Raw genomic sequence first — 72,089 nt, forward strand, 5'->3', positions numbered from 1 at the left:
GGAATTGACTTCGATGAAACATTTGCTCCCGTGGCAAGGCTTGAAGCCATTCGCATACTTCTAGCCTATGCCAACCATCACAACATCCTTCTGTACCAAATGGATGTGAAGAGTGACTTTATCAATGGCAAAATTGAAGAAGAAGTGTATGTTGCACAACCACCTGGCTTTGAAGATCCAAAACATCCTAATATGGTATACAAGCTCAACAAGGCACTGTATGGCCTCAAACAAGCTCCTCGCGCTTGGTATGACACTCTCAAAGACTTCCTGAAGAGCAAAGGCTTCAAACCTGGTTCTGCAGATCCAACACTCTTCACGAAGACATATGACGGTGAACTGTTTGTGTGTAAAATCTATGTGGATGACATTATCTTCGGCTGCACTAACAAAAGATACAGTGATGAGTTTGGGCACATGATGCAAGAGCAATATCAGATGTCCATGATGGGTGAGCTGAAGTTTTTCCTTGGTCTTCAAATCCGTCAGCAGAGGAATGACATCTTCATATCACAAGACAAATACCTCAAAGATTTCCTGAAGAAGTTTGGTATATTAGACTGCAAAGGATACACGACGCCAATGCCAACCAAAAGTCATCTAGGTCCTGACGACAATGGTAAAGAGTTCAATCAAAAGGTATACCGCTCCATGATTGGTTCCTTACTTTACTTATGTGCATCTAGGCCAGATATAATGCTTAGCGTTTGCATGTGTGCCCGATTCCAAGCGGCACCAAAGGAGTTGCATCACCTAGTGGTGAAGCGAATACTTTGATATTTGGCTTACACTCCAACGATAGGATTATGGTATCCAAAGGGCTCAACATTTGATCTGATTGGGTATTCTGATGCTGATTATGCTGGTGACAAGGTTGATTGCAAGTCCACTTCAGGAACATGTCACTTTCTCGGTCGATCACTTGTCTGTTGGTCTTCAAAGAAGCAGAACTATGTATCACTCTCCACGGCTGAATCTGAATACATTGCTGCTGGATCGTGCTGTGCTCAGCTTCTATGGATGAAGCAAACTCTCAAGGACTATGACATCAACATGAAGAATGTTCCACTCTTCTGCGACAATGAAAGCACCGTCAAGCTTTCCAAGAATCCAGTTCAGCACTCGAAGACAAAGCACATTCAGATCCGTCATCACTTTCTCAGAGATCATGCCAACAAGGAAGATATTGATATCATTCATGTCAACACTGAAGAGCAATTGGCAGATATCTTCACTAAGACCTTGGATGAGAAAAGGTTTTGCAAGTTGCGGTGTGAGCTAAATATCTTAGAATCCTCAAATGTCCTGTAATTGGACACACATCCTAACGCTTATGCATGTTGACGACTTAGATGTGCAACACACGAAGTAACGTATATCTTCAATCAATGAAGACTTACCCTCTAAGTGTGAATACATTAATGTGGAATTTGACTTCGGAGCACCACGACAATTGTGCACCGTGTCTGGGTCTAATACTTCCTATACCGTGGGTAACGCCACCACCAAATTCTTATTGAAGTGTTTCTCTTGGCGTTATGGTTGCATAGTCTTCGCATTTGGTTTGTCTTCAACATTGTTTTGTCTTCATGGTTTATCTTCACAATGTTGAGTTGGTCCATCTATATATATATATATATATGTGTGTGTGTGTGTGTGTGTGTGTGTGTGTGTGCGTGGGTGTGTTCTGTCCTCTATAGCATTCACTTAAAGCTATGTCTTCATTCTTGAATCTTTATTGATCTAAGTGAATGTGATCGGACCCTAATCTATTCTGTGCTTCTACCTTAATTCTATCTATCCAAATCATATGCATTCTATTGAAACCTGTCAATTGTCTTCTCCGAGTCCTTGTCAGCAGAGGACAATCTGACAAACATTTAATTTGTTTTAATGTTGCATCCTTATTGCCTGAAAACCGTAGAAGCCGGAACGACCACCCGACAATCCAGGCGTGCGTGGGAAAATGGAACAACTTTCAATAAGTTGCATGCATGCCACGTGTCTCTCAGATGTGAACCGCTACGGGCACCTGCGTAATTACGCTGCGCCGCCCTCCTTCTTATAAATACTCACCCATGCGGTCAATATCTGTTTTTCCACCTCGCCACCTCGCACAAACCCTAGCGCCTCCGCTAGCTCGCATTGACGCCGGAGATGAAGCGCTTAGCTGCCGTGACTTCTTCGACGTCGTCCTCACGCCAGCCGCGGACCTCGTCCTCTCTGACGCCCCTGTAGGTGTCTTCTGCCGCCAAGTTAGGGCGCGGGAGATTGAACTACTCTCCCTCTCTTCCAACCCCGTCTAGCAGTTCATACGCGGTAATTAAATCTTACTTTTTACTACCTTTTTGATCCGTCAAATCCATCCACTTCAACCAAAAGTGGTTTCTTCACTTCCCAATCTGGATTTGTTCTCATCTGCATCTCATACCATGCCAAGTATATTCACTTACGCTTCATAACTAGTTAGATTCCTCACTTGTACCTATTCATGGATTCGTACAAATCTCGAACCAACTCTCTCCAAATAAGTGAATGTCTTCGCACCATGAGGTCAATGTCTTCTAAACTGATTTATCTTCAAAATCTTCTGAGAATGCATATGACCTCTTCCCCTTCCCTCGCATCTCTAATGCTGTCGCAGGTACATGTCCATGGGAGAATCCCTTGGTTCTCATAGTCTGCATTCATTTGCAGAATAATTACAGTGTCACATTGGATCACTTGAAGCCAGTTCTTGTCTGACCAGCAGACGGAAGCCATTCACTGTGCTAAAGCCAATAAGTCTGAATATCATGGCTTCAAAGAAATCTGCACACCAGGGTGGCAGGCAACGCCGTGGCAACGCTGCACTCGATCTGCCTCCTGATTTGTATGAGCAGTACAAGTCAGATCCTAAAGAAAACTACAATCAGCGCAAAAACTGGATTCAGTGGATCCGAAGATATTGGGCAGAGGAATGGTTCAAGTACAGGTTCGTCAGGCCTGAATATGTTGAAAAGAACACCATCAGGCGGCCATGGGGTGACTGTCTATACCACGGCTTGGTGCCGAAGAGCAAGGATGAAGCCATTGAGCAGAAATTCTATCCTTGCATGGTCAGCCACCGAACCATCCTCTCTGTTATGGTGTCGTGATGACAATCTGTTCAAGCGCAACTATCAGTTTGCTAAAGATTCAGCTGCCAAGAACCACAAGGAGTTTGGCCTCAACTTCAACCCTGGCCCCTCCGCTCCAAGGTCTGATGGGACACGTGAAGCTAATGAGAACCGAATTGGCCCCTTCGCAAATTTTGATGGGCTTCTGTCTCATATTGTTGCTCAGAGAGCAGCACTGGATCAATCAGGTGATGAAGCTGATTCTAAAGATGCTCCCTCGCCTCCCATGGAGAAGAAGAAGAAGAAGGCAGAAATTTTCAACGATCTGCCCCTCTTTGATGTTGATATTCTGAATAACTTCATCGATGAGTGGTTCAACAACCAGGACATCAGTATTGATGATCTTCAGCTCCCTGTGGACATCAGCGTCACCCTCCATGGAGCCATTGCTGGTGAATTGGCCTTGGCTCAGAAGATTGTTGAGCTGAAAAACAAGATTGGTTATGAGAAGGCTCACTTCAAGAAGAACATGGCCAAGCTTAGCGTGGCAGATGTTTAAATCTTCAAGAAGATGTTGCATGACCTCAAGGAGGAGTTCCACAAGAAGCGCACTGAAGCTAAAGGCTCACGAGAGCGCATGAAGTATCTTGCTCAGAAATGCGTTCAAGCTCACAATGAAGCTGAGAAGCGTAAAGCTCTTGGGCACCCTGGCATCGATCCCAGGATGGCTGCCAAGAAGAAGAAACCTACTGCGACCCAAACTGCACCAAGGCAGGAAGAACCTCGCATTGTCTTCCCTGCTAGTATGATAGGCTCGAAGCCTAAGGTCCCTTCAGCAACTTCAGAGTTGAAGAAAACAAGGGCAGCTGAAGCCGAAGCCAAGAAGAGCAAGCACAAGGACGCATCTGATGATGCCCCTTCCAAAAAGAAGTTGAAGACTAAGGAAACTAAGTCTTCAAGGAAAGAGCATGCTGCGGCCTCTCAGCCACTCATTGTTGAACCCATCTCAGTTGCTCCTCCTGCTGCCACAAATCAAGAACGACATGTTGTGCTCCACCAGCCTGCTTCCACGGAGGCTCATGAAGAAGAACAAGTTCCAGCTGTTGACCCCAACGTAGCTGAAGACATTGGTCATGAAGACAATGTTTTTGATAATGAAGTCCTTCCTCAACTCGAGCATCAGTTGGTATCATCGCCTGATCCAACGAGCAGTGAATACATCAGCATTGGTCGTCCATTGACGCCAATTGCTCAAGATGATTCATGGGCTGAGCGCCCTCAAGAAGAAACCCTAGTTCATGATGAAACACCCCGTACTCCACCAGCACCAGTTACCAATCAAGTGCTGAATGACGACAACTACATGGAGACCACTCCATCGCCAAAGGCGTCGCCCGTGTTCCAATGGCTTCGCAAAGCTCTCAGGCCATCGGTCTCCATGTCAACCATCCCAGAAGAAGATTCACAACAATCCAGCTCAATGGCACGTCAAGTGTTCCCTAAAGAGAATCCTTCTGTGACGGTTCCAGCATCTGAAGCCAAAGCTGCTGAAGACATTCCGGCTGCATCAGCCGATGAAGAAGAAGAAGAAAGAAGAGAAGATAGAGTAGCCACACCCCCTGCCCCAGATCAAGTCATTCTCGAGGAGAATGTGATTGTGCAAGACCCTCCGGTCGTTGACCATATGGAGGTTGAGAACCATGAGGCTGCCACAAACTCTGATGAAGCCAATGACCCTGTCTTGGCTGAAGATCATGTGGAGCTTGAAGCTAATGTTGTGCCTAAAACCAATGAGAATCCTGAAGCTTCCGTGAGCCGGTCCCCACTGACGGTGTTGTTCCTCCCCCCAAGGCCTCACACTATGGAAACGACTTACAACCATGATGGGGAGTTGGTCACAGTTTGCTGGCCAATCTTGGTTCCTCCCACTGGTCCTGGACCGCAATATGATTACCATGTGGAGCAACGACCACAAGTACAGAAGCCTAAGCCAAGACTGCCAAGGCTTCCAGGTGCTGCTACATCACCAGGATCTTTCAGTGTCAACAACTTCAGAGCACACAACACCTTCTTTGATAGTGACAAGAATCCATACCCGAAGCCAAAGATCTCTTTAGATCGCTTCTGGAGCCATCAACAATGCAGCTATTACTCATGTGTCCTCTACAATCAAGAGATGATCTTTCCTCACATGCGTCTTGATTGTGAAGCTATTGCTGGGCTCCCCTGTCTTGAAGAAGCTCTGGACTTCTGTAATTTGTCATAGCCAAAGAGCACTGGAATGAAGAACTTCTGCTGAAGTTCTATGCTACTCTTAACATTCGTGGCTACAGCTGGGATCTGAAGACATGGATCCTTGAGTGGATGACAGTGATGTGCACCATGAAGCTAAAGCTCAAGACATCATCGAGCTTACTTCCCTGCCCACTCCAGGTGAATTGTATTAGCCTAGTTGTCAGCGTCACAGAGAAGGACTGCAGAGCATTTTTCAGAGGCCTGAACCCAATATGAGTCAGATGCTCAGCATGATGAAGCCATTGCCTCAAGATGCAGAATATCCAAAGGAATTCTTTGTCCAAGACCTCGAGTACTTGCCCCGCATAGTCTATCACATACCGAGGCATACTCTATGGCCAATCAAGGGGCATTCTTCTGAAGCCAAACTTGAAGGCACTATGAAGACTTTGGTATTCTATATTGTCAATGGCATCAGATTCAACTCCCAGGATTTCTTCATCAGACACCTTGCTGCATCTGGGATATATCTGTTTGGCCTAAAGTCTTATGCTCCATGGGTAATGCGCCTAATCAAACTTCATTCTACTATCAACTATCAGCCTTCAGCACGCAACCATCTTATCTTTCTGCCTGAGGTTGATCTATCAGTTGAAGCCATCTACCCCAAGCCTGCCAAGGAGCCGATATATCTTCACAATGTTGATCATCAAAGCTTCATGCAGCCCATAGAAGGAGTTCATCTTCCAAATGTTGTTGTTCCTGCTTATCCTCTGGCTGGCAATGTGCGTATGCCTCATCGAGCAAATATCAAAGCCACTACTAGTACAATTGCTCAAAGGCCTCGGAAGCGTTCTCGTGTACTCAATGACCGAGAGCTGCTTGTGGCCTTACATCAGAAGCAGGACAAGCACCACGACTGGCTGAAGCATCAGATGCATAGTCTCTTGGTGGATGTTAATCGCATTCGCAATATGGACATAAAGAACTCATTTGTTGCCCATGAGAATGCGCGGCGGTCCTGGAAGAGACTCACTCTGCTGTGTTCTGAAGACGATCTTCGAGCAGATAGCTTCACCGAAAGCTTCAAGTTTGATTCCAGGCCTCCACCAAATGCAAGCTGGCACCGCACTCCCTCACTTGAAGATTCTGAGTATTCATCTTTGGCTGCAACTGTTGTTGCGAATGTTGTCGATGAAGAATACGATGCCACTTCACAGACCATGGCTACACTGCATCTCGACTCTGCACCAGGCCCTTCTACACCACTAAACTCCAACGTTGACCCTGCTCCACCATCTGCTCCTTCTAGGAACGAGTATATGTTCTATGTCTTCAAACCTTTTTGGTCATTACTGAGAAAAGAGGGAGAGGCATATGAGTTGATAGTCTTCAAGCGGGTCCTTATGGGTGGCTGCATTATTTTGCCAAGTTTTTACAACTCTCGTTTGTTGATACATTTGGTTCTTTGAGTTGTAACACTTAAACTCGATGGTCGTCTGCTACTTTTTCTGCTACTCTGTGTTGCGATGATAAATTCTGCATGAAGTCATTCTGCAGACGTCCATTTTCCCTTATGCATGTCATTATCTTCATTATCTTTCTATATGCATAATGTATTGTCTTCACACTTTGAAGATGGCCTCCACAAAGCAAAACCTGACATGTGCATTTGCATTCAAAAGCAAATCATTTATATGCACATCTTCAGGAGGAGCCTCGTCATATGTATGAAGACAATACTCACAACACTAAACTTTCACATACTTTTATCCCAATTGAAAACTTCAACCAGTTTGTCATCAATCACCAAAAAGGGGGAGATTGTAAGTGCATCCAGTGCCACCCCTAGTTGGTTTTGGACTATTGACGTCAAACTTGGTTGAGGGACTAATGTGTTTGTGAGAATTGCAGGATAACACAGGTAGTAGTCCCATATTGATTTGGTTTACCTACCAGAGATGACCCCTAAAAATGTGTGAAGACAATGAAGACAATGGTGGTCTGTGAAGATATTCACATTGAAGACTATGACAAGAGAAGACATCGCATGAAGACTATGGAGTGCGAAGACATAGTTTTCTCATAGTTTCCTTTTCTTCTTTGTTGAGTCATAGGAACCACCGTACTGTTAAGTGGGGTCCAAGTGAACAAAGTCAGAGTGACTGAAGTGATGCTCAACCAAATCCTATGTCTTCGAGCAAATCTTATCCAGAGCTGGATGAGTCAGTTTTGCTTGTAGCCCAAGCTAAGCTGCCGCGTGTGTTTGAAATCTGACCATTGGACACGTGTCAGTTCCTTAGTGACCCAAGGTCATTTTGGACAAATCAGGTCCGGTTGCCTCCTGGCTATAAATAGCCCACCCCCTACACCATAAATTGGTGGCTGCTCAGAGTTAGTGCATGGCTTTTGTCGTTTGAGAGCAACCCACCTCTGAAGCCTTTGAGAGAGAAATCCTTGCGAGGAGAAAGCCCAAAACACCCAGAGCCAAAGAGTGTTAGGCATCACTGAAGTCTTTCTGTCCGCGTGATCTGAAGACTTATTACACTTGAGGACTATGAATCCTCCAGCCGGTTAGGCGTCGTGGTCTGAGCATCCAAGAGTCATGGTGGATTGCCGGTGAATGAAGTCTGTGAAGGTTTGGAAGTATCCCTTGAAGACTTACCAGAGTGATTGGGCGAGGACTAAGTGTTCTTAGCTCAAGGGGAATAAGGTGAAGACGTGGTCTTCTGAGTTGAATCTCAGCCTCCCTAACCAGACGTACAGTTGTCACAGCAACTGGAACTGGTCCAACAAACCCCTTGTCCTCTCCGAGCAACTGGTTCTATCCTTCCTCTCTCTTTACTTACAATTTGTCTTCGTGAAGTCTTTACTCATGTGCCTGATCTGATTAAGTTCACTGTGTGAAGACTGTTTACTGTTTGGCTTCATACTATCTCCCTTCCCGATCCATACTACCTAGCAGTTGATAGTCTTCGTGCTTTCACTACATTGCTTACTTGACTATGGCTTGTCTAGGGTAGTCTACCTTCCGCTGCATATCAATGGGTTCATTTCTATTGTTTGTCTTCAAAGCACCCCTATTTTGAAGACTTTCATAAAAATCGCCTATTCACCCTCCCTCTAGTTGAATACTAGCACTTTCAGAGACCCCATCTAATCCATCTAGGCTTCGTGTCCTTAATTGTCCATGATCTCCTTCACTGCTTGACGATCTGTGTATAAAATGACTTCCGTCTATGTAATAAAAGTGAAAGGATCGTGATGAACCTATAGGGGGGTGAATAGGTACAATAACAGATTTTAATTCTTACCTAGAAATTTTAGGCAATAGTGCGGAACATGAAAGTGAGCCTAACAATTGTAAAGGTGAATCTAGTGCTAAGTGCAATATATTCAAGAACAACAAGTAGAAATGGAATAAGCACAACATAGTGTATGTAAGTAGAGATTATGAGACAATTAACCACAAGTATGGAGTTAGGGTTAGGGATAACTGCAACTCCGGGAGACAAGGATGTATATATGCCAATGTTCACGTCCTTGGAGGGAAACTAGTCACCGTTGGAGGAATGGATGTTACCACAAAGGCAACCAACCCCACGAAGGCTCACCCTATTCTCCTTGAGACAACACCATAAAGGTGTTTCTCAACCACTATTTGTACACCTTGAGGTGGTCTCCAAACCCTCACAAACTTTCTGGGGGTAATCACAATGCTCAATTCCTCACTAGAGTACTCCTACCACCTAGGAGTCTCCAACCTCCAAATGTAAGAAGATCAAGGGGAAAGCTCAAAACTTGCTCAAATCATGATTTGCTTTGATCACAACCAGGAAAGGGAATGGATCTATCACTTTATTGGAACAACTTGTAGGACCTTGAACTATGTCTAGAGGGGGGTGATTAGACTACTTGACCAATAAAAACTTAACCTTTTCCCAATTTTAGAGTTTGGCAGATTTTAGCTACTTTAGGACAAATCAAGCAATCATCACACTATTCAAGCAAGCATGCAAAGAGTATATAGGCAGCGGAAATTAAAGCATGCAACTTGCAATAAAGTAAAGGGAAGGGTTTGGAGGATTCAAACGCAATTGGAGACACGGATGTTTTTGGCGTGGTTCCGATAGGTGGTGCTATCGTACATCCACGTTGATGGAGACTTCAACCCACGAAGGGTAACGGTTGCGCGAGTCCACGGAGGGCTCCACCCATGAAGGGTCCACGAAGAAGCAACCTTGTCTATCCCACCATGGCCATCACCCACGAAGGACTTGCCTCACTAGCGGTAGATATTCACGAAGTAGGCAATTTCCTTGCCCTTACAAACTCCTTGGTTCAACTCCACAAACTTGTCGGAGGCTCCCAAGTGACACCTAGCCAATCTAGGAGACACCACTCTCCAAGAAGTAAAAAATGGTGCGTTGATGATGAACTCCTTGCTCTTGTGCTTCAAATGATAGTCTCCCCAACACTCAACTCTCTCATGGGTTTTGGATCTGGTGGAAAGAAGATTTGAGTGGAAAGCAACTTGGGGAAGGCTAGAGATCAATATTCATATGGTAGGAATGGAATATCTTGGTCTCAACACATGAGTAGGTGGTTCTCTCTCAGAAATGGTAAGTTGGAAGTGTAGGTCCATTCTGATGGCTCTCTCCACGAATGAAGAGGAGGTGGAGGGGTATATATAGCCTCCACACAAAATCCAACCGTTTCACACAATTTACTAAACTCGGTGGGACCGAATCGTTAAACTCGGTCGGACCGATTTATTAAACCTAGTGACCGTTAGTGATTTTCGGTGGGACTGACATGCATCTCGGTGAGACCGATTCGGTTAGGGTTAGGGCATAACGTAATCTCGGTAAGACCGATTACACAAACTCGGTGAGACCGATTTGGTAATAAGCTTTCCAGAGAGTTGGTCAGGTAAACTCGGTGGGACCGATTTGCTCTTTTCGGTGAGACCGAAATGTTACAAAAAGGAAACAGAGAGTTTACATTGCAATCTCGGTGGGACTGATCGCTCACTTCGGTTAGACCGAAATGTTACGAAGGGAAACAGAGAGATTACAACCCCATCTCGGTGAGACCAAGATCCCTATCGGTAAGACCGATTTGCTTAGGGTTTGTGGTAGTGGCTATGACTTTTGGAATCAGTGGCGCCAGATAGGAAGAATCGGTGTGACCGATTTTGGCTTTGGGTTTAGGTCATTTGTGGATGTGGGAAAGTAGTTGAGGGTTTTGGAGCATATCACTAAGCACATGAAGCAAGAGTCTCATTAAGCAACACCTCATCCCTCCTTGATAGTATTGGCTTTTCCTATTGACTCAATGTGATCTTGGATCACTAAAATATAAAATGAAGAGTCTTGAGCTTTTGAGCTTGAGCGAATCCTTTGTCCTTATTATTTTGAGGGATCCACTTTCATCATCCATGCCATGCCATTCATTGAGCTCTCCTGAAATAATAGTCTTGGAATAGCATTAGCTCAATGAGTTATATGTTGTTATGAATTACCAAAACCACCTAGGGATAGTTGCACTTTCAATCTCCCCCTTTTTGGTAATTAATGACAACATATAGATCAAAGCTTTGACAAATGATAATAAGATTGAATAACATCGTCGCTTTGAGAAGTATGTGATAAGCAAGAGCTCCCCCTAAATTTGTGCATGGGTTAAGATTTGCTTTGGACTGCAAATGCACAATGAATTAGGCTCATGGGTTACTCTTCCATGTCACATACATCTTGGTGGAGCGCTCAAAATAATAAACATTGAATACATGCACTCATCACCAAGCATTGTGAATGATCACATAAGATAGATAGGATAATATCAAGCATGCATAAGTGTAGCTTATGATCAAACACATGATCATCAATGTCTCACAAGCATAATATCTCAACCAAAAGCAAACAAAGTTTAAAACCACCAAATAAAAGCAAGAGAGAACAAAAGCAACACTCTCTCTCTCTCTCGAAGCCTATGATCTATACATTTTTCTCCCCCTTTGGCAACAAGTTACCAAAAAGTTCATAGAAAATGCATAGCGCTAGATCAACTCTCAGGCTTGATCTTCTGGTGGTGGTGTCCTGATGACTCCAAGGACGAAGGCTTCAGTTGAAGTAGAGGGTGCTAGAGTGGATGCTGGAGCTGGTTGCACTAGAACTGAAGGGGCAGTGGCTGGTGCTGAAGTTGTTGCTCTAGTGTCTGTCACTGGCACTGCAACTGACCTCTGGGCTCTGGGCACTCTGGCAAACACATTAGTTGTTATCTTGCCCTGCTTCTCCTGCATGTCCTCCTGCAGCTGCTCTACAACCGACTGAATCTCAGTTACTTTGACATCAAGGTCATGGAATTTGGGTTCCATGATTCTCTCAAGGCTCTCCTGATTCTGAGTGAGGGTGGCCAGTCCCTTCTCAATCCTCAGTGTAGATGCTATCAAGTAACCAAGATGCTCCTGTTTGGTTTTCAAGAAATATTCAGATGCCTCCTCTTGAGTTGGCATCTTGGCAGCCTTCTCCTTCTTTGCCTTCTCCTTCTTCTCCTGAGCTTGAACTGATTGTGGATCATTCTCATTCATGACAACCTCATTGTCCTCAAAGTCTGGATAAAGTAGAAAATTTTCCTTACCCAACTGATATTTCCCTGTGCCCATCTTTGAGTTGATCAATTCCTGAACCTGAGGTGCATATCCACAGCTCCTCTTCTGATCTACTGCAGTCCTCTTAATTGTTTCAATCATCAGGCTCATGACTTTGAACTTTTGTGGCACATCAAACACATGCAACATGTTGATGGCATGCCCTCTGATCATGTTATGGTCACCAGACTTGGGCAACAAAGTATGCCTCAGAATCCAATTAATGGTTGGCAACCCTGACAGCAGAAAGTGAACTGATCCAAACTTGTGAGTCTCTACTGCCTTGTCTGGAATCTCCTTGTACATGTGAGCCATGGAATTGTGATCCATCTTCTTCTTTGCATAGATATCCAGGTCATCCTCATTTTCCTTGGGGGCATTTATCATACTTGCCCATTCTTCAACAGTGGATTGGTACCTTGTACCTTCAGACATCCAAACAATTCTTCCATCTGGGTAAAAGTGTGTTGTGGAGTAGAATTGCATGATAAGTTCATCATTCCAGTGGGTGAACTTCTGTCCAACGAAATCAGCAACTCCACAAGCAACAAAGCTTTCTTGCACTCCAGGATAGTGCTCTTCATTGTCCTTGGTGTAGGTCCAGTCGACCCACCTCATGTCACAAATGATAGGCTTCTTGTCCAATAGAATTGTTTCATAGAAGTCCTGCTGTTCCTTTGTGTGGAACCTGTAGTCAACAGCAGTTCTTCCCCTGGATGCATATGGATCTTCCATCCTCCATAGTCTCAGCCCTGAATCCTTCCTGATCCTCATGTCCTCAGCCACAGGATGGGCATCATTGTGGTCTGGTATCTTGGGCTTGAGCTTTCTTAGGACCTGTCCTTCTTCATCCTCTTCTTCAGCAACATTTGGCACTGGGGCCTTGTTCTTCTCAGCAGCTGGAATACTCCTAGTATTCCTCTTTGGAACTTGCTTGGCCTTGGAGGCAGCTTTGGGTGCTTCCTTGGGCTTAGATGTTGCAGCCCCTGATCTGATTGCATCTCCCATAAGCTTGGGTGCCTTAGGTGCTGGTGCAGCAACCTCTTCCTCTTCTTCAGAATCTCTTCTCATGGAGGGCTTTCCAAGGACCTTGGCAGTTGTGGTTCTTGCTCTCTTCTTCTTCTTGTCCTGACCACCTTCATCCTCTGATTCAATTGTGAACTTCATAGTCTCACCAGTGGGGACTTTCTGAGGTTTGGAAGAAGTGACTTTCTTCTCAGGTGCCTCTTTGGGTTCTGTCTGGGCTGGCACTTGAGTGGACTTTCTGGCTTTAGGCATAGGTGTCCTCTTGGCAGGAACTTTCTTCTTCAGACCTGGCTTAGTGCTATGTGCAGAGCCATATTCCTTCTTGAGCACCACTTTCTTGGAAGTGGCCTCATCTTCCTCAGCTTTATAATCTTCATCTTCTGAGTCTGAAGTCCTCTTCCTCCTTTTCCTAGTAGTAGCCTTAGGCAAATTGCTAGGAGTACTTCTGCTCCCTTCATCTGTAGTTGAGGGACTAGTGCCCTCACTCAAGTCCATCTGCTCTTCTGACATGTTCTGGCTATCACTCTGGTCTGACATGCTGCAAAAAGCTGACTGCTGACCCTGTGAAGAGTTATAGATGAGATAGAATAGATGAGCATCACAAAATGCAGAGATTTTTGCAAAAGAATTATTCAAAAGTTCAGTTTTAGTTTTCCACAGAAAGCATTTCGGATCAACCGATTTTCAAACTCGGTGATACTGAAGCAGTTTTGGAACCTAAACTGATGATCTCGGTTGGACGGAGTCACAGTTCGGTGGCACCGAGACTGCTAGGGTTTCACAGAATCCTCAAATCGGTCGCACCGATTAGTAATTCTCGGTCAGACCGAGAGTCACTAGTGCAATCACATAAGCCAAATCGGTGAGACCGAGTTTTTCAACTCGGTGGGTCCGAGATGGTTTCGGTGGAAACCTAACCCTAAAAATTTGAATCTCATCTAATCTACAGATTACTTTGGCTGGATAGAAGTGGTTCAGTCATGGCAAGAATCCATAAGAATACAATGTGCTTGGAATCAGACGTGGATAGCACAAAGATTGAGTCCATACCCTAACTTGGCGGTGGACTCGCTACGGCGACAACGGCAGGGGCGAAATCCGTTGACGGCGGCGGAGACCAGCGATAGGAGGCTGCTGGCGACGAGGAGACGATCCGGAGACCTCCTATGGCAAAGCGAGCTATTGCGCGAGCGAAGGGTTTCGGAGAAATTTCCAAAGTTTTGCTCATGGCTATATATAGCCCGACCCTGTCGGTGTGACCGAGTGGAACAACTCGGTGGCACCGAGATGCATAACTGTGTACAGTTACAGCAACTCGGTGTGACCGAAAGGTTCAAATCGGTTGCATCGAGATTGAAAACTCAGATCAACTTAGTGATCTCGGTAGGACCGAAATGGAGGAATCGGTCAGACCGAGAGTCACAAAGAGGTTTTGGAAGTTTTAAGTCTATGACAAATCGGGGACTCCGAGTGCTCCTCACACAGAGTGGTTCGAATCTGACTTGATCAAATTTTGTGATGTAGCATGAATAGAGTTTGAGACGAGAAAAGCATAGATAGATAAAGAAGGTTCTTAGGCATTCTTGTCCATCCACTTGGCAAAAAAGAAAAGAGACCAAACAATCAAAACAACAAGTGGATGTTCTTGAATGGGTAAAATATGCACCAACATGCTCACACAATAAGATGTCAAATGAAATATGTGGCAAAGCATGCACAACCAATTCTAGCATCTATCAAACAATTGGCGATGACTAGGTCATCTATATATGAGTATATTGACTTAGGAGTCAAATGAGAACATTTGACCATAGGTCATACTCATCGTTTAAGCTCAAGTGGGGTTACCACTTTTACATAATGCATTGATGTGTTCACACCATTAGAGTTGCTTTGACTCAATTCTTAGAGTTAAGCTCCCCCTAGATGTGAGATCCCCCCTTAGAGGGATGAACTAACCTTGGGTTTTGTCGATGATGACTTCATGTAGGTGTTGAAGATGTGGATGCTCAATGTTGATGTAGATCATTTGGAGCAATCCTTTGGAGTGAGTTGCACTTTCAACTTACCTACATGGGTTAGTCCCACAAGGAACAAACAAGAATATCCATAGACATAGAGTGATGCACACACAAGATGATGTCCATGAACTCATTAGGTTACCTTGTCCCTTGCCTTACCAACATGAGGGTTTGTGACTCTTTGAACTAGTGCAAGATATGGAAGTTGATTGCACTTGTTCTTGCCAAAATAATATGAGTGAAGAATGTTGGCAGAGTCACCCTCAAGAACTCTCTAGTTCTTCTTCTTCGGGATCCACATCATCTTGATGGGAATCCTTGGAGTTGTAGTTGTACTTGATGAAGTAGAACTTGACGTAGTCTTGGGGACCCACTTGAACGAGGCTTTAGGTGCTTCTTCAAATGCATCAATCTCTTCTTGAAGCTTGTCTTTGCCTTTGTTCTTGTGGTCTTGTGGTGGAAGATCATCTCGAGCTTGTGTTCCCTTGAAAGAAGTAGGATCATACTTCTCTTGTTGAGGAACAAACTTCGTCTTGGGATATTGATCTTCTTCCCACTCAACTCCACTGGCATTGAACTTTCATTCAAAACCAACACCTTGAATCTTCCGGTGCCTTCCTTGCTTGCGTACAATTTCCTCGAATTGCTTACTCCCGGCAAGGCTCTTGTAAACACCTTTCTCTATAATTCCCTTCAATAGGCTATTTTCTTGCTCAAGTGTAACTTGGCTAAGAGAATCATTAGTGGAATCAAGAGAACTACTAGAAGCAACAATATTAGATTTGACATTATTATTGTTACTACTAGAGGAAGTATCTTTCTTGTACTTGTTACTAGACTTGACTTGAGGCATGTAAGTAGATAAGAGTAAATGCTTGGCAATGTAAGAAGAACTTTTCTTGCGAAGATCATCATTGATTGCCTTTAAGAACTCATGCTCTTGCTCAAGATTGAGCTTTTCAAAGCGTAACTTCTCATGAGCCCTTAAAAGTTCTCGATGATCTTCGTAGATAGTTTCATGAGCTAACTTAAGAGTGTTTAGTTCTTTAGTTAGAAGCTCAATCTTCTCCTTATCATTGTCATTCGTTTTATCTTGATTAGCATGATTAATTGACGTTTCATCATAGTATTCATCACTAGAGTTGTCAACAAGTAAATCATCACCCACAAGCAAGTCATCTTCATCACTATTGAAATCAACATACTCGGGATGTGTTACCTTTGGACCTTTGGCCATGAAGCATCTTCCAACACCTTTATTTGGTGAATCAAATATGTCGTAGGAGTTGGTTGACACAAGCGCTAGACCGGCAACACCTTCATCTTGAGTATATTCGGAGTCGGAGTGATAGCTTCTCTCGGAGTGATTGTCGGAGTCGGAGCCGGATACCCATTCACCAACATGAGCTTGATGTCTTCGTTTTGTGTAGCTCCTTGATGACTTGTCCTTCCTTTCCGAATCCTTGCTTCTCCGTGAGGGTCTTCGTTCATAACGATCATCTCTACTCCTCCTCTCTCTTGGTGGTGATTCTTCTCTTTTGCTCCTTCTTCTTGGAGAATCTTCTCTCCTTTTGTAGGGTGTCGTACACTCATTAGAATAGTGTCCGGGTCTCCCACAATTGTAGCAATTGCGCTCTCGACTAGAAGATCTCTTGTCGTTGTAAGACCTTGACTTGGAGCTTCTTTCTTTGCTTCTACTCTTGTAGAATTTGTTGAAGTTCTTCACCATTAAGCTCAATTCTTCATTGAAGGTTTGTTTCTCACTTGATGATGTGGGGGCTTCACTTGAGGCTTTGTAAGCACCACTTGACTTGTTGTGACGTTCCTCCTTATCCTTGAGTGACATCTCATGAGCAACAATTCTTCCAATGACTTCCGTTGGCTTGAGATCTTTGTAGTTTGGCATCATTTGAATCAATGTGCACACGGTATCATACTTTCCATCCAATGCTCTTAGGATCTTCTTGATTATGAATTTGTCGGTCATCTCTTCACTCCCTAAGCCGGCAATCTCATTTGTGATAAGAGCAGGCCTAAAGTACATTTCAGCGACACCTTCACCATCCTTCATTTTGAACTTGTCAAACTGACTTTGGAGCACATCCAACTTGGATTCCTTGACGGACTCGGTACCTTCATGCATATCATTCAAAGTATCCCAAATTTCCTTTGCATTCTCAAGACGGCTGATTTTGTTGAATTCTTCGGGGCACAATCCGTTGAATATGATATCACAAGCTTGAGCGTTGTATTGCAGCATCTTCAATTCTTCCGCATTAGCTTCACGGTTCGGTTCTCTCCCATCAAAGAATTCACCTTGCAAGCCAATACAAATAATTGCCCAAACGGCGGGGTTATGTCCAAGAATATGCATTTTCATCTTATGCTTCCAACTAGCAAAATTAGTACCATCAAAGTAAGGACCTCTACGGTGATAATTTCCCTCGCTAGACGCCATACTCTCCTAGGTTGTGAAACCAAGGCTATGACCACCAAAAGATATGGAAATCAAAGCGAATGGAGACCAAAGCTCTGATACCACTTGTAGGACCTTGAAGTATGTCTAGAGGGGGGGTGATTAGACTACTTGACCAATAAAAACTTAACCTTTTCCCAATTTTAGAGTTTGGCAGATTTTAGCTACTTTAGGACAAGTCAAGCAATCATCACACTATTCAAGCAAGCATGCAAAGAGTATATAGGCAGCGGAAATTAAAGCATGCAACTTGCAAGAAAGTAAAGGGAAGGGTTTGGAGGATTCAAATGCAATTGGAGACACGGATGTTTTTGGCGTGGTTCCGATAGGTGGTGCTATCGTACATCCACGTTGATGGAGACTTCAACCCATGAAGGGTAACGGTTGTGCGAGTCCACGGAGGGCTCCACCCACGAAGGGTCCACGAATAAGCAACCTTGTCTATCCCACCATGGCCATCACCCACGAAGGACTTGCCTCACTAGTGGTAGATCTTCACGAAGTAGGCGATCTCCTCGCCCTTACAAACTCCTTGGTTCAACTCCACAAACTTGTCGGAGGCTCCCAAGTGACACCTAGCCAATCTAGGAGACACCACTCTCCAAGAAGTAACAAATGGTGTGTTGATGATGAACTCCTTGCTCTTGTGCTTCAAATGATAGTCTCCCCAACACTCAACTCTCTCATGGGTTTTGGATCTGGTGGAAAGAAGATTTGAGTGGAAAGCAACTTGGGGAAGGCTAGAGATCAAGATTCATATGGTAGGAATGGAATATCTTGGTCTCAACACATGAGTAGGTGGTTCTCTCTCAGAAATGGTAAGTTGGAAGTGTAGGTTCGTTCTGATGGCTCTCTCCACGAATGAAGAGGAGGTGGAGGGGTATATATAGCCTCCACACAAAATCTAACCGTTACACACAATTTACTAAACTCGATGGGACCGAATTGTTAAACTCGGTCGGACCGATTTAGTAAACCTAGTGACCGTTAGTGATTTTTGGTGGGACTGACATGCATCTCGGTGAGACCGATTCGGTTAGGGTTAGGGCATAACGTAATCTCGGTAAGACCAATTACACAAACTCGGTGAGACCGATTTGGTAATAAGCTTTCCAGAGAGTTGGTAAGGTAAACTCAGTGGGACCGATTTGCTCTTTTCGGTGAGACCGAAATGTTACAAAATGGAAACCGAGAGTTTACATTGCAATCTCGGTGGGACCGATCGCTCACTTCGGTTAGACCGAAACGTTACGAAGGGAAACAAAGATATTACAACCCCATCTCGCTGAGACCAAGATCCCTATCGGTAAGACCGATTTGCTTAGGGTTTGTGGCAGTGGCTATGACTTTTGGAATCGGTGGCGCCGGATAGGAAGAATCGGTGTGACCGATTTTGGCTTTGGGTTTAGGTCATTTGTGGATGTGGGAAAGTAGTTGAGGGTTTTGGAGCATATCACTAAGCACATGAAGCAAGAGGCTCATTAAGCAACACCTCATTCCTCCTTGATAGTATTGGCTTTTACTATTGACTCAATGTGATCTTGGATCACTAAAATATAAAATGAAGAGTCTTGAGCTCTTGAGCTTGAGCCAATCCTTTGTCCTTAGTATTTTGAGGGATCCACTTTCATCATCCATGCCATGCCATTCATTGAGCTCTCCTGAAATAATTGTCTTGGAATAGCATTAGCTCAATGAGCTATATGTTGTTATGAATTACCAAAACCACCTAGGGATAGTTGCACTTTCACAACTCTCAAGAACTCTCACAAACGCTTCACGCATATGCGATTTGGTGAGGAAGAGTTAGAAGGAGCACTTCTAGGGTTCCTGGGATCTTTTGAATGGAGTGGTCAACCCTCCACCCGATTGGTAGAGAGGTATTTATAGTGCTAGCATGTTGTGGCCATTGGAGCAATAAGTGTTCCACTGTGTCATACATCTGGTGGAAAACAAGCACTGGACGTTCGGTGGAATCACTGAACATTCGGTGGTTGTAATGTGCCAGCAGATGAAAGCATTATAAAATGGCTAAGACAAAGACTTGTTGGACGTCTGATACTTGCCGGACATCCAGTGTCTCAGGAGGCACCATCCATCCGGTAAGTACTGAAAATCAGTTCATTCAGTACTGGATGTAGTGCACCGGATTTCCGGTAGGGACCAAAAATCCGTCTGACATGTTCTGTTGAGATTATACCAGATTTTCAGACGCAGCCGGATGTCCGGTGGCTCGGGAGAGACCATCTGGAGAATGCCCAGCAACTGACAGTTTCGCTTTGGATGGGATGAACCCGTTTACTGGTGGGGACCGAAAATCCATCGGTTTTGTTCCTTTGAGATACCCTGCATTTTTGGTAAGTCCAGATATCCAGTGAGCAATGAGGAATCAAGCGTCCGGTATATACCAAACTTCTGGTGAGCCAAAGACCAAAATGGTTTTCCTGAGATAAGAAATAGGTCTATTTGGAGAAATACCCAGGAGTGATTTGTAGGTCTATGTGTGATATGGATGTATATATGATGTGAGTGAAAGACACTGGAAGAAACCATGGATTTGGAGCAAACCTTCCATGAGTCCCGATGATCGTGTCTTACATAGTGTGGGATCGCTATACTCGGGAACAAACCGAAGAGCCTAAGCTATTTGTCTTTGTTTCTTCATTCTTGAGCAATATACACTTATGTAGGTCATGATCCACACACATGATTCCACGGGACTAAAACCAATGATATACTTGACAAACATGATTAGTCATCTATATGTATATTGTCATCAGCATCAAACTATGATTAAGGCATGATTGCACTTTCAATTTCCCCCTTTTTAGTAGTCTCCAACCTCCAAGAGTAACAACATCCACCCAGGAAACAAGTGTGAATAAACTTTTGATTTGGTGTAAGTGTAGATCGAGCACCTCTCTTCCACTTTCCAAAAAATCAACACATTTGAGTGGAAGGGACATCTCCAAGGAATTTGAGCTATAATCAATGGAGGAGAGATATATGGTTTTCACGTTCTTCATGGGGAAGAAGGGCCTATTTATAGCTAGCCCCCAAATCCAACCGGTACCACACATTTTCTATGTGGACTGGAAGTTCTGGGTTGCCCCGAAAGAACTCCCCCCCCCCCGAAGTTGCAAACAAGGTTCTAGACAGGTTCCAGGAATTACCAAAGGTTTGCAACTAGGTTGCACACCTTCTGAACACCTCAGAAGCTGGCTAGACTTGACTAGAAGTGTTCGACCCTGAAAGTGTTTGTAATCGATTGCAAATCTGAACATCGGAGATGTTGGTAGACTGATAACCCATAAGTATAGGGGATTGCAATAGTTTTTGAGGGTAGAGTATTCAACCCAAATATATTGATTCGGCACAAGGGGAGCCATAGAACATTTGCAAGTATTAGCAGCTGAGTTGTCAATTCAACCACGCCTGGAGATTAATTATGTGCAGCAAATTGATCAGTAGCAAAGTAGTATGATAGTTTTTATAGTAGTAGCAACATCAATAGTAACAGTAACAGTGATAGCAATGATTTTGTAGCAAGTGCAATAGTGACAATAGCAGTAGTAACTTAGCAAGAACAATATGACAGAAATTCAAAGGCATTGGACCGGTGAATTCGTTGGATGATACTCATCATATAACAGTCATAGCCTAGGGCGATACAACACTAGGTCCATTTCATAAATATAATGTAGGCATGTATTCAGTAAATAGTCATACGTGCTTATGGAAAGAACTTGCATGACATCTTTTGTCCTACCCTCCTGTGGTAGCGGGGTCCTATTGGAAACTAAGGGATATTAAGGCCTCCTTTTGATAGAGAACTAGAACAAAGCATCAACACACGGTGAACACATGAACTCCTCAAACTACGGTCATCACCGGGAAGTGTCCCGACTTCTGTCACCCCGGGTTTGCCGGATCATAACACGTAGTAGGTGACTATAACTTGCAAGATCGGATCTAGAACATAGATATAATGGTGATAACATAAACGGTTCAGATATGAAATCATGGCACCCGGGCTCAAAGTGACAAGCATTAAGCATGGCAAAGTCATAGCAACATCAATGTCAGAACATAATGGATACTAGGGATCAAGCCCTAACAACACTAACTCGATTACATGATGAATCTCATCCAACTCCTCACCGACCAGTGAGCCTACGAAGTAATTACTCACTCCCAGTGGGGAGCATCATGGAATTGGCAATGGAGAAGGGTTGGTGATGACGAAGATCGAAGATCCCCCTCTCTGGAGCCCCAAATGGACTCCAGATCTAGCCTCTCGATGAAGAACATGAGGTGGCGGCGGCTCCGTCTCGTGAAACGCGATAAATCTTTCTCCCTGATTTTTTCTCCAAAAACGTGATTTTATAGTGTCAGGGTTGAGGTCTGCGGGACCACTAGGTGGGGACAACCCACCTGGGCGCGCTTGGAGGAGGGCGCCCTGGTGGGTTGTGCCCACCCAGGTGCCCCCCTCTGGTGGTTCTTAGCTCCAATATTTTTCATTTATTATATAAAAATCCTCGCAAAGTTTCGTTCCAATCCGAGAACTTTTATTTCTGCAGAAAAACAACACCATGGTAGTTTTGCTGAAAACAACGTCAGTCCGGGTTAGTTTCATTCAAATCATGCAAATAAGAGTTCAAAACAAGAGGAAAAGCGTTAGGAAAAGTAGATACGACGGAGACGTATCTGAAGGAAATATGCCCTAGAGGCAATAATAAAGTTATTATTTATTTCCTTAATTCATGATAAATGTTTATTATTCAGGCTAGAATTGTATTAACCGAAAACTTAGTACATGTGTGAATACATAGACAAAACATATAGTCCCTAGTATGCCTCTACTTGACTAGCTCGTTAATCAAAGATGGTTTTGTTTCCTAACCATAGACATGTGTTGTCATTTGATGAACGGGGTCACATCATTAGGAGAATGATGTGATGGACATGACCCATCCGTTAGCTTAGCATTATGATCGTGTCAGTTTCATTGCTACTGCTTTCTTCATGACTTATACAAGTTCCTCAGACTATGACATTATGCAACTCCCAAATGCCGGAGGAACACTTTGTGTGCTACCAAACGTCACAACATAAATGGGTGATTATAAAGGTGCTCTACAGGTGTCTCCGAAGGTGTTTATTGGGTTGTCATAGATTGAGATTAGGATTTGTCATTCCGTGTTTCGGAGAGGTATCTCTAGGCCCTCTCGGTAATACTCATCACTATAAGCCTTGCAAGCATTGTGACTAACGAGTTAGTTGCAGGATGAAGTATTACGGAATGAGTAAAGAGACTTGCTGGTAAAGAGATTGAACTAGGTATTGAGATACCAACGATCGAATCTCGGGCAAGTAACATACCGATGAAAAAGGGAACAACGTATGTTGTTATGCAGTTTGACCGATAAAGATCTTCGTAGAATATGTAGGAACCAATATGAGCATCCAGGTGTCGCTATTGATTATTGACTGGAGATGTGTCTCGGTCATGTCACTACTAGGGAAAAGCCTAGCAGCAGCGCGGGTGCTAGGTATATCAGTAGCGCGGGATCCGGCGCTACTAATAAGGCACTACAGCTAACCCTTAGCAGCAGCGCGTGCACAACCGTGCTACTTCTATACAAGTGTAGCAGCAGCGTGCTGCGTGGAAGCTCCCTACTGCTAATAGCTCTAGCGTGCTTTGCCTATACGCGCTACTGCTACTATCACACTGCTGCTAACTTTTCTCCACTCACTACTGCTAATTTTAGTAGTTTTTGAATTTTTTTTCCTGCATATTTGTTTTGTATTTGAACAGGCTTTATACAAGAATCTTTAGCACATACAAATGTAATCATATCATATACATACAAATAGTCTCATCATAATCATCATCCAACGCAAAGTGGTATCTTGTCAGCATCTTGAAAATAGCGATACATGCAAGTCTCCAATACTTGCAACTACAACGTCATCCATCTAAACAATGGTATACGCGAGAAGAGCTATCACTATGAGTGAGAGCGGAACTATGCAGTACATGAGGCGGCGGTTACGAGTCCTCTCTCGCGCTAGCGTGAACCTCAAGTAACTAGCTTCTCCTTCTTGTCTGCTTTTGAAGCCTTTATGGCTGGCGCCCGAGACCCCATTCACTTGCGCCTGACACTCATGCCACACGTTGTACACCCCCGGAACCTTCCCTTTGTACACAACATAGCACTGCCATCTCGTCATCAAGAAGCTAGGTACCTGTCAGAGATGCATCTTCATCAAGAGGATGTACAATCATATGCAACAAAATATACTAGAGCAACATGAAAAAGAAAGGGTTAGCAACTAGATGCAACATACAGTACGCAAACTAATTAACTAGAGGTACGCAGGTCATCGTACCCAAGCTAACAAAGTAGCGTTATGCAAGTTCGGCAGGGACCGTGGACATCACAAAGTTTCATCGCTACAGAAAGTATACAAGTTCAACCAATACATATCATCATCAGCAACATCGTAAATCACTAGAAGTTCCATCCTTCCATATCACCGAGGATGGACCCTAGCTTCTTGAACGGCGTGAGGTCATGACGTTGCATGCCTATGCGAGTTCGGACGTCAGCTCGCGATATAGGGCCGTGGTGGAACATCCCCTTCTCATCGACGAATTCTATCATGATGATCGTCGCAATGTCCCTTTGGATGCGAAAGAAGTCATCTCTAAGTTTATAATCCGCTTCTCCATGAGATTCTACCCACTTGTGGATATGATCATCATTTCTCCTTGTCATGTGAAGGTTTTGGTGATCCGTGCTGAACTCAATCATGAGATGGAGGATGTAGAATCCATCTTTCTTGCTTGGTTTTGGGACATGGATGCAGCAGAAGTTAGTTTTATGCGTGAAACCCATCTTCTTGTTCCTTTGTTTCCTGATCTGCATGTGGCCACCTCTAATGTTGAAGCCTTGGAGAGCATCATCTAGAATATTCATTATGTGGGTGTAGTCCTTCTTCTCGTAGTCTCTGGAAGGATCGAAATACATGGCGTGGGAGACTCGCGAGTAAAGAACAATAAGGACGACACGCCCGTTGCTGTGGGGAAAAGACACCTCAAATTATTCTCCATATGAGCGAGAAGGAATGATTGAAATGTACGAAAGGGTTGTCCGGAACTGACTTACTTTGGATGATAAGGCAGGAGGACAATTTCCTAGTCCTTATTCTGTACCATGAAGTTTTGGAGGTAGTCCCTAGCAGTTTCACGCTCAAGGTCGCCAAGACTCAAGAAAGACTCGTGCATGTAGTACGGATCCGGCACACAGATTTGCGAGACTTCTTCTCTCTTCATGACGGAGCTCATATGTAGCGCAAAAAGGCGGACGATTGTAAAATCGAGCCGCCTTGTCAGAAACATCTCAAAGATATGGTCAAACCGTAGGAAGAACACCTCCTTGGGCCGTGTGTCAACGTAGCAGTTCGCCTCAAGCACACGAGCCGCGTATGTCAGATATCCTGGATCCTTTGAGGCTAGTAGGCTTTTCTCAGTCGACAACACATGGATGTGCAGTCTCCTGAGATCCCCTAATAGTGCCTCCAGCAGTTTCAGTGGTAGCATCGGCTCGCCCGTGAGATGGAACATGGCCGCACCTTTCACGGGTACACGCTCTCCAAAATCCATCGTCTGGCTGCTATGTGCTCTGGCTTGTTTGGAGGCAGCTATCTTCCCCGATCTCTTCCTCTCCTTTTTCTTGGGCACACCTTCCATACCCTTCCTTAACCCCTGCACCGGTGTTGCCAGGCTAAGCATTGTACGACCCCCGGCTAGTTGAGTCTGTGTTCAGGCGGCATCTTTAGGCGTGTCCTGTGAGGATTTCATGAAGAGAGACTTCTTGCAATCCCTGCTACGACCTTCCTGCCTTGGCAGATCATCCATATCCTCATTAGCATGCTGATAGCCTGATTTGTCATATGGTTGACTCATCATATCTATGTCACAATCATACGCGTTGGTATTGAGGAAAGCCATTGGGTCGACCTCCGTCTCATCATCCATTCTCTGTTCTACAGGACCGATTACATCAGCCAGTACTATTGCACCCCCTTCATCACTTCGTCCGCCGCTCTCACCCGGCACTACAGGAGCTGGTAATTGTGTAGGTGGGGTGGTGGTCTCCGCACATGCTTGTTGATGTGTGGTTATTGGTGTGCTCTCGGCCGGCTCTAGACGAATAGGATTCTTCGGCCATAGAAGCACCCAGCCCTTGCTGGTTCCAATCCACGGCGGGGTCTCGTCGTCCTCTCCCACATGCTGTATTGGAGGAGGCAAATCCTCGTGCCCCGATTTCACACTGGACAAGTTAACCCTGAAGTGCCAAGTAGGGATCGGCTGGTTGTGGAACGTGGGTTGCAAGGGGTTCATTATCACCCCCTTTCCCACGTCCACCTTCTGGCCTTTGATCAAGTAGAGTATGGTGCACGGGGTTTCTTTGGCCTGCAAACACATACTATGGCGTAAAACATCTGAAAGGCAACGAAAATGGAATATTATATATATATATGTTGGTGCGACATGTAATTACCGTGAGGGTGTCGAGCTCAGCCAAAGACGAAGGCCCACCTAGCGTGCCAGAGACTGAGGACGGGCTGCTATGAGCGGGAGCGAGTGCGAGAGGAGGCCCGATTGCGTGAGCAAGTGATGGTGCGGTGGTGTTGATGTTCACGGAGTTGCTCCCGACGAAACTGGGCAACGGGAAATCATGTACCGTCTTGTCTGGATTTTCCTTCATCCAGTTGATGATAGCTAGAACCAAGTTAGTAGCAAAATCATTTCTGCAGGCAGTTACAGCTGCATTGACTGCCTGCTATAGCAACTCATTTTTTCTCCTCGGCTGTTTTTCGCGTCCTCAGCTGCTTTTTGCTCGACCGCAAGCTTCACCTTCTCGTTGATGTCCGCCTGACTAAACTTCTTTTTCTGCTTCTTGGCCTCCGGGCCCTCGTTGTAAAACACCTTCCACGTGGCGCCGTCTCCAGCGCCGTGCACACGACCATATTGTGGCTGCTGGCCCAAAGGGAGTCCCTTAAGTTCGTTCAAGGCCCGGTTGAGAGGGGTGTCCCACTTGGGCCTCATCGGAGAAGTAGGGCTTTCGGCTGCAAGCTGGTGTTGCTTCTCCTGCAGAAGGAGCGTGAACCGTTTAGGAATGTGTAGTCGACTAGATATGGAGCTAAATGTAAGGTGGTAAAAGAATAATTACCAGTAGTCTAATCAATTTCCTCATGATCTGGTCCGTGTAAAAAACCTTCTTTTCCTTGTCCCACTTGTAGCGGGCCCTGATGAAGTCACGCTCCAAGGGGTTGGTGAACTTCGCGAAGGGGTCTGGCATACCCGTGGCTTCACGTTCCGCGTCCTCCTTATCCCATATGGGCCTTTTACCGAGGTAGCCACGGCTTCCGAGGTGATGCTTCCCCGTGTTCCTTTGCTGAAGGCTCTTGAATTTTGCAACCTTAGCCTTGGCTACCTCGGTAGCGCAAGTGTCCTTGAACTTTTCGAACTCCTCTTCCGTAAGTGTCGGATTTTCCTCCAGAATCTTGGACAGGGGTTCCTCAGCCTCAATAACTCGTTTCACCCTCCCTTTCCAGGAGGCCAAATCATTGCTGAACATGCCCATGGCGTGATTGTTAATCCTTTTCATCTTCGGATCATCCCACGGTTGTTCTATGTTATCATCCCGGTCGGGGAACTTGAATCTCTTGTGCAACTTTGTCAGGAGCAACTGCGTCAAATGTTATTTACTCCCTTAAGTCATCGTCGTTGATGCTCGCACATTCCCGTAGGATGCATCCTACTTGGTTCCCATAGCACTTGCGAGGTTCTTCCGGCTCTAATGGCTCAAACTTGCCAGGTGCCATCTTTGTGATCACCAGTCGTCCAATCCCTAGTTTGTTAGGTTTTCATATCCTCTGCTTCTTCTTTTCGGTAGCGGCATCGGCGCCTATACCTTCCCCGTCGGTATCTTCCCCGTCCGTACCTTCCCCGTCGGTCTCGGCGCCGCCAACGGTGCCGGCACCGTCGATGTCGATGTCGGCGTCAGTACCATCATCGAGGCCGACCGGCAAACCTTTACTTTGCAATTGCTTAGCAGTCAAATAGTCGAGGTACTCTTGTTCACCCTCATAATCCATCTCGTCTGCATCTTGGTCAGAAGGCCCAGTTTCTTTGTTGTTCGACATGTTTCCTATGATTAATTCTCCTTGTTTAATTCTAAAACTATGAAAAAAATTAGAAATGACATAAAAAATAAATCTATGTTTGCCAGAATGTCATTTCCCCGCAACTCCCAGCACTCGATAATATCACTAATAATCCCAACATTTCCTTTGGCACGCATAAGAGAGGGTGATTCATTAGAGTGAGTTTGACAATGATCTTGCTTATGTGGTGGATCAAGTCCTAGAGAGGGTGATTCATTAGAGTGAGTTTGACAATGATCTTGCTTATGAATTTTTATAGCTTCGGAAATAATATCACTAATAATCCCAACATTTCCTTTGGCACGCATAAGGTTTGTAAGCTCAAATAGACGATCACCAAACATAGGATCACTAGAATTCATCTTACTCAAGGCAATAGACTTATGAAGAATTTCATCAAGATTTTTCAAGGAATAATATGGAAATCGTTCCTCAAGAAATTTCCATATAGTGTAGGCACACTTGAAAGTAGGCAAACATCCAATCAAGTTTCTAGGCAATCCTCTAATGATAAGTTCAGCAGTTCTAAGATTCCTAATCATGTCAATTGACTCATCATGGGTAGGATGCATAGGAACAACATAAGGTACACAAGGGCTAGCAATGTACTTGTTCAAATGATATTGATTGAAAATTACAAGCATCTCATTTTTCCACTCATGAAAATACTCTCCATCAAGAATAGGCACTCTATGTCTAAGACTCCCAATAGTAGACTCATCCATCTTTCTCCAACGGTGATTAAACCAAAGCAATGGAGACCAATGCTCTGATACCACTTGTAGGACCTTGAGAAGAGGTGTCTAGAGGGGGGGGTGATTAGACACTAAGTACCAAAGTTGTAGTTTTTAAGTTTCCTTAAGTTTAAGTGGAGATTAGGCACAAGTTTAACATTCACAATACATATCAAGCAAGCATGCAAAGAGTATATGAGCAGCGGAAAGTAAAGCATGCAATTTGCAAGAATGTAAAGGGAAGGGTTTGGAGGATTCAAACGCAATTGGAGACACGGATGTTTTTGGCATGGTTTCGATAGGTGGTGCTATCGTACATCCACGTTGATGGAGACTTCAACCAACGAAGGGTAACGGTTGCGCGGGTCCACGGAGGGCTCCACCCACGAAGGGTCCACGAAGAAGCAACCTTGTCTATCCCACCATGGCCGTCGCCCACGAAGGACTTGCCTCACTAGCGGTAGATCTTCACGAAGTAGGCGATCTCCTTGACCTTACAAACTCCTTGGTTCAACTCCACAATCTTGTCGGAGGCTCCCAAGTGACACCTAGCCAATCTAGGAGACACCACTCTCCAAAAAGTAACAAATGGTGCATTGATGATGAACTCCTTTCTCTTGTGCTTCAAATGATAGTCTCCCCAACACTCAATTCTCTCTCATAGGTTTTGGATCTGGTGGAAAGAAGATTTGAGTGGAAAGCAACTTGGGGAAGGTTAGAGATCAAGATTCATATGGTAGGAATGGAATATCTTGGCCTCAACACATGAGTAGGTAGTTCTCTCTCAGAAAATGTATGCTGGAAGTGTGGGTTCAGTCTGATGGCTCTCTCCACGAATGAAGAGGAGGTGGAGGGGTATATATAGCCTCCACACAAAATCTAACCGTTACACACAATCTACCAAACTCGGTGGGACCGAATCGTTAAACTCGGTCAGACCGATTTAGCAAATAATGTGACCGTTAGGACTTTCGGTGGGACCGAAATACAACTCGGTAAGACCTATATGGTTAGGTTTAGGGCATAACGTAATCTCGGTAGGACCAATTACACAAACTCGGTGAGACCAATTTTGGTAATAAGCTTTCCAGAGAGTTGGTCAGGCAAACTCGGTTTGACCGATTACACAAACTCGGTGGTACCGATTTTTGTAATGAGTCAACCAGGAAGTTTGCATTGTAATCTCGGTAGTACCGATTGCTCAAACTTGGTGGGACTGGTTTTGGTAATGGACATACATAGAGAGATTACAATCCCATCTCGGTGAGACCGAGATCCCTATCGGTAAGACCGATTTGCTTAGGGTTTGTGGCAGTGGCTAAGACATATGAAATCGGTGGCGCCGGATAGAAAGAATCGGTGTGACCAATTTTGGATTTAGGTTTAGGTCATTTGTGGATGTGAGTAGGTAGCTGAGGGTTTTGGAGCATATCACTAAGCGCATGAAGCAAGAGGCTCATTAAGCAACACCTCATCCCTCCTTGATAGTATTGGCTTTTCCTATAGACTCAATGTGATCTTGGATCACTGAAATGTAAAATGAAGAGTCTTGAGCTTGAAGCTTGAGCCAATCCTTTGTCCTTAGCATCTTGAAGGAGTTCCCACATCCTTTAGTCCATGCCACTCCATTGTTGAACTTATCTGAAACATGCTAGATAAAAGTGTTAGTCCAACAAGAGATATGTTGACATTAATTACCAAAACCACCTAGGGAGCACTTGTGCTTTCACTCCCCTATTTTGAGTTGAGGGGCAGCTCCAAAGCTTGAATCCTGAGCAAATACTGTGATTCAGGGAGTTGGGTTTTGAGCATGGAAGTTGGTGTTTTTTCTCCCTGGGTGTGCTGGTGACCTGAAGCTTGTGTCTTGTGATTTGTGGTCCCTGAACCAGTGAGAGAGCCAGTGTCTGAGCCTGTCCTGGAGCCTTGTTGGGACCTGCCATCATTGGAAGTACTGTCTCTAGACCTCGTTTCCATAGAAGAATGGGTGTCCAGCGAAGGGTTGGTAGATGTCACTGTCTCATCATCAGTCCTGGGTGGTTCCACTTCAATCAACAACCTGTAGATTTTGCCTTTGATCCCAAAGAGACTTTCCTCTGGGATTTTTGTAGGGTCCTTACAGGAGATCTTCACTCTAACAGTCTCATAGACAGACTGAAAGTTATGTTGCCAGTCCACATCCAACAACACTCCTAGTGTAGATGTAATCTGGTCAAGCATAGACCACTCACACCACTTAGGATTAATCTTCCTGATTTTGATCTAGACATCCTGCAGGTCATCCTCTGCCTCTACATTACCTTTCCAGACCTCTACATTGACTATGACATTTTCTTTTTTCAAACCAAAGCATGGGTAACCTGCTACATGGGCCACATCAATCTCTGGAGGGAATTTAACCAAGAAGGTCCAGTCATCCGGTGCATTGATGGGCCACGACCAATTTGTTTTGTAAATCTTAGCAAACTCTTCTGCTAATTCTTTTTTTTGTCACTTCCCCAAATTCTATGAGAACTATACCCACATTCTTCAGCCCACCATGGTGTTGTGCATTCACATCTAGCACATCAAGATGATAAAAACCCAAGCCTTGGGCAGCACTCTCCACATATCTGGCAGAGGTGTGTGCCTTCTTCCTGACAGGGAAGTCATCCACCACATGAGTGACCATCTTACAGATAAAGCAGCTTTTGGGCTTCTCACATTTGTCATTGTGGTGTCCAGGATCTCCACAGTTATAGCAGACTACCTGAGCATAGGACATCAACCCAGTAGAGGTTGAAGAAGAAGCTTTTTGTACCTGATCTTGCTTCTTGCGCTGAGAATTCTTGCTCTGATTCCTAATAGATCCTTGCTGACCACTAGAGTTGCTTCGATCTGCTTGGAGCGCATTCCCCCCACCCCCTGAGCCCTGAGGGGTCCCTTGGGAGGGAGGGCCAAAACATTGCTGCTGCGTTCCTCCCCCCACCCCATGGTTGCTGTTGGAACGGGTGGGGGAAGCCCCACTATAGCGGTGGACCTTGGAATCCACATCCCAAGAACTGTTGTGGTGGAGGACCCATCGAAGGATGCATCAAAGCTTGTTATTGTGGCTAGCCGACTTGGTTATCTACTCTGCCTCCTTTGCCTTTGCCACGCCCACGCCCATGCCCTCCATCTGCCATTGCTAAGTGTTGAGGAGTGGCGGTGGCTAGGTTTTCTTGGCAAGGAGGAAGGGGTTTAGGTTTGCTAGGGTTCTCGATTGGCCCTCCTTTTATAGGCTCCCAAAGCTGACAGTGAAAATCAGCCACGGAATCTCGGGATTCATCCGCCAGGTCGGCATCCCAGTCAGCTATTTTCACTTTTCGAGCTTTGGCACACTTCCTTTTCTGAAGAAAATTAAACCCACTAGTTTGCTACAGTACCAGCAGAATTGTTTCTTCCTGACCCGAATTTGTTGCCCAGGGAGGAGTCCGGACATCACCATTGTCACCTCTAGCAGAGCCTCTCTCCTTTTCTACATCCAAATCTCCATCTAAAACTAACATAAAACTGAGAGGGTTATCAGTGTGAGCTGCAACTATTGATCCTTACCATGGTTTTGCCCCCTGAAGAGCCACTATCGCAGAGTCTTTGACTATCTCAGTAACTGAGGCATCTGCTTCTTCATACAGATGGTCCTTAGACAAAGCAGAACCCCTTGCTAAACGAATCAAGTCTGGAGCAGGGTGTTCAGCAAGCTGGCATTCACTCTTCCATCCATGCTTGCAGACGTGGTGGCGATGATAAGCAGAGAATTGCAGTGGCTGGCGATTTTTGTCAAGGTGATCTGTGATCCGGATGTTGAAGGACAGGAAATTGGTATCCTCCTCTTCCATAATCCGATCCACCTCGGCCCTGGGAGGCTTCCTCAATCTGTTGCTGGCGTCGGTGACAGGTACGGAAGCAGATCCGTAGGCTCTGGTTCCAACGAAACGCTCGTCGGCATGAGGCCGGAGATGCAACTCCATCTCCCCTCTCTCCTTGGATCTCCTGATTTCCCTTCCTGTCGTGCCCAGTTAACGAAGGCCATTAGCGATTCGTAAGGATGCGGCATCCTGCGCTTCTCCTCTTGCGTGCCCTCGAAATAGATCCTCCAAGCGAGATTCAGCAGCTCCTTGTTGACATGATCCTTGCAGATTTGGACATGCCTCCGAGCAACTGAATACTGACCTGAATCTGCATCCAATTCCTCCTCCGCTTCCCTACACTCCCGAACGCAGAGCGTCCACGAGAGAGCATCGTCCATGATCCTCCTCGCCCTCTCTCTCCAGCGCCTCTCCCTGGTCGCTGCTAGGACCTCCGGCAAGACTGAATCGAGCCACTGAAGCAGATCTGGGAAGGCCTGGTAGACGAACAGGAGTGGAACCCGGTAGCCTCTCTCCTGCCCCAGCACGGGTCTGATTACACTAGCACAACGAGGTGCTATACAAATGGTTTTTAACCCCTTTCCGTGATGGCATTTGGAACCGTCGCCTAGTGAGTGTGGGCGATAGGGGGGTCCTTCCCACACAACCCAGAAACCGTCGGAGATATGCCCTCCTGGCACACACGCTTAGCAAAATGAGGTCGTGTGCGACCGACGAGTGATCAAATACGGCTATACATACAGTAGTGCTCAAAAAATACAATTATACAGGCGAAATCATTTCCGGTCATAAGTACATCCCACACAGTCAGTCCCCGCTAAACATTTATGTTCGTATATACATCCCACACAGTCGCTCCAAGGAAAATATTTCTATTCGCAGGTACATCACACACAATTTTCCCTGTTAAATCGTTGTGATAGCGTTTCCATTGCACACGGTATTAACAATTTTATCGTTTGCGTTGTTGATACATCACAGATGGTGCGTAGAAGAAACTGTGTGGCAAAGGCTGTCCATCACAAACAGTTTTCAAGAGGATGTCGTGTGTGATTGTTCATTAATCCAACACGGTTTATTCCTAGAAACTGTGTGTGTTGCCTGAGGTCATCGCCCACAGTGTTTTCTCAATAACCGTTTGCAATAGAAAAACCCAATTAGCAGGCTAATTATCCTATTATTAATAATCAATTTATTAATCTAATTGACATTTCATATTAAGCACATAATATATTTCATTTTCATAATTGAAATACATCAGAGTACAACATCATATAGCTTTAGCACTCGGCTACCCCATTACACAACTGCACCAGCACCAAGTTTCACATGCAACATCTATAAACTTTTGAAATTAGCATCATAGAAGGTACATAGACAGATGTATATCATCAGGAAAACTGCTGAAGCAGAAGGCGAATATTGAGCCTTCATTGATGTTGAAGGTCTTTGCAACTTTAAGCCAGTGCTTGTGGATGATTGACCGTCCATCCTTCGCCCTCTTCGAGAATACTTCAATATTGAACCGTGGGTGTTGTATGAATACCTTCCTCGCCTCCTGACCATACAGATGGTTTGAGAGGTAATCATCAATGAACTGATTTGGAAAGGCCTGAAAACAAGAATGTGCATAAATATCTTCTCTATATTTGAAATGGGGCAAAGGAATAGAGAGGCAAGGTATAATAGTTACTACCATCATGTAGTGAACTGACGTCTTCTTAATTGTGCAGACAAAGATCTTGTTGTTTTTTGTCGCTAATTTCTTTATCCTAACAATCTTTCTGAGTTTCTTGACTTGACTGATATTCATGGACAACTCATTTCCCCATATGCAAAAAGGGTCGAACAGTGGGTCAAAACCTCTGACAGCAGGACCTACATGTGCAAGACCAAATTGTTAAAAACCTAAATATTAGAATGGTTCCTACAATTGCTCAATAATGTGCTATTAGACAATGGACCATGCACGTGCTAGCCTCGATTGTAAACCTCAGTGCTTCCCCTTGTTTCCCTACAACACATATAAGGTAGTTAGTCATCGGGTTAAGTAAGGGTTCGCATGCTATCAGTAAAATATGTTGATGAAAAATAAGCACATTGCAGATTCATTAGATTAATTCAAGCCACATGGAAAACCCATTTATCCAAACCAAGCATGATTAAGAACTAGGAGATATGGCACTTCTATATGTTTCTCATGTATTAAGTGCAGCCAAATTCGATTTATTCCCCAATACAAAATTCTACCCACGACAATTGGACATTGCATTGCAGAATTGAACCAAGCAGTTAACTAAACACCACAACAAGTGAACCAAACATTAACTGAGCACCACATTGCACAATATAACATACTCCTAATAGAAGTTCAGACAGTTAACCAAACCAAGCATGCTTAACAACTCAGAAATATAGCAATTGTATTTGTTTCTCATGTATTTAGTACAGCCAAATTCGATTTATTTCTCACATGGTATACAATAACAGAATGCACCCACAACAATTGAACATCGCATTGCAGAATTGAACCAAGCAGTTAACTAAACACCACAACAAATGAACCAAACGTTAACTGAGCACCACATTGCACAATATAACATACTCCTAATAGAAGATCAGATAGTTAACCAAACCAAGCATGCTTAACAACTTGGAAATCTAGCAATTGTATTTGTTTCTCATGTATTTAGTACAGCCAAAATCGATTTATTTCTCACATGGTATACAATAACAGAATGCACCGACAAGAATTGAACATCGCATTGCAGAATTGAACCAAACAGTTAACTAAACACCACAACAAATGAACCAAACGTTAACTCAGCACCACATTGCACAATGTATAACATACTAGAAGATTAGACAGTTAACCAAACCAAGCATGTGTCACAACTTGGAAATATAGCAATTGTATTTGTTTCTCATGTATTTTGTAAAGAAAAATTCAATTTATTTCTCACTTGGAAGACAATACAAAATTGCACCCTGAAGAATTGAACATCACATTTGCAGAATTGAACCAAACAGTTAACTGGACACGACAACTAATTAACCAACAGTTAATAAGTGAGCACGACATATAGAACATATACACCAGAGCAACAGATTGCACGGTAAAAGTGGATAACACAATTCACTAGAATTTGTTAAGGAAAGACATTAGCTAGCAAACTGAACATGGGTCCTTATAGTGAGCTAATAAGACAAGCTACTCCTCATTGTTGGAGATATCGATGATGATTGGCTCCTTGGACATGGAAGACGGCGAGGCCTCTGCATCGTGGGTGCCCTCGTCATAGTGGTGAGTTGCCTGAGCCGCTTCGGGCACCAACCTACTGGCTCTCGAGTTGAGGTAAGCACGTGCACACTTAGAAAACACCTCGTAGTCTTCGTTGAAGGCACCGAGGGTGGCCTCGAGAAAATGCCACGAACTATCGTTTAAAGCAGCCGACCGCAATGCGGCATCGGCGCGCGAGGCGTCGACGGTGGCCTTGATAGCAAGGTGCTCCTCCAAGATATGGGGGTCGGTACGAATGGCAGCCATCACGACCTCATCCGCGCGTGCGCCGTGATTTGCTTCTCCGCTGCCAAATGCTCCTTGAGATCTTGGCTATAATGCGTGCACCATGGCTTAGGGTGGCGCTTATTTGGTGGAGGGGTCGATGATTTGGGTGGAAGGTGTCGCGCCGGCAGTCGGGGCATGTGGGATGTGGAAGGAGGAGGAGGATGGGGGTCGGTGTGGATTACCTGCCTGGATAGACAAGGCCGAGCAGCATGAAGGAGGGTCGCCGGCAAGGAGGCGGCGCTGCAAGCAAGGAGTGAAGGTTTCAACTTGGAAAGGAATGCGGAAAAAGGGGAAATGTGGCTTTTGGTAAGGGGGGGGACAGGGAGGTAGATATTTTCGCGGAAGCCGAAAATTTGGAATCGGTTCAACGAAAAAACTGGCGTGCAAAGTGTCATCAGACACGGTCCCTTATTCAGATATGTGTACGATATGTGAACATCACAAACGATTCAGATAGCTTAACCCGTGTGTGATGAGTTTGAACGTCAAAAATTTTGGTTCAAATTTCCCTGGTTACAGTGGTCATCCACGTCATTGCAAAATTTGGGTACACAAAGGAGACTACAGCACACCTGGTTAAAGTGTCAACATAGAACAACAGGAGTGTTGTGTTAAATTTTGGAATTTTTTGGGGTTCGTTTGGACATTTTTATACATTAACTGGGTTTTCTAGGCATTTTATGTGCATAATTCAAATTTGAAGTACATGCACATGCTCCAGTGCATATAAATTGTTTGAAAAATCAAATCTATGTCCTTGGTTGCATGCTTAGGTCCCATGCAAGAAATGAGAATGAATGTCAAACACCCTGCCATCGTCACTCCGCCGCAAACACTGAGATACCTGGTTTTTAAATTCTAGTAAATCCAAAACTCGTCTGAAATTCATGAAACTTGGCATGCTATCATGGAGCGGCACCAACATGCCGTGGTAATTTTTTTGTTCCATTTGGGGCAGGTTCGGGTATAAACTTCTCACAAATCAGAGCTTCTCACAACAAGCGTGATGGTTTCGGTAGGGAACGTGCCACCTTTGGGGACGAAACGATATCCGTTGCCTCTTATTGCTTTCAAAAAAATTCTAGTGTCAACATAGAACAACAGGGGTGTTGTGTTAAATTTTGGAATTTTTCGGGGTTCGTTTGGACATTTTTATACATTAACTCGGTTTTCTAGGCATTTTATGTGCATAATTCAAATTTGAAGTACATGCACATGCTTCAATGCATATAAATTGGTTAAAAAATCAAATATGTGTCCTTGGTTGCATGCTTAGGTCAATGTCAAACACCCTGCCACCATCACTCCGCCGCAAACAGTGAGATACCTGGTTTTTAAATTCTAGTAAATTCAAAACTCATCTGAAATTCATGAAACTTGGCATGCTATCATGGAGCGGCATCAACATGCCATGGTAAAAATTTTGTCCCATTCGGGGCAGGTTTGGGTATAAGCTTCTCACAACAAGTGTGATGGTTTCGGTAGGGAATGTGCCACCTTTTGGGACGAAATGATATCAGTTGCCTCTTATTACTTTCAAAAAAATTCTAGTGTCAACATAGAACAACAGGAGTGTTGTGTTAAATTTTGGAATTTTCCGGGGTTCGTTTGGACATTTTTATACATTAACTGGGTTTTCTAGGCATTTTATGTGCATAATTCAAATTTGAACTACATGCACATGCTTCAGTGCATATAAATTCATTGAAAAAATTAAATCTGTGTCCTTGGGTGCATGCTTAGGTCCCATGCAAGAAATGAGAATGAATTCAAACATCAGGGCACTATTGATTGCCGGCAAAACGTTGAGATACTTTGTTTCTAAATTCTAGTAAATCCAAAACTCATCTGAAATTCATGAAACTTGGCATGCTATCATGGAATGGCACCTGACATCCTGTGGTATTTTTCATGTCCATTTTGAGAGAAGGCGCACTCGAATAACAGCCAACAAAGGCATTTTGAAACAAATAGCTGCCACTGTAACATCTCAAACATTTTGTATATTTTAAATCATGTGCGTTCTGTTAACAATTCACGTGACGCCACGCCTCGCTCTTTTAATGGCTAGGAGGTGCCGTGCGGACAGGTGCTTGAGTGCTTGACTAAACGGGAGGCGTGCGAGCTGTACTCCAATGCGGAGGCTCACCGAGAAGCGTGCGAGCTATACGTCGCGCAGGCTCAGCGGGAAGCGAGCCCTTTGACTTCCATGGCCTCCCGCCTTGCTCGCATCCTCTCCATTAATGACGCCCAAGCCACAGTTTAATACGGTTTTTAAATATAAAACACTCATCGAAAATGTTTTAGTTAGAACACCCGTATGCAAACCGACAGCTTCCCCAGGAAGCCAAGGGAAAATGTGCCGAGCAGGATTTGTGCAGCTCTTGATCGCAAACGTTTTAGTTAGAACACCCATATGCAAACCGACAGCTTTCCCAGGAAGCCAAGAGAAAATGTGCCGAACAGGATTTCTGCAGCTCTTGATCGCAAACGTTTTAGATAGAACACTCGTACGCAAAGTGAGAGCTATCGTCTCCCCCCTTAAGTCGAGGGAAAATTCGCAGCGCAGGATTTGTGCATCCCTTCAACGCAAATGGTTGTTTTGGATGACCCGTGTGCAACCACGTACAAACAATTTGGTAAGATTTGCATCTGTCATATTGGGTATGTTGCCATTTGTCAAACTAGAAAGATTGATATTTGTTGATCTAGTAACATTGCCATTTGTCAATCCTTGTAACACTGCGATTTGTCAAAATATGCAGCTAAAATCACTAGCACCATCTAATTTTTGCAACTAAAATTCAGTAATTAAGCATAGATTTCATTCATAGATTAAGCAGTCGTTCTTAATTTATACAAACAGTTCAACTCGACAGCCGAACCGACCAAACTCTTCCTCAATTGTTGCCAACCACGTACTGAAATAGCTAGTTCAACTATATATATACTAGCTAATTTTAAGTACGTTGTACAGTTCCACCACATCTATAGTCAGATGAACTGAACAAAATAGCCCCTAAATATGACTACTACTACGGAGGGTCTTTGTACTACTTCCGGCAGCCTCTCCTCTGCCGAGCGCGCTTAATAAGAGGCAGAGGAGGAGGAGGAGCATACCGACGAGCTGGACAACTGCAATACGGTGCCTGCCGCTGCTGCACGTTCAGCGACACTCACCAGCTCGAACGCCCTCTACCGCTCCAGATGACCCCTCTCAAAGCGGACGGACTGCCGGTAGATCTCCTGATTCCTCGCGCTCTGTGTCGACGTGTGCTGCGGCCACGACTGCGGTAAGGCTCTTTACGTAATCGATGAGGCGCTCCTCCTCCTCCCACAGGAACTCGATGTAGCGCGCAAGGTCGCTGACGCACGTGCGGGCCTCCACCTCCGCCTCCCTCCTTCGGGCGGCGGTGGCGAAGCGGGTGATGATCCCGACGGTCGACGGTGCGCTATCGGCCACGGGCGGCCGACGATGGGGTGGCGGCCACGACCACAACCTCCCGCCTTCGGGCCGCGGTGGCGGAGCGGGTGATGGACACGGTGGCCGGCAGTGGGGTCGGGGCCACGACGGCCACCTCCCGCCTTCGGGCCGCGGCAGCGGAGCGGGCGATGGCCCTGGCTTTCGACGGTGGTGTGGCGGCAACGGTGGCCGGCAACAGTTGTCGACGGGCAGCGGCGATGGAGCGTGTGGTGGGTGTTCCACACACACCCAATAGGGACGCCACGCGCACTACACTACGCTGGGGACTGCGCCGCCGCTGCGGTGTAGCCTCCCAGCTGGAACTGTCCTCTGATGACGGCGGAGTGGCTGAGCAATGACGATGGACCGGTGCCATTGGTGATTGTGGGAGAAACACACGAGATAAGCTACAGGGAGGGAGGGGAAAATGCGACGCAGGACTCGCCGGCCGTGAGGGTTTATATAGCAGGCCGATAAGCATTGGAATTTTGGGGGATTTCACCGAGTCGGGTGGGAAGCTTGTGCGGGAACCTGCGAGGTTGCGCGGGAACATGCTCACCGATGATTCATTAGCGCCACTTCGAGCCACTGTTTGGCCAAAAGAATGCCCCCGTGCGTTACACAAGTTTGCACTGTAAGCCGTCTGCGGCAGCGGGGTGACAAGACGTGCGAGAGGAGGACGAAAGGACACGTACACATATGGTTAATACAAAAAAACATTTGCGATTTAATTACCTACTATACCCCCGTCCTGGTTTATAAGTAGTATTTAACTAATAAAATACGAATGCATGTCGCCAAAGATTATATCATTGGATTCGTATTTGAACATAGTTTCCAATTATACAATTTCTGTAACATGCATTAACATTTTGTTGGTTAAATTTAAGGTTATATACCGGCAAGCGTTTTCCCGCAACACACACGGCTTATTTCATCACAAACAACTCGGATGGATCAACTGTATGCCATGTATCGCACACGCAACTCTAATCTGATTCGTGCTTGATGTCTCCGACATCGCTCGCACAGTTCGTTTTATTGGCCACGTATCACTGTGTCGGTCTCTGCTCGCATCCCTCGGCAAGCTCTACTTGCCGTTAGGCGCCGCAGCGTGCTCTGCTCGTGTTCGTCGGCGCGCTCGACTTGTGGACAACTTTTCCTTGCGTGTTCAACTGCTATATGCATATATATGGTTGCTCGTCGTTGAGGCGACTGCGGAGCGCTTTGCTGGCGTCCCTTCGCGCGCGCTCTGCCAGCGGTTGGGCGTGCGCACGATCACGTCGGGGGCCCCATATGCATGCGGTTGCGCAGCGCGCGTTGCCATGCGATGCAGTTACGTGCGACACAATGGAGTTACGCTGCAAATTAGAACTGCCATCAGGGCCTGCCGATATTCCAGGCCGTCCGGCTTCCCCTTTAATTCCCATTACCATTATAACCTTAGTCTCTTCAACCTTTCGATCGCGCCCCACAACACAACAAGCACACCCACGACGACACATAGAGAGGGAATGTCTAGCGGCGCTCTAATGGAGTTCAGCGAGTATAAAGTGGAGACCCACGCGAGGGAGACGGATCTCTCCGTGGTGTACAACATCGCCCCGGCCGTGGTGGATGACTACATCAACACCGTTGAGCAGTTGCTTGCTCGAGACAAGTACAAGGTGGTCGGCATCGACCTCCAGTACACCGCCCATCGTCCCGACATAGATCAGAAGGTTGCCGTCGCCCAGTTGTGCGTGCACCATCATGTCCTCATCTACCACTACTGCATGGCCACAGAGCCTTGCGTCCGTTTCACTAGGTTTGTCAACAACACCGACTACAAGTTCGTCACGGTGGAAACCACCGACGATGTAAAAGCGCTCAGGGTTACGGGCTTGGCCTGCCAGAACCTTGTCGAAATCCGTGAGCACTACAGGGTCTGGGGCAGCATGAAGAAGGACTCCCTGTTTGAACTTGCCTCGGCCATCATCGACCCATACTACGAAAGGATGCCAACAGAACACGTCCCGTATCCTGGCACGGGGCCTGGATGCGGCAACTGATGAACCTCACCTCAGGTTCGCGGCCAAGAGCATGTACACATGCTACGAGATGCACAGGCGGATCGTTGTCATGAGAAAGTGCCTTGTTACGGAGATCGACGAGGCCGGATCAAGCCACAACCAGAGCAAGCGTCACAATATGCGTCACAATATCCTAATTAATCATGCATGTAATATATAGTTTACTTTGGTGTGTGGAAATGTCATGCGTGTAGTAGCCACCTATGTAATTATGCAGTGGTGTGCGCAAATGCCATGGTTGTAGTAGCCACCTATGTAAGTGGATGTTTAATTTGGTTATGTAACCATGTCCTTATAAGTGTGTGTGTGTGTGTCTATATGTTGTTGTTTTGTATGTAATCCCATCACACAACACACACGTCTTATTACCAGCAATCGTCTGTGTTATTATCGGTCTTCTCACACATTTCTGATTACAGACATGTTTGCCGCGTATCACACACATCTTGTTATATTGAACTGTTTCTGTTCTCTTGTCTCAACGCAAACAGTTCATCCGAGTGAACCGCATGCCGTATATCGCACACACCTTGATCTGGCTGACCGTTTCTTTTGTGTTGCCTAATCACAAACAGTTCATCTGAGTGAATCGTATACTGTATATCGCACACACCTTCATCTGCCTGCCCGTTTCTTTTGTTCTTCATCATCACAAACAATTAATTGAACTGAACCGTATGCCCTGCATCGCACATGCAACTAAAATCTGAACCGTGTTTGATGCATCTGTCATCGCAAACGTTTTGCGCCTTTTTTGACGGTTTTTCACACCAACGTTTGCGATTATTGCATCGCACACAGTTTTCGTCAAAGGGTCTCTAATCGTAGTGTCGTGTTAGCAGCATCATGCAGTAGCGTTAGGTACGACATGGGGGAGGGTAAGTGGCGCCCCAAACGGCTGAGCAGCGGCGGCGGCGCTAGTTACGGTGGCGGCGGCGGCGGCGGGTGGTGGCGGGGGTGGGTGGGTTGCGAGAGGAGTGGTAGACATGGGTTCGTGCAACGCTGGAGTTCTTTTCTTCAAATGCGCCAGGAAAGACGTAAGTCCCCCGCGCAAGCAAACACTATTCTTCTTAGAGTTTCTAGAACCTTATCGACGGACAACTACATGCCAGAGCTGAGTCGTTCGCACGGACTCCCGATCGTACATAGTGCATCAGGTTTTAGCTGGGCACCCAGCTGCATCTCTTCACCTGAGATCTCGCCGGGGCCGCTTCGTCGACGGCAGCCAGTCAGAGCAGCAACCAACGCATGTACACCCATAGCCACAGACTCGGCAGTCTCGCCGTCCGAACGATTCTCCACTCCGCTGCTCGACAAGCACCCACCCGATTGTGTTGCCGCTAGTGGGAGTGAATCTAATGGTCACTCTGCTCGCCATCGCCGTGTCGCTCCTAACGTTGCATGGCAGAGCGGGCCTAGTTTTTTTGAGCAGATTATGGAGAATCTCGGTCTGAAAAGTCTTTAGCCAAAAAAGAACTCGATTGCCTCTCCAAAATCTTCAGAGGATTCTTCAGAATCCTAGTGCAATCCAAAATCTTCAAAATGGTTGAATTTTCCCACAATCTTAGGATTTTGGCTGGTCCCTCGAAAGAAAACGTTTGGAGTTAACATCATGCCCCTGTTGCAGCAGGTTATTACCGCAAGAATACCACCGAGCCCGCACGACCTGTACAGAAGGAAATGAGCGCCTGGACCTGAGCGCTAGAGTTCCAGCGCCGCCGCTGGCCCTGCCTCGCCATCCCGGACCTCGCCGCCGCTGGCTAGGCCGTCGCCGCCGCCGATCCCGACTCCCGCATCAGCCCTACTTCCTCCCGAAGCTCCAGCGCCCCCCCTTCCCTCCCGCAGCTGCAGCGCCTCCCCTCCCTCCAGAAGCCGCGCTGCGCCCCTCTGCACCAGCTGCGGACGGCGCCTCCCCCTCCCTCCCGAAGCTCCAGCTGGACGGCCACCACTCCACCTAGAGGCAACAGCTGCCGGTTGTGCAGCCACGGTGAGCCGTCCTCTCTCTCTGAACTCTCTGTTCCTTTTTTTAGCTAAATGTGATAGATGGATAAATTTTGTTGCATAGATGGACGAATCGATGTCTCAATTTGATAGATGGATGGATAGATTGATTGTTTTAATTTGTTAGATGGATGGATGGTGCTAGATTTATTTTTTTGTTACCGTCAATGCTACTGTCTATCGGTGCTATTGCTAGATATTGGTACTGTCAATATTATTAGATGGATGAATGCTGCTGCCTATTCGTTTCCAGCACACAACTCTTTCAAAGGGTAGTACAGACATTTCAGCACACAACTCTTTCCAGAATCTCAAACTGGAATCTGAGAAAAGAACTCAACGGCAGATTCTGGGGGAAGTAGATTCTCGGAGAATTTTCCAGAATCTTGATTCTGCAGAATCCTGCACGAAAAGAACTGGCCCTAATGCCTGTCATATCGTCTAGTGCGTAGGCACCGAACTGCTAATTACTACTATGTGCTAAACTTGCCAGCGAACGACCACTTGATTTATCATGCCAACGAACTGGAACTCTGCACCGCACAAAAAATTCTCTCTGAATCAACCAAGAGTAACATTAAGGACCTGGCAAGTTCTTACGGTTTTATATTTACACGGCATCAACTACATTGGGATTTACAGGCGCTTCCACACACACGCAGTTGGGTGGAAGCTAACACTCTCACCCAGCATGGTCGCAACTAAACAAACACCAGCACGGCATGTTCACCACGTAGCATATTATGTAGACTTTACGAACACATTCTGCTTACAAGCACTTCCACACAACCGAAAGGAATAGGAGCTAAACCATGTAGCAAAATACAGTGCTTCTCCATCGTCGTAGGATATCACATCCACAACCCAAACCAAAATGAGACACTACAAACCACATCATGTCGCTTGTCTTCAGAACAGCGTCATGATAGGCAATCTGACTTCCGAGGTACATCCCGTTGTACTCCCGGAGATTGTAGGTTATCTTCCACCCTGTAGCTCGAACATACCACCCTGCGATGTTTGCATGAATGCACTTCTGGAGGCCGTTCAACACCAACTCTGCATTGACCTCATGCTTGATAGTTGATACACATCTCGTCATCATCCACCGTTGTCTCGCACAGGTCCATCACCGGCATCATGTGTTCCTCAATATCCACAACATATACTGAATAGCCCACCATCGTTGGCACAGGGAGCATGAGCTACAAAACATGACATTCGAATCAAATCTCATGACATACAAGCTGTTGCATAAAATCCAATGGATAACAACATTTCATATTTATTACCTTTTGTGTCCATTCTAGTCTGTATCCCAACAATTCATCCATCATAGATCTCATGAACTCATAGTCAAGCACATCCGATCCGTACATCAGCTCCTCCTACACATGCTGCGTTATCAGTTTATCACAAACAGTCCTTTTCCAAAAAAAAAAATAGTGCAAAAAATAAAAATTAATCTTCTGCACCACAAATCTGATATCAAACACACGCCTCCAGCATTGGGATCATGTGCTTAAACCACTTCCTGCTTTTTTTTTATACGGCAACATAAGTTAGCACATCTTCTTTGGTAAATCACCAGCCGCTTAGACCTATGTTTTTGCATCACTCACTTGCTAAGGTCTGTCGCTGTACATGTAAGCATGTTATCATAGAAAGTCAGCACGTCTCGGGTGAGTGGCACATCGTGCTTCAATCCCACTCCACGGGAATACGTCGCCTATCCCTGGCTTCAGCTCTGTCCTCACGGTACCTACTTGCAAAGTAAGATCCCTGGACATCCGGGCAGACACACCTGATGGGCAACAGTAATATCAAAACGTAATTATCATTTACTACAAACATCACAGAAGACAAAATGTTTGCAATTACCTCTCGAACCTTGGGTATAGCGGCGTTGCCCAACATGTTCGCCACTGACATTTGCAGAGTTATGACCTATCTAGAGTTTATGAGAACCACTTCAGAATAACTGAATCACAGCAAACAAACCACCCCCATATTTCCCAGTCGGCACTCGCCCATGTTCCCTCCATGCTGAAGCTCTGTACTTCTATCTGCTACAGTCGCACCTACATCACCAAAATCCATGAAAAACAAAATTTCTGAAATGTACCCCAGTTAACACATACAAACAGTAGCTGAAGGAGTCCCTCCAGACATCAATGGAAACCAACAATGTACTACTGAACAATACATTTGATAGTTACAAACCCTCAGCATTAGCACGCCCTCCAGTGTCCTTACCAGCGGAGCTGCTCCCAGGTTCTCTGGCGGCGTAACAAAAATAAAATCATCATCGCTCAGGCCTCATTACAAAAACTTGGCGTAGGAAGGTCGCCCCAGATGCTGAGTAGTTCCTCACGACCCCACGAGCAGTGGGTGTAGTGTCATGCCCAGGCTGATGAGCCAACGAGTTCCTACACACATCCCACAGGTCCTCTGGCCGCACAGATGACTGATGCGACTGCAATCAGATATGTTGTTATCCCTGTGTTTTCCAGTAATCATGTCAATCTCCACCAAAGTATGAGTACTGGGGATAGCAAGTGCGCCAAATGCTCAAAGAATCATTTTACTTGCAGCAGATGCATTTTGAAGGTCTCAACAACCATGCACTTCCTGATCCGCATACTCCTACCTGACCAACATCTCAGCCTCGTACTCTCCCGTAATCGAAGACGATTCTGACAGACTAATAGTCTAAGCTACCATTGAGAATCGTACTCTCCTGGCTCTGTGATTTGTCTTATCAGATTCCCATGAAACAAGAATTAAATCTAACAACTCACCACATTTCCCAACCCAGTAGCCCCATTAACCCAGCTATTAGGCTGCCATAGTGGGGGTAACATAAGTAGTATCATGCACTTGGGACTCGCAAACATGCTTATGTGGCAGACAATTAAAGAAGAGAGAGATGGTTATAGTAACATAGGTAGATACCGTAACATAATAAATGTGATGCTACTATGTGTCATGCATGGCAATAAATGAGACCACCTATGATACTTCCTCCGTCTAGGTGTGTAAGTCATCTTATGAAAACCAAATAATCCCAAAACATTTAGGCGCGGTGCATTAACTTCTACCTCGTTTCTTGTTTCTTGACATATCAACCAATAAGAGATGAGAGGTGTGCATGCTTTTAATGACTTGAGACTATCAAACACGACATGCAGTGGTTAGTTCATTGCATGCAATGCTATTAATTAGAAAATAATCATTAAGGTCCCTCGTTTTTCCCTCCTTGGTCACGGTACACAACCTAAGATGACTTACTCACCTAGACGGAGGGAGTACTAATTTATGATACTATGCACTATAGAGATAGGCCCTGTTTGGTTCATAAGTCCTAGGACTTTTTCTAGTCCCAACTAAAAAGTCCCTAGTCCCTAAAAAGTCCCTTCCTGTTTGTTTCCAGAGACTAAAAAGTCCCTAGTCCCTTCCTAGAGGTTATTAAATGACCATGTTGCCCCTAGTATATAAAACATAACAATCAAACAACACCATGGGGTGGCGGGCCAATGGATGCATGAAGGGGCATTGTTGGAAAAGTCCCAAAAAGTCCCAAAAAAGACTCTCCTTGAGAGTCTTCTTCATTTAGTCCCAAATGCCTAGTTTAGTCCCTAAAAAGTCCCTCCCTGTTAGACTAAGTATATATTAGATATACGTGTTGTAACACAACTTGTATTTGTACGGTTCCCTCTTACAAATATATGACAGCCGTACCCATCAAGGGTATCGAGCATTGTTCCAAACCCTAATACGTTTAACATGGTATCAGACGACACGTTCGATCCGCGTCACGCTTCCGCCTCCTCTGCTGCCGTCGCGCCGGCCCCCGCCGCCGCGCCGCCTCTCTCCACTCTGGCGATGGAGTCGCCGTTCCTGGCGTCGCCTCCACTTGCCTGGGCCCGATCTACTGCATCGGGATCACATCCTCCCGCGCCGCATCGATCGCCCGCCATGTTGCCGCCGCCTCGGTCGCCTGATGCGCCTCCGATCGCGGCCATCCCGATCCAGTCGCGGGGCGCGCCTCCACCACCGGCCTCCTGCGGCGCCAATGGGCAGGCGGCCTACGGTGGTCTTCTAGCCTCGGCCCCGTACGGCGATGCGGCCAGGTCGGCCTCGTACCACGATGCGCCCCTGGCCTCGGGGCCCTATGGCGTTCCCATCCAGGCGCCGTACGGCGGCCCGTACCCGGCGCCCTACCTCGCGCCATCGGCTGCAACGTATGCGCCGTATTCTGCTCCAGCCCCGGCGTCCTACGCTGCTGCCCAGCCGTACGCCGCTCCTCCTGCGCTCCCGTATGGTGCGCGCTCCTCGGCGGCTTATGGCCATCATCAACAACCATCGGCCGAGGCACTAGTCCCGTATAGTGCTGTTCTGACGCCTGGTCCGCCGCCTGATCTGCCGCTCTCCGCACCGATGGCCGAACCAGGGCCGTTTCACTTCGCCCATCTGGTGACGGTGAAGCTTTCTGCTGATAACTATCTCCTGTGGCGCGCTCAAGTGTTGCCGCTGATGCGGAGCCACTACCTTGAAGGATATGTTGATGGCTCCCTGCCGTGCCCTCCGGCTATGGTTCCGGTGCCCTCGTCTCATGGTGGCTCTGTCATGGTCCCCAACCCTGCTCATCGTCGATGGACTGCTCAAGATCAAGCCATCCTGGGTGCTATCCAGTCGTCGCTCACTCCATCCGTGGCTGGCATGGTTGTCTTTGCCGCCACGTCGAGGGATGCATGGACCACGCTTGACTCCAGCTTTTCCTCACAGTCGCTCGCACGTTCGTCTGCTATACGCAATCAGCTGGGTGTGGTCAAGAAGAATGATCTCTCTGTCACCGCTTTCTTCAACAAAGTCAAAAGCTTGGCCGATACACTGTCCTCCATTGGGAAGCCGCTCCGTGATGAGGAGTTTACTTCATTCATTCTTAATGGACTGGACGAGGATTATGACTCTGGTTGAAAATGTCAACGGGCGTGACACGCCGATGCCACCCCGTGACCTCTACGCCCGCCTCCTTAACACGGAACAGCGGCTCGCTGCTCGTCGCTCTGTCGGAGTCTACACGGAGGGCCCTTCTGCGAATGCTGCTCTTTGCAGAGGTGCCCGTGGTGCCAAGCAGAAGCCACCGCCGCCCTCGGGCAACCAGCCTCGTCCTCCCGCTCCTCCAACGGCTGGTCGCAAGCGACTTCACTGTGAGGCGTGTGGTGGTGGTGTCGAGTGTCAGCTTTGCGGTATTGAGGGGCACTTGGCGTCTCGGTGTCATCGTCGGTTTAAACGTGATTTCCTTGGCATCGGGAACAATGGGAAGGGCAACGAGAAGCAAGCTGCTCTTGCCACACAGGAGCCCGGGTTCACTCCTTCATATTCTGTTGATCCTGCCTGGTACATGGACACAGGCGCCACAGACCACTTGACGAGCCAGCTTGACAAGTTGGCCACTCGACAGCCCTACACCGGCCATGATCAGGTTCGCACTGCCAATGGATCAGGTATGCCCATCTCACATATTGGTCAGGCATCTCTTCTTTCTCATACCACTAAAACCTTGCGTCTCCTTGATGTCCTTCGTGTTCCTTCAGTCACACGTAGTTTACTCTTGGTTCCTAAATTAACTCTTGACAACAATGTGTTTGTTGAGTTTCACCCTTTCCATTTTTTTTGTTAAGGATCGGGACACGAGGGACGTTCTTCTTAGTGGTCGAGCTCGTGACGGCTTATATGCGCTTGATGTGCCACGCGTGCCTGATGTGCCACGAGTATCTTAGGTGTTTAGTGGTGTGCGGGTGTCGTCGTTGCAGTGGCATTCTCGCCTTGGCCACCCTGCCACTCCCATTGTGCGACATGTGCTTCATCGTCATCGTCTTCCCGTTGAGTCCAGTAATAAGGAGTTTCTAGTTTGTGATGCCTGTCAACAAGGCAAGAGTCATCAGTTGCCCTTTTCTGTATCAAATCGTGCTGTCAAGGCTCCTCTTGAACTTGTGTTTTCCGATGTGTGGGGCTATGCCCAAACCTCTGTTAGTGGGCACAACTATTATGTCAGTTTCGTAGATGCTTTCAGTCGCTTTACTTGGCTTTATCTTATTAAGCGCAAATCTGATGTGTTTCATGTTTTCATGCAATTTCAAGCACATGTTGAACGGTTACTCAAGCACAAAATTATTCATGTTCAGTCTGACTGGGGAGGTGAATACCGTAATCTTAACACCTTCTTTCAGAAGCTTGGTATCTCACATCATGTGTCTTGTCCTCACACACATCAGCAGAACGGTGCAGCTGAGCGTAAGCACCGTCATATAGTTGAAACTGGGCTAACACTTCTTGCACATGCCTCTGTCCCATTTCGGTTCTGGAGCGATGCCTTTGTTACTGCTTGTTTTTTGATAAACAGGATTCCCACACGACTTCTTCACATGAATTCCCCTCTAGAAGTGTTGCTTCAGGAAACTCCAGATTACTCCTTTCTCAAAGTGTTCGGTTGTGCGTGTTGGCCACATCTTCGCCCGTACAATAAGCATAAACTTGAGTACCGGTCGAAAAAATGCGTGTTCCTCGGATACAGTCCTCTCCGCAAAGGTTACAAGTGTCTCCATGTTCCATCAAACCGTGTTTACATTTCCCGTGATGTTCTGTTTGATGAGACTGTCTTCCCCTTTTCCACGCTCACATTGCCCACTGACACTCCTGTCATCGAGTTGCACTCGTTTCCAGTATTGCCTGATCAGTTTGTAGATGCTGCATACTCTCCTCTGTTGTTGCCTAACCACGGTGCAGGTGCTGGACGAGGTGCCCGACTGGAGCTGCTTGATGATGATGGTGCGCCACCTATGCCAGCTGTTGCTACACCGGCTGCACCCGCTGATACGACGGCCTCCGCCGACGTTGATCACACGTGCATGCCCCATGCACGTGGATCCGCTGGCATGCCCGCGTCACCTGGGCTAGCTTCCCCGGTGGCCTCGACGCCTGGGCTTGCGGCCCCGCAGTCGCCTGGGTCAGCTGACCCCGCGGCTCGGTCCCCTGGGCCGGTGGCCTCACCGATCGAGGATGCTTGCATGTCCCATGCACGTGGGCTCGCTGAAGCGCCCGTGTCGCCCGGTGAGCTCGTGTCGCCCGGTGCACTTGTGTCGCCTGGTTCCTCGTCGCCACCCACGCCTGGCCATTCTTCGTCGACAACTTCAGGTCAGGTGCTGCGCTTGACTGTGCCGCCAGACGCACTTGTTGACTCACCTGCAGGCGCGTCCTCTCCTGTGGTGACAGCTCCATCGCTACCTCTGCCTGTCATCCTGCGCCCTCATACTCGCAGCAAGAGTGGCATCTTCCAACCGAAGAAGCATACTGACGGGACTGTCGCATGGCTTGCAGCATGCGTGGCGCATGCTGAGGCAGATCCTACGACTGAACCACGACACTTTCAGGCAGCACTTCGCATTCCACATTGGCGTGCTGCTATGGAGCAGGAGATCCATGCTCTTCAGCAGAACAACACTTGGCGTCTGGTTGCACCTCCATCTGGTGTCAATATCATTGATTCTAAATGGGTATTTAAGGTGAAGAAACATGCTGATGGCTCCATTGAGAGGTATAAGGCACGCCTGGTTGCAAAGGGATTCAAACAACGGTATGTCATTGATTACGAAGACACGTTCAGTCCTGTTATTAAACCCACTACTATTCGTGTTCTTCTTTCCTTGGCTGTTACTCGAGGATGGTCGCTTCGACAGCTTGACGTTCAGAATGCTTTTCTCCATGGAGTTCTGGAGGAAGAGGTCTATATGCGTCAGCCGCCAGGGTTTGTTGATCCTGATCAGCCACATCATTTGTGTCGTCTTGTCAAGGCTCTCTATGGGTTGAAGCATGCCCCTCGTGCGTGGCATGCACGTCTTGGAGCTGCTCTTCGTGCGCATGGTTTTGTGCCTTCTACAGCGGATACATCTCTGTTTATTCTTCAGCGGCCTGAGGTGACTATGTACATTCTGGTCTACGTTGATGATATCATTCTTGTCAGTTCATCTGCTGTTGCTACGGACCGGCTTGTGTCCTCTCTTAGTGTTGAGTTTGCTGTTAAGGATCTTGGGAGACTTCATTATTTCATGGGTTTGGAGGTGCTTCATTCTGATGGTGGTCTGGCCCTTTCTCAGAGGAAGTACTCTCAGGATCTTCTACGTCGTGCTGGTATGTTGCAGTGCAAGATTGCCACGACTCCTATGTCTGCCACAGATAAGCTGACAGCTCTTGATGGTGACTTGCTCTCTCCTGAGGATGCTACGGAGTATCGCGGTATTGTTGGTGGACTGCAGTACTTGCTCGTTACTCGAGCAGACATCTCTTTTGCGGTCAACCGTGTGTGCCAGTACCTTCATGCGCCTCGTGGACCTCACTGGTCCGCTGTTAAACGCATCCTGCGCTATGTTCGTCACACCGGTTCATATGGTCTCTATCTTCGGCCTGCATCTTCTGGACTGATCTCAGCCTTTTCTGATGCCGATTGGGCTGGTTGTCCTGATGATCGGCGATCCACGGGGGGACATGCTGTGTTCTTTGGACCTAACTTGATCGCCTGTCAAGCTCGCAAGCAAGCTACAGTGTCCCGGAGTAGTACTGAAGCTGAGTACAAAGCAGTTGCTAATGCCACAGCTGAGATCATATGGGTGCAGTCATTACTTCGAGAGTTGAAGGTCTCTCCCACTCAGTCGCCTGTCCTTTGGTGTGACAACATCGGTGCCACATATCTTTCATCTAATCCGGTGTTTCATGCCGAACGAAGCACATCGAAGTTGACTATCATTTTGTCAGGGAACGTGTTGCAAAGAAGCTTCTTCAGATCAAGTTTGTTTCTTCTAAGGATCAGCTTGCTGATATCTTCACTAAACCTTTGCCCTTGCCTTCTTTTGAAGGATGTCGACGCAATCTTAACCTTCTGAGTATTTCAGGACATAGTTAAGATTGAGGGAGGGTGTTAGACTAAGTATATATTAGATATACGTGTTGTAACACAACTTGTATTTGTACGGTTCCCTCTTATAAATATATGACAGCCGTACCCATCAAGGGTATCGAGCATTGTTCCAAACCCTAATACGTTTAACACTCCCGTTTGGTAAAAAAGTCTCTGAGAGGGACTTTTTCTAGTCCCTACACAAAAAAGTCCCTGGAAACAAACACATACTCCCTCCGTCCGAAAATACTTGTCATCAAAACGAATAAAAGGGGATGTATCTAGATGTATTTTAGTTCTAGATACATCCTTTTTTGTTCATTTTGATGACAAGTATTTTCGGACGGAGGGAGTATGTTCATTATAAAATGCTTGCCCAACACATATGTTCTTCTCCTCAGAACACCAAGACTGCTATCAAAATCATCTCATATGGACACAACAGCTGGGTCAAGACGAGCGCAAACCTTATGCTACTCCTGACCATCACCTTCCTTTTGCTACCGTCAGGTACAAACCATTGAAATAATTACTTGCTATTGCGATTCGTCCTAGAAAAGGATGGTCATGACATGGTGTGTTCTTGTTGGCCTTTATTTTCAGATACTTCAGCAGCAGGGTGGAATGGTTGCAAGTCATTTGTCATTGGTCCGATAGAGGAAGCATGTACCCGCAAGGAATGCACCTTCGCATGCCAAGATGGGTTCACTAAGTTGGGTCACTGCAAAGACGGTGTTGTTAAGTGTGGTTGGAAATCCAACTGTGTTCTGCTGGATGTAACTGCACTCTATGCGGAGATTTCAACCGTCCATCCATATAACTTGGGAACAAATAACAAGTACCTAGGGAACAATTCCATGTTTACTACGTAGAATAAGAGCCACACTGAAGTGGCTGAGCAACGAGTGTTTGCTTTGAAAACTATATGGAGGCTTAAATGTTTAATTTTCATGTATGTTATTTGGATTGGTTTCCATGTGAGTCTGGCTATATCATTATTTGGAGTGCCCAACATGTTATGAATATCTATGTTGAAATAAACTTTGGACTAGTGAAGCGAGTGCAAAAAATTATCGTACCTAGGCCCATGTATCACCTTGAAGTATATGATGTGGCTTTGGAGCGACACTAGCTTTGAATCATGTCATTTGGTCTGACATAATATAACTGCACCACGTAGATGGGCAGCTGCCATATAAGATGATTAAGACACCAATTTTGAGGAAACACTCCCAAACAGCCGTCTTATGTGTAGCATTTGCCAGACCGATCCTTGGCAGTCGATTCATCTTTTTTCTCACGGCCAAGAGAATCGATCAAAATCATGCGCCGGTTTTTTTTCAACTTTCCGATATTCATGCATATACTCCCGTGGAATCCATTTATCCCGAATTAATTGCTCCGAAACAAACTGACGGCTATACTGCCTCCGCTCCACCTAGTTGGCGAGCCATCCCGTTCGGCGGCCGTGCGGACAGCCGGAGACTGGCGCACCACCTGCCAGCTGACGACCTCACGAACTCCCCGTCGTGCTTGTCTATTATGATTTCAAAAATATCATAGTAAAATACTCATCATAACATCTCCGATGCTCAATGGATATGCAAATCTTTTCTCAACCAAAATAAACATGATAGTCCAACTTTTATTCAAACTAAACTGATATAGAAACTTTAATGGAGAAATTAACTAGAGAAAAACAATAAGGGGCACAAAGGGCCTTAAAATCCATCCATGCTTAACATGCTAAGCCGGTTGGATTCATTTAATTTTTTTCATTGGTACCGGAGTTCTTTGCAGGTGTAAACAGAGTTATGTTGGTGAGCGTGTCAAGGAGTAACTTGTTTGTCAGCTCCAAGTTATGTGAAGCTTGTACACGTGAAGCGTCTCATCTTGGTTTACAATGATTCTCAGGCTCGTGGTCAACGCGGCCCGCGTTTTTGCCACGGGTGACGCCTTCATCTCCTTGATTTGTTCACCCAAGATAATATTTATAGCTTTTGAACTACTAGCATGTACCTCTGGTTCATAGGCGCCATGCCGAACTGGCGTAGGATTAGGATCTGCGAGGAATTTCTTCCTCAGAGGTCCTACTGTGATGTGTGATCCAATGGTAGGTTCCTTCCGTGCTTTGGGTTCAATCTGCTGGGCTCCTCCGTATGATCATGAATAGTGCAGTCACTAAAGCCACATCTACCCATGATGATTGGGTTGATCTTGATGAAGTTAAGACGATTGCCAGTGTTGATGACCTTGACGGGCTTAATGTGGTTCGACTCCGGCTTCTTGTTCCCTTCTTCCTCTTCATCTTCTTGGTCCTCGAAAGGCTCCTCTTATGGTTCCTACTCTAAAGAGGACCAATCGCGGATGCGACATTTCCTCTCCCTCTTGTTGCTATGTGAGTCATGGCCTTCAAGTTCTATATCCTCCTCTTCTTGGGAAGAGGTCCGCCTCACGTCCCATTAACGTGTCATTGCTTCTTGCACTCGAAACTCAGGAAAAACTTATGTTATGTGGGTTGTGTTAGCTTTGAAGAGAAAGGAGGCAAGGGATCAATATATAAGAGGCAAAGCTCGCACGTAATCTCAAGATAAGGAAGATTAAAAAGAACTGGAAATAAACCGAACAAATCAGGAATATTCTGAAGTGAATCGGAGTTGTATCATGACCGACGACATCTGGGACAAGTGCGCGCTCGTACCAGCGCTCGTACCAGTCTTTTCGCCCAAAGTTAAAAGGGAATAGAGCCCACGATGACCTTCGATCCGAGCAAGTGCGCTCATACTAGCGCCGGTACTGCCTTGTCGAACCTGCGGTGAACCTTTTTTTCAAACAAAGTAAACACTTGAGCTTTCGGAATAGAACAAAGGACGACCAAAGGTACGAGCGTGGGAACTCATACCATGGGTCGTACCCACTTTCGCCTCACGCACACGAGTCCAGAGCCAGAGACGGCGTCCGGTACGACCACATGCAGTCGTACCAGCGTCTGTACCGCGTGGTAAACCTCCAAACTTAACAGAAAATCAAAACAAGACTAAAGAAATAGAAATCTAAAGCTTTTAAATAAATCCAATGAAGTTACTAGCAGTGTTTTGGCTTTTTGCCCAAGCTTTGTTCTTTAGATATGTTTTTGTTCAAACTATCTTTTCCCTCCGTGGAGGGTTTCATCCTAGGGAGTTTACTGGGGTGCAAGGCATTAGCACAATCAAGCAAATCAAATTCTCTTTATTTTTACCTCCGGTTTCAAGAATGACTCCTCAAGACCAATTAATGAGGGTTCAGTATCCCCAAAGGTACTTGTGGTTTTTTTTGAAGTCACCGTCGTACTGTAAGGGATACAGACTCGTGTCTCTGAGGCCATTCTTCCTTCTTCCACGAACGAGACGTTCACCAATGATTGGTCTATCTCGATATGGTTTAACATTTGAGTGTCAAATTCTTGCAGAAGGAGACTGTAAGTGCATCTAGTGCCACCCCTAGTTGGTTTTGGAGTATTGATGACAAACTTGGTTGAGGGACTAATGTGTTTGTGAGAATTGTAGGATAACACATGTAGTAGTCCCATATTGATTCAATTTACGTACCGGAGATGACCCCTAAAAATGTGTGAAGACATTGAAGACAATGGTGGTCTGTGAAGATATTCACATTGAAGACTATGACAAGAGAAGACATCGCATGAAGACTATGGAGTACGAAGACATAGTTGTTTCGTAGTTTCCTTTTCTTCTTTGTCGGGTCATAGGAACCACCGTACTATTAAGTGGAGTCCAAGTGAACAAAGTCAGAGTGACTGAAGTGATGCTCAACCAAATCCTATGTCTTCGAGCGAAGACAATGAGAGCAAATCTTATCCAGAGCTGGATGAGTCAGCTTTGCTTGTAGCCCAAGCTAAGCTGCCGCATGTGTTTGAAATCTGACCGTTGGACACGTGTCAGTTCCTTAGTGACCCAGGGTCATTTTGGACAAATCAGGTCGAGTTGCCTCCTGGCTATAAATAGCCCACCCCCTACACCATAAATTGGTTGTCGTTTGAGAGAAACCCACCTCTGAAGGCTTTGAGAGAGAAATCCTTGCGAGGACAAAGCCCAAAACCCCCAGAGCCAAAGAGTGTTAGGCATCACTAAAGTCTTTCCATCCGCGTGATCTGAAGACTTATTAAACTTGAGGACTATGAATCCTCCAGCCGGTTAGGCGTCGCGTTTTGAGCATCCAAGAGTCATTGTGGATTGCCGGTGAATGAAGTCTGTGAAGGTTTGGAAGTCTCCCTTGAAGACTTACCAGAGTGATTGGGCGAGGACTAAGTGTTATTAGCTCAAGGGAAATAAGGTGAAGAGACGGTCTTCTGAGTTGAATCTCAGCCTCCCTAAACAGACGTACAGTTGTCACAGCAACTGTAACTGGTCCAACAAACCCCTTGTCCTCTCCGAGCAACTGGTTCTATCCTTCCTCTCTCTTTACTTACAGTTTGTCTTCGTGAAGTCTTTCCTCATGTGCCTGATCTGATTAACTTCATTGTGTGAAGACTGTTTACTGTTTGGCTTCACACTATCTTCCATCCTGATACATATTACCTAGTTGCTGATAGTCTTCGTGCTTTCACTACATTGCTTACTTGACTATGGCTTGTCTAGTGTAGTCTACCTTCCGCTGCATATCAATAGATTCATTTCTATTGTTTTTCTTCAAAGCACCTCTGTTTTGAAGACTTTCATAAAAATCGCCTATTCACCCCCCCTATAGTCGAATACTAGCACTTTCAATTGGTATCAGAGCAAGGTGCTCCGTTGTTCTGTGTGATTCGGTTTAACCACCTAGAGTTTAGCTATGTCGACTGCAGGGATAAGCAAGGTCTCTGCTGCGTGCCCTGTCTTCGACGACACTGATTACCCCTACTAGAAGAATAATATGCGTATGCATCTTGAAGCCATTGACGCCGATCTCTGGTATGTCGTCAAGCACGACGTTCCCAAGGCCGGTGAAGGTGTTACTCCTGCTGATGTAAAGAAGTTCATCCGACTGGATTCAACTGCCAAGAACATCATCTGTGGTCATCTGACCAAAGGGCAGTATGGTCGTGCGAGTGCTCTGGAAACTGCGAAGCTAGTCTGAGACTGGCTCTCCAAGGTCAATGAAGGCGTCTCAACACAGAGAGATTCAAGGATCAGTGTTCTTCTCAATCTCTTCAACAGCTTCAAGAGAAATGACAATGAGAATGTCCAGCTCACATTTGATCGCCTCACTGACATCACAAATGAGCTTCATGCACTCGGCGCCACTGAGATCACCAAGCACGAAGTCGTCAAGACACTTCTGAGATCTCTTGACAGCTCATTTAACACCTTGGCCCTGATGATTCAAGGGCGCCCTACTCTCGATCCGTCTGACATACTTGAGAGGCTCAACACACATGAGTTCCAGCTATCTGAGAAAAGAGATATCTATGGTCCCAACTATGGTCGTACTCGCGCTTTGAAAGCAAAGGTTGTCTCCTCATCTGAATAAGAATCTGACTGCAGTTCTGGGGATCCTGAAGATATTGGAAAGGAGCTTGCTATGCTTGTGAAGAAGTTCCAAAAGTTCGCCAAGAAGAAAGACTCTAGAAAGTCTTCAAGATCTAGCTCAAGAAATGATAAAGCTTCTCTCGTGATCACAAGAAGAGAACCTGCCACAAGTGCAGGAAACCTGGTCACTACATCTTTGAGTGTCCACAGTGGGACAATGAGACAAAGAAGAAGAAGAGCAAGGAATATGATTCTGATGACAAGAAGAAGAAGAAATCCTCAGGGTATTCTTCCAAGTCTTAATCGAAGTCTTCATCACACAAGAAGAGCTCATCAAGCAAGGCTCGTGCATTTGTTGGCAAGGAGATGGATTCAGAGGAGGAGTCTGCATCTGAGGAGGCAAAGGTGGAGTCTGAAGAGGAATCTGATTCTGGAGTAGCAAGCCTGGCTCTAGCTTCTACGTATGTCGCCAAGTCCATCCTCAACACTAAAGACAATGGCCTCATCACCAACGCTAATGCCAAGGATGAGGATGACTCTGCTCCCACCTACTGCTTCATGGCACGTGGTGCCAAAGTAAACTCATGCGATGCTTACTTTCAAACATCCAGTGAAGATGACTCTGAATGTGAATCTAAACCTAGCTACAAAACACTTGCTAAAATTGCAACTGAACAACAGAATGCTATGGAATATATTCAAAAGTTGCTTGACAAAAGCGATGACTTGTTGGACGCGGAAATGACCCGAATTCAGTCCTTAATTGAAGACATTAAAAATCTTCATGTTAAGTACGAGGAACTTGAAAGTCGTCATGAATCGCTCTCAACTTCTCATGAAAAGCTCTCCTATGATTATCTTCAAAGGAAGCAAGAGCTTGAGAAATTGAGTTCAACTTATGAAGATCTTCAAAAGGAGAACGAGTCACTCCGCGCTCAACAGATCTGTTCCGCTCAGGAAGGATTTGAACCACCATGTCTAAAATGTCTTGAGTGTGATAATGTTGTCTCTGTTGCTGAATGTTCAACTGCTGCTATTGTTGCAATATCTTCAACTGGTAATGTGGTAACTAACCCCTCTGTTGAGGATACCACTACTATTGCTGATGAGAATGCCAGGTTGAAGTCATTGCTTGAGACAGGAATGTACAAAAGTCTCAAAGGGCATCAGTCACTATGTGATGTCCTCAAAAAGCAGATTCTGAACTAAAACCCTAGGAAAGAGGGTGTTGGGTTCGAGAGAAAAATGAATGTTGATGGTTCTTACTGGATGCCTGAGCAGTACCCCAAAACCACATGGGTTGCTGCTAAGGGACCTTTAGTGGACCCATCTACCTTATCTGGCTTCACTAGTGCTAACCCAATTATCATTGATGAATCCTTTGATGCAAACTATAAACTGTTCAAGAATCAGAATGGTGAAGTGTTTGCCAGGTATATTGGCACTAACTGCAGGAATGGACCACCTCTTAAGAAGATTTGGGTACCCAAAAGTTGTCTTGAAAGTCTTCCCGTGAATGTTGTCATCACACTAATGTCTACTACACAACCTTCTTCTTGTAGACATTGTTGGGCCTGCAAGTGCACAGTTTTGTAGGACAGTAGCAAATTTCCCTCAAGTGGATGACCTAAGGTTTATCAATCCATAGGAGGCGTAGGATGAAGATGGTCTCTCTCAAACAACCCTGCAACCAAATAACAAAGAGTGTCTTGTGTCCCCAACACACCCAATACAATGGCAAATTGTATAGGTGCACTAGTTCGGCGAAGAGATGGTGATACAAGTGCAATATGGATGGTAGATATAGGTTTTTGTAATCTGAAAATATAAAAACAGCAAGGTAACTAATGATAAAAGTGAGCGTAAACGGTATTGCAATGATGGGAAACAAGGCATAGGGTTCATACTTTCACTAGTGTAAGTTCTCTCAACAATAATAACATAGATAGATCATATAACAATCCCTCAACATGCAACAAAGAGTCACTCCAAAGCCACTAATAGCGGAGAAAAAACGAAGAGATTATGGTAGGGTATGAAACCACCTCAAAGTTATTCTTTCGGATCAATCTATTCAAGAGTTCGTACTAGAATAACACCTTAAGACACAAATCAACCAAAACCCTAATGTCACCTAGATACTCCATTGTCACCTCAAGTATGCGTGGGCATGATTATACGATATGCATCACACAATCTCGGACTCATCTATCCAACCAACACAAAGTACTTCAAAGAGTGCCCCAAAGTTTCTACCGGAGAGTCAAGACGAAAACGTGTGCCAACCCCTATGCATAGGTTCATGGGCGGAACCCGCAAGTTGATCACCAAAACATACATCAAGTGGCACGTAATATCCCATTGTCACCACAGATAAGCACGGCAAGACATACATCAAGTGTTCTCAAATCATTAAAGACTCAATCCGATAATATAACTTCAAGAGGAAAACTCAATTCATCACAAGAGAGTAGAGGGGGAGAAACATCATAAGATCCAACTATAATAGCAAAGCTCGCGATACATCAAGATCGTGCCATAGAGAGAACACGAGAGAGAGAGAGAGATCAAACACATAGCTACTAGTACATACCCTCAGCCCCGAGGGTGAACTACTCCCTCCTCGTCATGGAGAGCGCCGGGATGATGAAGATGGCCACCGGTGAGGGATCCCCCCCCTCCGGCAGGGTGCCGGAACGGGCTCCTGAGAGGTTTTTGGTGGCTACAGAGGCTTGCGGCGGCGGAACTCCCGATCTATCTTCGTCTTCGATGTTTTTAGGGTGCGTGGACTTATATAGGTGAAAGAAGTCAGTCGGGGGAGCCTCGAGGGGCCCAGGAGACAGGGCGCGCGCCCAGGGGGGTGGGCGCGCCCTCCTATCTCCTGGCTTCCTCAAACCTTCCCAGGCTTGAACTCCAAGTCTCCCGTATCATATCCTTTCCAAAAATCATGCTCCTGAAGGTTTCATTCCGTTTGGACTCCGTTTGATATTCCTTTTCTTCGAAATACTAAAACAGGCAATAAAACAACAATATGGGCTGGGCCACCGGTTAATAGGTTAGTCCCAAAAGTAATATAAAAGTGTATAATAAAGCTCGTAATCATTCAAAATAGATAGGATAATAGCATGAATGCTTCATAAATTATAGATACGTTGGAGACGTATCAATAATCCCCAAGCTTAATTCATGCTCGTCCTCGAGTAGGTAAATGATAAAAGAAAGAATTTATGAAGTGTGAATGCTAGAAGGTGCACAAGTTTGATCAATGATAATTTCAATCACCTATTCTAGCATGATTATATGTCATAACAGTAGTTCATCTCATAAAACTTCTCACGAACAAGTAACAAGCAATTCACATGTTAAAGCATAGACCATAAACTTTCTTGAAAACTAGCAAGCTTCATTCTCGGTCATCAAACAAATACAATTCATCCTATTTTCAGGAAGGGTCTATGTCGGAGCTTTGATTTAGCAAACTCCGCATACTCAACTACCATATAGTCTTCTACAATTGCTAACACTCACGCAATACTAATGGTTATGGAGTTTCAACCGGACACTGAGAAAGATAAGGGCTTATAGTGTTGCCTCCCAATGTATTCACCTTTGGGTGATGTCAACAATAATAGTTCATGCTAACTTACATCCAATTGGATATATACCAGGATCTTTCCAACATGAGGTGCTTGCCAAAGGATAAAATGAAAAAGGGAAAGGTGAAGATCACCTTGACTCTTGCATAAAGTAAAAGACATAAAGTAAAAGATATGCCCTTCGCAGAGGGAAGCAGAGGTTGTCATGCGCTTTTATGATTGGATGCACAAAATCTTAATGCAAAAGAACGTCACTTTATATTGCCACTTGTATATGGACCTTTATTATGCAGTCTGTCGCTTTTATTGCTTCCATAACAAGATTGTATAAAGCTTATTTTCTTCACACTAATAGATCATACATATTTCAAGAGCAATTTTTATTGCTTGCACCAATGACAACTTACTTGAAGGATCTTTTACTCAATCCATAGGTAGGTATAGTGGACTCTCATGGAAAAACTGGGTTTAAGGATATTTGGAAGCACAAGTAGTATCTCTACTTGGTGCAAGGAATTTGGCTAGCATGAGGGGGAAAGGCAATCTCAACATGTTTGAATGATCCATGACAATATACTTTAACTGAGATGTGAGAAAACATAACCCATTACGTTGTCTTCCTTGTCCAACATCAACTCTTTAGCATGTCATACTTAATGAGTGCTCACAATTATAAAAGATGTCTAAGATAGTATATTTATATGTGAAATCTCTCTTCCTTCAATATTCTTTCATGAATTGTTCAAATGACCAATACAATGCTTGCTAACCTTCAATAAATTTACAACCTCTACTTCTTAGATGTGAAGTCATTACTACCCATGGGATAAGCAAATGAAACATATATAATTTCAGATTTATGACATTCAACTCATTCAACCATTTACTCATAGGATATAAGTGAAGCACACAGTAAATGACTAACTACTCCAAAAAGATATAAGTGAAGATCAATGAGTAGCTAAATAATTATGTAACTATGCGAAGACTCTCTCTCATTAAAGAATTTCAGATCTTGGTACTGTATTCAAACAGCAAGGAAAGCAAAATAAAATGACATTGCAAGGATATCACAACTCATGTGAAGAAGCAAAAACTTAGGTTCAACCGATGCTAACCGATAGTTGTTGAAGAAGAAAGGTGGGATGCCTCACGGGGCATCCCCAAGCTTAGATGCTTGAGACTTCTTGAAATATTATCTTGGGGTGCCTTGGGCATCCCCAATCTTGAACTTTTGTGTCTCCTTAATTCCTCTCGTATCATGGTTTCTCTTTTTATCAAAAGCTTCATACACACCAAACTCAACAAGAACTCGTGAGATAGGTTAGTATAAACGAATGCAAAACCTTATAATTTTCTACTATAACAAATCACTAAAATTATTATTCAACATTGCATACTAAATGTCTCTGCATATTTAATACTCCTATCATCAAATATAATCATTAAACAAGCAACATATGCAAACAATGCAAACATAGCAGCAATCTGCCAAAACAGTACAGTCTATAAAGAATGCAATAGTATCAATACTTCCCTAACTGCAAAAATTATGAGAAAAATACTAAACTGTAGAAGATTTATCAGATCTCAATATGCAAAAAGTTTCAACATTATACCATTCTCTGACTTTTCTAGGGAATTTTTGAAACAGTGGTAAACTTTCTGTTTTCAAACAGCAACATGTATACTAGCAAAATAAGCATGGTAAAGGCTATCCTTGACATTTTTATTGAAACTAAAGATGCAAAACATTATTCTAAATAACATCAAGCAAATACTAACAAAAGAAAACGACGCTCCAAGCAAAACACATATCATGTGGTGAATAAAAATATAGCTCCAAGTAAAGTTACCGATGAACGAAGACGAAAGAGGGGATGCCATCCGGGGCATACCCAAGCTTAGGCTCTTGGTTGTCATTGAATATTACCTTGGGGTGCCTTCGGCATCCCCAAGCTTAGGCTCATGCCACTCCCTATTCCATAGTCCATCGAATCTTTACCCAAAACTTGAAAACTTCACAACACAAAACTCAACAGAAAACTCGTAAGCTCCGTTAGTATAAGAAAATAAAACCACCACTTAGGTACTGTAATGAACTCATTATTAATTCATATTGTTGTAATATCTAATGTACTCCAACTTATCTATGGTTCATACCCTCCGATACTACTCATAGATTCATCAAAATAAGCAAACAACACATAGAAAACAGAATCTGTCAAAAACAGAACAGTCTGTAGTAATATGTATCAAACGTATACTTCTGGAACTCCAAAAATCCTACCAAATTAGGAAGTCCTAATAAATTTGTGTACCAATCCAGCGCAAGAAGAATTAGATCCTAATAACGTTTCTGTGAATTAACAAAACTAATTTACTGGGTGCAAAAGTTTCTGTTTTTCAGCAGGATCAACACAACTATCACCGTAGGCTATCCTAAAGGTCTTACTTGGCACTTTATTGAAACAAAAGATATAAAACATGATTGCTACAGTAGAATAATCATATGGACACACAAAAACAGTAAGGGTAAATGTTGGGTTGTCTCCCAACAAGCGCTTTTCTTTAATGCCTTTCTAGCTAGGCATGATGATGACAATGATGCTCACATAAAAGATAATGATTGAAACATAACGTGAGCATCATGAAGCATATGACTAGCACATTTAAGTATAACCCACTTCCTATGGATAGGGATTTTGTGAGCAAACAACTTATGTGAACAATAATCAACTAGAATAGGAAGGTAAAACAAGCATAACTTCAAGACTTTAAGCACATAGAGAGGAAACTTGACATTATTGCAATTCCTACAAGTATATGTTCCTCTCTCACAATAATTTTCAGTAGCATCATGAATGAATTCAACAATATAACCAGCACCTAAAGCATTCTTTTCATGATCTACAAGCATAGAAAATCTACTACTCTCCACATAAGCAAAATTCTTCTCATGAATAGTAATGAGATCAAACTCAACAAAATAATTATCATGTGAGGCATAATCCAATTGAAAACTAAAATCATGATGACAAGTTTCATGGTTATCATTATTCTTAGTAGCATACAAGCCATCACAATAATCATCATATATAGCAACTTTGTTCTCATAATCAATTTGAACCTCTTCCAAAATAGTGGAATCATCACTAAATAAAGTTGACACTCTTCCAAATCCACTTTCATGTTCATCACAATAAGATTCAACATGCTCCAAAATAGTGGGATCACTACTTCCTAAAGTTGACACTCTTCCAAACCCACTTTCATCAATATAATCATCATAAATAGGAGGCATGCTTTCATCATAATAAATTTGCTCATCAAAACTTGGGGGACAAAAAATATCATCTTCATCAAACATAGCTTCCCCAAGCTTGTGGCTTTGCATATCATTAGCATCATGGATATTCAAGGAATTCATACTAACAACATTGCAATCATGATCATCATACAAAAATTTAGTATCAAACATTTTAATGCATTCTTCTTCTAGCAATTGGGCACAATTTTCCTTTCCATCAAACTCACGAAAGATATTAGAAAGATGAAGCGTATGAGACAAACTTAACTCCATTTTTTTGTAGTTTTCTTTTATAGACTAAACTAGTGATAAAACAAGAAACAAAAAGATTCGATTGCAAGATCTAAAGATATACCTTCAAGCACTCACCACCCCAGCAACGGCGCCAGAAAAGAGCTTGATGTCTACTACACAACCTTCTTCTTGTAGATGTTGTTGGGCCTGCAAGTGCACAGGTTTGTAGGACAGTTGCAAATTTCCCTCAAGTGGATGACCTAAGGTTTATCAATCCGTAGGAGGCGTAGGATGAAGATGGTCTCTCTCAAACAACCCTGCAACCAAATAACAAAGAGTCTCTTGTGTCCCCAACACACCCAATACAATGGAAAATTGTATAGGTGCACTAGTTCGGCGAAGAGATGGTGATCCAAGTGCAATATGGATGGTAGATATAGGTTTTTGTAATCTGAAAATATAAAAACAGCAAGGTAACTAATGATAAAAGTGAGCGTAAACGGTATTACAATGATAGGAAACAAGGCATAGGGTTCATACTTTCACTAGTGCAAGTTCTCTCAACAATAATAACATAGATAGATCATATAACAATCCCTCAACATGCAACAAAGAGTCACTCCAAAGCCACTAATAGCGGAGAAAAAACAAAGAGATTATGGTAGGGTACGAAACCACCTCAAAGCTATTCTTTCGGATCAATCTATTCAAGAGTTCGTACTAGAATAACACCTTAAGACACAAATCAACCAAAACCCTAATGTCACCTAGATACTCCATTGTCACCTCAAGTATCCGTGGGCATGATTATACGATATGCATCACACAATCTCAGATTCATCTATCAAACCAACAAAAAGTACTTCAAAGAGTGCCCCAAAGTTTCTACCGGAGAGTCAAGATGAAAACGTGTGACAACCCCTATGCATAGGTTCATGGGCGGAACCCGCAAGTTGATCACCAAAACATACATCAAGTGGCACGTGATATCCCATTGTGACCACAGATAAGCACGGCAAGACATACATCAAGTGTTCTCAAATCATTAAAGACTCAATCCGATAAGATAACTTCAAGAGGAAAACTCAATTCATCACAAGAGAGTAGAGGGGGAGAAACATCATAAGATCCAACTATAATAGCAAAGCTCGCGATACATCAAGATCGTGCCATAGAGAGAACACGAGAGAGAGAGAGAGAGAGAGAGAGAGAGAGAGAGAGAGAGAGAGAGAGAGAGAGAGAGAGAGAGAGAGATTAAACACATAGCTACTGGTACATACCCTCAGCCCCGAGGGTGAACTACTCCCTCCTCGTCATGGAGAGCGCCGGGATGATGAAGATGGCCACCGGTGAGGGACCCCCCCCTCCGGCAGGGTGCCGGAACGGGCTCCCGAGAGGTTTTTGGTGGCTACAGAGGCTTGCAGCGGCAGAACTCCCAATCTATCTTCGTCTTCGATGTTTTTAGGGTACGTGGACTTATATAGGCAAAAGAAGTCCGTCTCGGGAGCCTCGAGGGGCCCAGGAGACAGGGGGCGTGCCCAGGGGGGTGGGCGCGCCCTCCTATCTCCTGGCTTCCTCGAACCTTCCCTGGCTTGAACTCCAAGTCTCCCGGATCATATCCTTTCCAAAAATCACGCTCCCGAAGGTTTCATTCCATTTGGACTCTGTTTGATATTCCTTTTCTTCGAAATACTGAAATAGGCAATAAAACAACAATATGGGCTGGGCCTCCGGTTAATAGGTTAGTCCCAAAAGTAATATAAAAGTGTATAATAAAGCCTGTAATCATTCGATATAGATAGGATAATTGCATGAATGCTTCATAAATTATAGATACGTTGGAGACGTATCAGACACCACCTGGGAAGAAGACAAATCCTGAACCAAAGGCTTCATATGGTCCAAAGGCTTCATACAGACAGAGGACTCATCTGAGTCACCCTAACGCCAATGTTTTGCAGGGAAACCATACTCAGACTTTTGAATATGAGCGTGTTTCGTCAAACCGCTATGTTCATAAGTCTAAGAACTTTTCTGCTTATTCTTATGAGTATTATTCACCTCCTGCAAGGCTATTTGCTAGGGCTCCAAAGCCGAAGTTCTCAGATGTTGCACTTAGACTCATTGCTTCTAAGACACCCCTGAAGATGTGGGTGGTTAAGAAAACTTAACTCTCTTTTGCAGGGAAAGGTCTCCAGCCAGAAATCAAAGGCGTCTAATGCTTATGCTGGGGACCTTAAACATCTTGTGGGATGCAAGATAAAATGTCAAAATGGTCTTACTATGTATTTTGTCCCGGGATTCCTTGACAATCATCCTATTTATCCTAACCAAGATCTGAACTTTCATGTTTCGCTTGTTCGTCAAATGTTTCTGCTTCACAACTCTCTTGGTGAAGCCTATCCCCCAAACTGTACTGTAGGATATGACACCAAAGGCTTCAGAATGATTATGGATAGTGGCTGCACCAACCACATGACTGGTGATAGAAGTCTTCTGATGGATTCAACCCTTCGCCCGTCTAATAAAAGTCACATCACATTTGCTGACACTGGTAAAAGCAAGGTATTGGGTCTTGGTAGAGTTGCAATCTCAAAGGATCAGCACATGGATAAAGTGATGCTTGTTGAATCCCTTGGTTTCAACTTAATGTCTGTCTTAATGCTATGTGATTTGAACATGATTGTGATATTTGGAAAATATCATTGCATTGTCCTTATGGAATCTGACAAGTCTCTAGTCTTTAAAGGGTATCGAAAAGATGATATGTATATGGTAGATTTCTCATTAGGACCACAGTTGGATGTATGTCTTCTAGCAAAAGCTTCAGAGTGCTGGCTCTGGCATCGGAGGCTAGGACATGCTGGCATGAGGAACTTGTACACTCTCACGAAGAAGAAGCATGTCGTGGGCATCGAGGGCGTCAAGTTCAAGAAGGATCATCTGTGTGGTGCTTGTGAAGCTGGGAAGATGACTAGGGCCAAGCATCCCTCGAAGACAATCATGACGACATCACAACCCTTCGAGCTGCTTCACATGGACTTATTTGGCCCTATTCACTACTCTACTCTTACTACCACTGCTTGTCTCTATGGCTTCGTCATTGTTGATGATTACTCAAGATATACATGGGTGCATATAATCCTCTACAAGACTGAAGTGCAGGATGTTTTCAGACGATTCGCCAACCGTGCCATGACGAACTATGGCGTCAAGATCAAGCACATCAGAAGTGACAACGGCACAGAATTCAAGAACACAGGCCTTGATACTTATCTTGATACACTGGGCATCACTCATGAGTTTTCAGCTCCATACACCTCAGCAGAATGGCATCATGGAGCGCAAGAACAGAACCCTCATTGAGATGGCTCGGACAATGCTTGATGAGTACAAGACTCCAAGTAAGTTCTGGCCTGAAGCCATTGATACTGCATGCCATGTCATCCACCGTGTTTATCTTCACAAGCTTCTAAAGAAGACATCATATGAGCTGCCAAATAATAAGAAGCCAAACGCCAGTTACTTCAGAGTATTTGGTGCTAGGTGCTGGATCAAGGATCCACATCACACTTCAAAATTTGCACCGAAAGCACATGAATGTTTTATGCTTGGATACGGAAAGGATTCGCACTCCTACAGAGTCTTCAACCTCTTTCACTACAAAGTGGTTGAAACTATGGATGTGCGGTTCGATGAGACTAACGGCTCGCAAAGAGAGCACCTGCCAAATGTGCTAGATGAAGTCACTCCTAGTGAATCTATCAAGCTAATGGGTACTGGAGAAATCATACCTTCATAAGCTCAGGTTGAAGACGAACTCATCATTGCACCCAGTCAACCTGAAGACAATGCTCAACCTGAAGTCAATGCTGAAGCTGAAGACAATGATCTGCAAGGGCAAAATCTTCGTCCAGTTCATCCCCGTGTTGCAAATGAAGTACATATTGAGAAGATAATCGATAACATCAATGCTCCTGGTCCACTCACTCATTCAAGAGCAACACAACTAGCAAATTGTTGTGGGCACTTTGCATTTGTCTCTATATCTGAACCCAAGAAAGTTGTTGAAGCCTTTATGGAACCTGAATGGATTCAAGCTATGCAAGAAGGGCTTCATCAGTTCGAGCTGAACAATGTATGGGAACTGGTCAAGCGTCCTGATCCTCGCCAGCACAATATCATTGGCACCAAATGGATCTATCGCAACAAACAAGATGAGCATGGTCAAGTTGTCAGAAACAAGGCTCATCTAGTTGCTCAAGGCTACACTCAAGTTGAAGGAATTGACTTCGATGAAACATTTGCTCCCGTGGCAAGGCTTGAAGCCATTCGCATACTTCTAGCCTATGCCAACCATCACAACATCCTTCTGTACCAAATGGATGTGAAGAGTGACTTTCTCAATGGCAAAATTGAAGAAGAAGTGTATGTTGCACAACCACCTGGCTTTGAAGATCCAAAGCATCCTAATATGGTATACAAGCTCAACAAGGCACTGTATGGCCTCAAACAAGCTCCTCGCGCTTGGTATGACACTCTCAAAGACTTCCTGAAGAGTAAAGGCTTCAAACCTGGTTCTGCAGATCCAACACTCTTCACGAAGACATATGACGGTGAACTGTTTGTGTGTAAAATCTATGTGGATGACATTATCTTCGGCTGCACTAACAAAAGATACAGTGATGAGTTTGGGCACATGATGCAAGAGCAATATCAGATGTCCATGATGGGTGAGCTGAAGTTTTTCCTTGGTCTTCAAATCCGTCAGCAGAGGAATGGCATCTTCATATCACAAGACAAATACCTCAAATATTTCCTGAAGAAGTTTGGAATGCAAGACTGCAAAGGATACATGACGCCAATGCCAACCAAAAGTCATCTAGGTCCTGACGACAATGGTAAAGAGTTCGATCAAAAGGTATACCGCTCCATGATTGGTTCCTTACTTTACTTATGTGCATCTAGGCCAGATATAATGCTTAGCATTTGCATGTGTGCCCGATTCCAAGCGGCACCAAAGGAGTCGCATCACCTAGCGGTGAAGCGAATACTTTGATATTTGGCTTACACCCCAACGATAGGATTATGGTATCCAAAGGGCTCAACATTTGATCTGATTGGGTATTCTGATGCTGATTATGCTGGTGACAAGGTTGATTGCAAGTCCACTTCAGGAACATGTCACTTTCTCGGTCGATCACTTGTCTGTTGGTCTTCAAAGAAGCAGAACTATGTATCATTCTCCATGGCTGAATCTGAATACATTGCTGCTGGATCATGCTGTGCTCAGCTTCTATGGATGAAGCAAACTCTCAAGGACTATGACATCAACACGAAGAATGTTCCACTCTTCTGTGACAATGAAAGCACCGTCAAGCTTTCCAAGAATCCAGTTCAGCACTCAAAGACAAAGCACATTCAGACCCGTCATCACTTTCTCAGAGATCATGCCAACAAGGAAGATATTGATATCATTCACATCAGCACTGAAGAGCAATTGGCAGATATCTTCACTAAGACCTTGGATGAGAAAAGGTTTTGCAAGTTGCGGTGTGAGCTAAATATCTTAGAATCCTCAAATGTCCTGTAATTGGACACACATCCTAACGCTTATGCATGTTGACGACTTAGATGTGCAACACACGAAGTAACGTATATCTTCAATCAATGAAGACTTACCCTCTAAGTGTGAATACATTAATGTGGAATTTGACTTCGGAGCGCCACGACAATTGTGCACCGTGTCTGGGTCTAATACTTCCTATACCGTGGGTAATGCCACCACCAAATTCTTATTGAAGTGTTTCTCTTGGCGTTATGGTTGCATAGTCTTTGCATTTGGTTTGTCTTCAACATTGTTTTGTCTTCATGGTTTATCTTCACAATGTTGAGTTGGTCCCTATATATATATATATATATATGTGTGTGTGTGTGTGTGTGTGTGTGTTCTATCCTCTATAGCATTCACTTATAGCTATGTCTTCATTCTTGAATCTTTATTGATCTAAGTGAATGTGATCGGACCCTAATCTATTCTGTGCTTCTACCTCAATTCTATCTATCCAAATCATATGCATTCTATTGAAACCTGTCGATTGTCTTCTCTGAGTCCTTGTCAGCAGAGGACAATCTGACAAACATTTAATTTGTTTTAATGTTGCATCCTTATTGCCTGAAAACCGTAGAAGCCGGAACGACCACCCAACAATCTAGGCGTGCGTGGGAAAATGGAACAACTTTCAATAAGTTGCATGCATGCCACGTGTCTCTCAGATGTGAACCGCTAGGGGCACCTGCGTAATTACGCTACGCCGCCCTCCTTCTTATAAATACTCACCCGTGCGGTCAATATCTGTTCTTCCACCTCGCCACCTCGCACAAACCCTAGCGCCTCCGCTAGCTCGCGTTGACGCCGGAGACGAAGCGCTTAGCTGCCGTGACTTCTCCGACGTCGTCCTCACGCCGGCCGCGGACCTCGTCCTCTCTGCCGCCACCGTAGGTGTCTTCCGCTGCCAAGTTAGGGCGCGGGAGATTGAACTGCTCGCCCTCTCTTCCAACCCCGTCTAGCAGTTCATACGTAGTAATTAAATCTTACTTTTTACTACCTTTTTGATCCGCCAAATCCATCCACTTCAACCAAAAGTGGTTTCTTCACTTCCAAATCTGGATTTGTTCTCATCTGCATCTCATACCATGCCAAGTATATTCACTTATGCTTCATAACTAGTTAGATTCCTCACTTGTACCTATTCATGGATTCGTACAAATCTGGAACCAACTCTCTCCAAATAAGTGAATGTCTTTGCACCATGAGGTCAATGTCTTCTAAACTGATTTATCTTCAAAATCTTCTGAGAATGCATATGACCTCTTCCCCCTCCCTCACATCTCTAATGCTGTCGCAGGTACATGTCCATGGGAGAATCCCTTGGTCCTCATAGTCTGCATTCATTTGCAGAATACTTACAGCGTCACATTGGATCACCTGAAGCCAGTTCTTGTTTGACCAGCAGA

General features: G+C 45.0%; 1 protein-coding gene across 1 annotated transcript; it reads left to right on the forward strand.

The window, feature by feature from the left end:
• The first annotated feature begins 40,910 nt into the window (after window positions 1-40,910).
• On the forward strand, window positions 40,911-53,420 carry LOC119309376 (pectinesterase inhibitor 10-like). Its single transcript, XM_037585392.1, has 4 exons — window positions 40,911-41,030; window positions 43,174-43,455; window positions 52,827-52,935; window positions 53,029-53,420. Exons 1-4 carry the CDS (start codon window positions 40,911-40,913, stop codon window positions 53,295-53,297), a joined length of 780 nt encoding a protein of 259 aa, XP_037441289.1. The 3' UTR covers window positions 53,298-53,420.
• The last annotated feature ends 18,669 nt before the right edge of the window (window positions 53,421-72,089 follow it).

The sequence above is a fragment of the Triticum dicoccoides genome, chromosome 5B (assembly GCF_002162155.2).
Source record: "Triticum dicoccoides isolate Atlit2015 ecotype Zavitan chromosome 5B, WEW_v2.0, whole genome shotgun sequence".
Taxonomy (NCBI): Eukaryota; Viridiplantae; Streptophyta; class Magnoliopsida; order Poales; family Poaceae; genus Triticum; species Triticum dicoccoides.

Bases quoted from the DNA above. Each gene is read 5' to 3' on its own strand.
- LOC119309376 (XM_037585392.1), top strand. From the start codon at position 40,911: ATGTCTAGCGGCGCTCTAATGGAGTTCAGCGAGTATAAAGTGGAGACC. The intron at 43,456-52,826 runs GTGAGCCGTCCT...TCTTCTCCTCAG, and splicing joins CTGCCGGTTGTGCAGCCACG to AACACCAAGACTGCTATCAA. The intron at 52,936-53,028 runs GTACAAACCATT...CTTTATTTTCAG, and splicing joins CTTCCTTTTGCTACCGTCAG to ATACTTCAGCAGCAGGGTGG.